Raw genomic sequence first — 72,089 nt, forward strand, 5'->3', positions numbered from 1 at the left:
CAAAGAACTCAACTATGAGATCAAAAAGGAACAAAGATGCATACCTGGATGAAAGCGACAGGGCCCTGAAGCCCTGACCCACTGGCAACAAGCTCACCGTATGAGGACTGCTCATGGGTCATGACTCGTGCCCCCTCTTATCGACTAAGGGAGGAGTCAACCTAGTCGGTTCCTGGTCAACCCATGAATGGCCACGACCGCCTACTCGTGGCGCGCCCACCGGAGCAACTAATGGGGCATCTCCCCATTGTGGGTCATGCACATGCGTTGACCCTAAAGATGCAGGGGTATGAGCACGCTCCTCTGACTGGCCGACATGCCCGACCACGCTCAAAGCAGGGGGTGTACGAAGCCAACGATGCCTCCTTCGACCGGCGGCATGCCCCGCCATGCTTGGAGCAGGGGGTGCGAAGCCAACAATGCCTCCGAAGGGCACGGCGACTGTGCTCGCTTCACCTCTCGCTTGACGGCGGCATCCGAGGTCGCGGCATGCTTCTTTGACAGGGGAACATTGCCATGCCTCTCTGTATCCTGCCCACCACCGGCGGACATGGCCGTAGGCTCATGACACTCCACCGAGGTCACGATAATGCCCCTATCTCCATCATCCTCAGAGGTGCTAGCATCGCCATCATCTCCATGGGCCCCTTTGACTCGAGCTTCGCCTCCACGCTGCTCCTATTTTGACCCGCCTAGACCCACCGGCCGATCTCCATCTCCTTCTTGAACCTTCTCCATGTCTTCTCAGCTCTCTTCTTCTTTTTGGCAACCGCTACTTCCTTTAGAGCGGCTTGCCGAGCTACACCCTCTACCCCCCATGGAAGATGTGGTCGGGATCTATAACCTGTGAGTCCCTACAAAATGAATGACTCAAAGTCAAAACAAGGGAAAGCAAGAGGGAAAAATGTCACGGAATAAAAAGAGGGGAGCATACTAGATTGGACAGCTTCACGGCGTGAAGGGGTCCGAACTTTCCTTCAAGGGACTCTTTATCCCTTAGTTGTAGCATCTGGTCGAGTCAACTCCAGACCTTGTCCTTCAGCAACTCCTTAAGTGATGCATGGTCGGGATCCATTGGGCTGGAGTACGTCCACATTGGCCACCTCCTCTCCGCCAGTGAGGCAACTCGATGGTGGAAGAAGGTGTGGAACACCCGCAACCCATTGAGGCTATGATGCACTAGCTTCTGAAGCTCCACCTCGATGACCTCTAGCTTGTTCTACCGACTGGAGGGACTCCACGACCAGCTCTCTCACCTCTCTAGCCTTCTTTTGATGAACAGCAGGAATGGTGCCTCTGTTGGGTTCCTGATGTAGAACCACTCACCATGCCACCTCTGATTGGAGTTGCAGGGGTAGTACACGGGGTAGGTGCCCAATGGCCTCGGCTTCATCTGCAAGGCAAAGCCCCCAACCGGCGTGGTTCTAGGTGGCTTCCCCTTGGGCAAGGCTCACCCGGTGAAGATCCGCTAGAAGAGGTCCACGTGCGGCTCCATCCGGAGAAAGGCCTCATAGATGGTGACAAAACCAGCAACATGCAGCACCCCAGTCTGATTGAGGTGCTGCAACTCTATGCCCCACTCATTGAGGAGCTCACGCAAGAACCAGTGCGCGGGATATCCAAGTCTATGCTCATGGAAGGTGAGGAAGGAGACAACCTCATCGGCCCATGGTCGTGGAACAGCTTCCCCTGGCATGGGAGCCCTCTAGTGTACCACCTCTTTTGGTGGGAGCAGCCCCTTCTCAGTGAAGGCGGCCAGCACCGCCTCGTCTACATTGGATGGCCTCAGTTCGACATTGAGCTCTGGATTCATGAACAAATCTATGAGTTCTCCTCTCCCTCACTTTACCCTCTCTCTCCTAGAAACCATCATGGCACACGAATGGGCTTCACAAGAAGGAAGAAGGAGGAAAGGCGGCAGGTGGAGAAAGGCAAAGGAATTGGACGAAAACCCTCTCCCTTCCCCTATTTGATGCGGATAGGCATGCGGTGGGATGCATCCTGACTGATGGCACGCGCCCTACCCAACAAAACGTCGCTCGGTTAAAATGGGAAGTGGCCTAGGTTAGGCCCACCACTACCACAACCTAGGCATAGAAAACAAGGCGCAACCGCATGCAAACGACCCTCCGCCTTCCTAGGCAGGGTTTAGAAGGGTCGACCAATAGGATCTCCATCAAGGAAAGGCCAATGGGCCACCTGAGTCGATCGGATGGCTCAGGCGACTACCGAGAGATAGCTAAGGAGCAGTGGGATGTTGTGGGGGGTACAACCCTGGATACCCACGGTAGGCCACATGGGCTATGCCTCTAGGGGCGGCCCAGCCCATGAGAAGGAGCCTTGCAGGGCATGATTCTGCTCAGTGCCTCCCTCAAGGCATGGGGAGGATATCCTAAAGATGCTACGAGATCTGTTAGGATACGTACGATCCCATAATTCTTGTAATCTGTTATTACTTTCCGATTATCTCTCAGATCTAACCGACTTGTAACCTTGCCCCCCGGACTATATAAGGCGGGCATGGACCCCCTACAAAATCACGGCAAATCATACGATAGCTAATACAAACCAACAGACCACAGGAGTAAGGTATTATGTCATACTGATGGCCTAAACCTGTATAACTCATGTGTCTCTGTTGCCTTCTTGTTCTTGATTACACGTTCCTCTACCGATCAATCTACCATCGCGGGATACCCCTCGGTGGACTATCGATGATATTCTGTCGATAGTTGGTGCGCCAGGTAGGGGTGTGCGTGTTGTTTCCTTGTCGAACAAGATGGCTTTTTCCACACGATCTTCGTCCCTCCCGTAGCCCAGCCAGATCTTCACGGTTGGATCCATCATGTGGGTCATCAACGCCGACGGAGTTGGAGAGCTCCTCAAGCCGGTGCAGATCTATTCTGCGCCGACCACCCTCGCACCTATGACTGTAGATCCAATCTCGGAACCACTTCTAGGGTTGACTTCATCAGCTACTTGTTGCTCGCTTCCTCGCTACCGGAGGAGGCATGTCAACAATCATGATCTGATCGAGTCTATCGATCGGGTCGGCCTAAAACTCACCGATTGCCTCTCCATTGCTGAGTTAGCTCTGGACACCCTCATTTAGCATCGACCACCTTCTGATCCCGATCTGTTGATGTCCAGTGCTCAGCAAACTTCGGGGCTCGCCGCCCTACCCTTCGGGCTCGCCAATGCCATTGCTACATATCAGGACGCCCTAAGGGGCAAATTCGTCGACCAGGTCACCGACCAGCTCCCACCAACCGTCAACATGTTGCACGCTAGTCGTGGTCCCGGAACATCCCTCCAAACTATCCTAGAGGAAAATTCGGACTCCGAGTCTCAAGGCTCCATAGAACCCCTTGTCGAGACCATCACCGAGCAACCCCCTCTATTGCCTTTCTAGGGTGGCACAATCTTCAACGTCAGCATCGATAGCCCCCCTCAGAACGGTGAAACAGATGAGGAACATGTCGCCCATGAAAACAGGAATGTCAACCGCGTGCAATGCCATGATAACGCACCCTTGCGATGGCCAAGGCTGCTCATGATAACCAGTTCGACTCGCAAGGAAGGCCCCTCCATCACAACCTCGATGAAGAATTCCTCCGTGTTGACGGTCACGATGTCTTCAAAACTCTGAGCGCCAATCTAGCAGTGGTCGCTAATGAACTTGCACACCTCCCATAGATGCTTGAGCTCACCAAGGTCGCTGCTATGCTTAAAGCAGCACACTGTCAAGTTAATGAGATCTGAGAGGTTCAGAGACCTTCATGCTCCACAAGCGCGATTCACCGATCAGCCGATCCTAGATCCAATCGCCACCCCAGTCAAAGCCATTTCGCCGACCAGTCACTACCTCCCCAAGGGAGAGTTGGAGGCCACCACGCCGAGCATCATCACCAGCATGACCGAGAGGTCGAACAGGATGCCCGAGTGCACCTCAGCAACCTTCAGGATGCACGACGACATATCGATCAACGTCGCTTCGGGCGCCATGAAGATGAAGTACGACGCCGCCAGGAGTATGAGCAAGAGTACGGTAATCCGGATGTAGCTCTAGAGCCGATCGTTGTTGGCAATAACGCTGATATTGGCCCCGACAACCCAAAAGGGCCCCCAGCATTCACTAGGGTGCTCCGAACACTCCAATGGCCCCGTGGTTTCAAAATCACTAGAGTCGAGCCCTATGAAGGAAGGATGAACCCAACTCAGTGGCTGCAGGCTTACGCCACTGCCATCCACGCCACCGAAGGAGACACCAACGTCATGGCGAATTATCTCCCCATCATGCTCATGCCAGCCGCCATGAGCTAGTTCACAAGCCTTGCCCCGGACTCCATCGGATCTTGGGAAGAGCTGAAGAAAGTCTTCACCAACAACTACATGGCCACATGCAGGCGGCCAGGCACCAAGCACGATCTCAACCGCATCACCCAAAAGCCATCCGAACTACTCCGCAGCTACATTAGACGCTTCTCCGAGATGTGGAATTCTATTCCCAACATCACGGAAGCTGAAGTCATCACCACCTTCATCCGAGGACTTCATCACCGTGAACTCCGTTCTAAGCTCAATAGAAAGCCACCTACCAGCATCAGCGAGATGATCACAACCGCCAACCAGTATGCCAACGCCGAAGAAGCAGAGGTGCATTTTAACAAAGATACAGGCACTAATCGCCCACCTCGCCGCCACAACAACCGCACTGACGACCGACAGCACAACGATCGCCGCTATGATGACCGTAGTTTCCATCAGGATAGCGGACGTGATCGGCCAGATGGATTCAAACCTGGTCAGAATTGCCGCCGACGACTAGACCACTTTGTTGCCAACATCAATGAGCCATGCGCCAAGCGTAACTATGATGAGTAGTACAAGAAGATCCTCAACGGACCGTGCCCCCTGCACAAGAACACTAAACACAAGATGAAGGACTGCCTTGGTTTGGCTAAGGAGTTCCAGGAGAAAAAGTACAATGACGACAATGGTGGGAACAGAGGACACTGACCTCCTGGGGATAATAATAATGCCTTCTAGGACCATGACAAGGTGGTCGCCACCATCTTCAGAGGTTTCACCTCCAACGAGAGCAGAAGGGAACGGAAGCTCGCCGCCTGACGAGTGCTCACCGTCGTTTTAGAGGAAACTACCGCCAACCCCAGCTATTGCCCATGGTCTAAAGTCTCCATCACCTTCAATAGGGCTGACCAGTGGGCAGACATACCCTACACAGGGCGTTTTCCCCTCGTCCTTGATGTGACTGTCCAGAAGGTGATCTTCAGAAAAGTCCTTGTCGACAGTGGGAGCGCTTTGAATCTACTCTTCACCGGGGCCCTAAGGGAGCTCAGCCTCGGGCCAACAGATCTCACACCCTTAGACTCCTCCTTCTAGGGCGTGGTACCTGGTAGGGCATCTAGACCGCTTGGGGAAATTACACTACCAGTACAGTTCGGCATGGCAACCAACTACCGAGTGGAGCATATCAACTTCTATGTCGCCGACTTCAACACCGCCTACCATGCCATACTGGGGCGTCCGGCTCTGGCCAAGTTCATGGCCATTCCGCACTACGTGTATTTGGTGTTGAAGATGCCTTCACCCACAGGAGTCCTGTCACTGTGGGCCAACCTCTCCGTCGCCTATGCTGGCGAGATAGAAAGTCTCGCCCTCACCAAAGCCACCAACCTCTCCATCCAGATGGCTAGCATGGTCGCCGAAGCCAAGATGGCATCTACTGATGGCATGGAGATCCCAGAGCCTCCTCGTGCCTCCGCCAAGTCCAAGGAAGTCAAGGAGATCGCCCTTGGCCTTGACGACCCTTCCAAGACGGTGAAAATTGGGGCTCACCTTGACCCCCAAATAGGAAAGCGCGCTCGTCTCCTTCCTACATGCTAACACCGATGTGTTTGCTTGGAAACCTGCAGACATGCCAGGGGTACCATGGGAGAAGATCGAGCACTCCTTGAATGTCTCACCGACTGCTAAACCAATCAAGCAAAAACTTCGCCGATTCATGCTGGACAAAAAGGAGGCCATTAGGGTAGAAATAAAATGGCTCTTAGCTGCCGGATTTATAAAAGAAGTGTATCATCCAGATTGGTTAGCTAATCCTATTCTTGTTAAGAAAAAGAATGAAGAATGGAGAATGTGTGTTGATTATACTGATCTTAACAAACACTGCCCTAAAGACCCCTTTGGCCTGCCTCGGATAGACGAGGTTGTAGACTCCACCGCCGACTGCGAGTTGCTCTCCTTTCTTGACTATTACTCTGGCTACCATCAGATCTCCCTCAAGAAAGAAGACCAGGTCAAGATGTCGTTCATCATGCCTTTCGATGCATACTGCTACACCACTATGTCCTTTGGACTAAAGAACGCTGGGGCGACCTACCAAAGGGCTATCCAGACATGCCTCGACCAACAGATCGGCCGCAACGTCGAAGCCTACATCGACGATGTGGTCGTCAAGACTAAAACCGCCAACAATCTTATCGCCGACCTTGAAGAAACTTTCTCCAATCTAAGCAAATACCAATGGAAGCTGAACCTTTCAAAGTGCATCTTTGGAGTTCCATCCGGAATCCTGCTGGGCTACATCATCAGTGCTCGGGGCATCGAACCAAACCCTGACAAGGTCTCTGCCATCACCAACATAAAATGGCTGACGTGTGTCAAGGATATACAGAAGCTTACAGGCTGCATGGCTGCATTAAGCCGTTTTATCTCATGCCTCGGTGAAAAAGGGCTACCTTTCTTCAAGCTCCTCAAGGCCTCCGAGCTTTTTTCTTGGTCAGAGGAGGCAGGCACAGCTTTCGAGCAGCTCAAGTTGTTTTTGACAAAACCTCCAATCATGACAGCGCCACGACCAGATGAAACTCTGCTAGTTTACATTGCCACCACTTCTCGTGTTGTTAGTACGGCTATTGTCGTCGAACGTGAGGAAACTGGACACGCCTACAAGGTGCAACGTCTGGTCTATTTCATCAGCGAGGTACTTAATGAGCCCAAAACTTGTTACCCTAAGGTGCAAAAGCTGTTATATGCAATTTTGATTACCTCACGCAAGCTCCGACATTACTTCGAATACTACAAGATCGTCGTGGTCACCGAGTTCCCTCTAGGGGATATTCTCTGCAATAAAGAGGCCAATGGTCGTATCATCAAGTGGGCTATTGAGCTCGGCACTTACTCCATTGACTTCAAAAGCAGACCGACTATTAAGTCACAGGCGCTTACTGATTTAATCGCTAAGTGGACCGAGATCCAAGAACCCATTGCCGCCACTTGCCCCGAGCACTGGGTGATGTACTTCGATGGCACCCTTAACATCAATGGTGCTAGTGCGGGCATTCTGTTCATCACGCCGACAAAGGATAAACTCTGATATGTTCTTCGCATACATTTTCCGGCCTCCAACAACGCTGCGGAATACGAAGCATGTCTCCATGGTCTCCGTATAGCTGTCAAGCTCGGCGTCAAACGCCTCATGGTATATGGGGATTCCACGCTGGTTATCAACCAGCTCAATAAAGATTGGTCCTGTTCCAGTGAGAAAATGGACGCATACTGCGCCGAAATCAGGAAGCTTGAAGGGAAATTCTATGGTATCGAGTACAACCACATGGTACGGGATCAAAACCAACTAGCCGACCAACTATCAAAAATAGGATCTTCTCGCGCTGCGGTTCCGCTAGGGGTTTTCGTTCAAGACCTCCTGACACCATCCATTAAAGAAGAGAAGGAAGTTGTAGAAGTACCCCCTGCCGAGCAGTTGGTACTCATGGTACCTTCGCCGGTCGCCGATTGGAGAGAACAGTTCATCAAATACCTCTCCAGCGATGAAGTACCCGCCGACAAAATCGAAACGAACGACTAATTCGTCGAAGTAAGCATTACGTGCTGGTAGACGGTAGCCTGATGAGGAAAAGTGCCAAGGAAGGGATACTGTAGAAGTGCATCATCCAAGACGACGGTGTGAAGCTACTTTCTGAAATTCACTCTGGTTCCTGTGGCAATCACGTGGTTTCAAGAACACTAGTCGGCAAAGCTTTCTGAGCAGGTTTTTACTGGCCCACGGCCATCTCCGATGCAGCAGATCTCATTCGACGATGTGAGGGCTGTTAGTTTTTTGCCAAGCAAATACATGTACCGGCACAAGAACTGTAGACCATTCCAACTTCCTGGCCATTCGCATGCTGGGGACTAGATATGATCGGGCCTTTCAAACCAGCGCCAGGAGGTTTTCGATATGTGCACGTCGCCATTGATAAGTTCTCCAAGTGGATTGAGTACAAACCACTCGTCTCAGCTACTACAAAGAAAGTAGTCGAGCTCTTTGAAGACATCATACACAGATTCGGTCTCCCGAACAGCATCATCATTGACCTCGGGACGACTTTTACCGGCCATCATTTTTGGGACTTCTGTGAAGACCGGTGCATCTCTGTTAAATACGTTTCCGTTGCTCATCCTAGAGCTAACGGCTAGGTCGAGCGGGCTAATGGTATGATCCTCGACGCCCTCAAAAAAAAGGCTCTATTAGAAAGAAGAAAAGCATCCAGGTAGATGGCTCAAAGAACTACCAGCTGTGGTCTGGGGACTGCGCACTCAAGCTAGTCGCAGTACCGGCGTATCTCCATATTTTATGGTCAATGGCTTAGAAGCCATACTCCCAGCGGATATTGCTTTCTGAGCACCTAGAGTAGAAAATTATGATGAAGAGCAAGCCTTAGCTGTTCGGACAGAAGACGTTGATCGGGCCAAGGAAGAACGTCTGATTACTTGCGTTCGCACAGCCAAGTACCTCGAAGGTCTGCGGAGGTATTACAACCGCAACATCAAAGGTCGTTCGTTCGCGGTCAGCGACCTCATCTTACGTAGGAAACAAAAAACCAAAGGGCTTCACAAGCTGTCTTCCCCCTGGGAGGGCCCTTACGTCATCAAAGGTGTTACTCGACCAGGGTCTTATCGCTTATGTGACTTAGATGGACTCGATGTTCCTAACTCCTGGCACATAGAGCACCTTATACATTTCTATCCCTGAAACAACACAGATATGTATTCTTTACCTTCAGATTAATAAAGTTCTGGTCTCCATAATTTTCCTCCATTTTTCCTCCATTATAAGTTTCACTTACCGTTATCGGGCTACACGCCACTCCATGACGATCTCCAATACGCTCGCCAAGCACACCAAACACGATTTCTCCAAATCGCCGAACACGTTAACTCCAAATCGCCGAACACGAATTTCTCCAAATCATCGAACACGTTAACTCCAAAAATCGCCGAACACGTTAACCCCAAATCGCCGAACACGTTAACTCCAAATCACCGAACACGATTTCTCCAAATCGCTGAACACGTTAACTCCAAATCGCCAAACACGTTAACTCCAAATCGCCGAACACGATTTCTCCAAATCGTCGAATATGTTAACTCCAAAAATCGCTGAACACGATTTCTCCAAATCACCGAACACGTTAACTCCAAAAATCGACGAACACGATTTCTCCAAAAATCGCCTACTATGTTTTCTCCGGATCACATAGGTTTTTCCTCCTAAAAACGACAACGATTTTGCGCTCCAAATTTCATAACATAGCTCATCGATCGTCGAGCAGCACACGTTTTTCTTTTCTGTTTTCTATGGAGAAGACCCAGTCTCTGATTACTTCCTACACGTGCTTAGGGGCTCCGCGCTCTGCGTTACGGATGGTCGGCTACGGTTCCTTGGTCATGCCTGTTCATCCTACATGTGTTAGAGTCTCTGCGCTCAATGTTATGGACTATGGGCTAGTCAAGGCCTAGATTTCAGGCATAAACTAACTGCTCGGACACCACTTTAACTATTTTTCTCGCCAAGTTACTCAAATTGGCCGCTGGGCAGCATGTGTTTTGCTTTGATAATTATGGAGGACACCAAGGCTCTAATATCCCACCACACATGCTATGGGCTCCGTGCTCTACGTGTTGGGTGGTAGGCTACGATCCTATGATAATGCTTGTTTTCCCAACATGTGCACGGGCTCCGTGCTCTGCGTTACGGATTACGGGCTAGCTAAGAGCATCAGGTTTAGTGCAAACTAACTGATCGAACACTGCTTATATTATGCATAACTGCATCGGGTTGTTAATACAAATGATTCTTCATCGCCAAATAAAGTAAGTGGTATAGGCGATAATATCTGAGCAGTTTGTTAAGCTTCGCCAACAGCTTCTGTTTCGCCAAACAGGTCTATATCGCCGACAAGTATTTTTGCTGCATCTTCAACATCATCCTCCAGCTACTGGGTTTATGTGTCGCTCAGCCCATCGGCGAACCCACCACCTATTGACTGGATGTCGATAGATGGATAGTGGGACCGAACCACTGCAAGGGCATGAGTAGTGGCGATCAAAACGGCGTCGTAGTTGAAATTTTTGAAATTCTCCCACGTTGCCTTGCATCTCTGAATGATGGTGTTCGGCCCTTGTTGCCTGCTATTAGGACGGGGTGCTAGTTCCATGTCGACGCAGTCAAGTACTGGTTTTATGGCGGCGGTTATAGTGTTGAAGTTATCTTTCTGGACTTTGGCTTCCTGCACCAGCACATCGAACTGTGCCTTGGTTTTATGGCGATAATCTACAAAAATTACAATGGTTTGTCAGGCCAGAAAAGTACTGCAACATTACTTCTGATCAAGGGGTATCTACCTTTTAGTTCTTCGGCCAGTTTATCTGCTCGCTCCAACTCTTTCGCTTTCTCTTGTCGAATTTGCTCGACGGTCTGGCGAAGCTGGCTGAGTTCTGCATCTTGCTCTATAAGCACAACAATTATAGAAACAATGGATTGGCCAACTATTGCAAAGTACATTATGTGATAAAGCATACCGGATTTCTGCTTGGATACATCCTCGAACTGCTGGCACTTTCGATCGAGCTGCTTGGATTTACTTTTGAGTTCTCCGGTTTTCTTGCCCAATTGCTTGGACATATTTTTTAGCTCCTCAGATATAATTGCCACTTGCTCGGATTTCTTCTTCAGCCGCTCGGATGTAGCCGTTAGTTGTTCGGATAGAACCCCCTTCTGATGTTCAAGGTCTCATGAGTTAGACTCTGCAAGGTCCCGCTCGCGCTGGGCCCTCTTAATATTCTTTTCCAAAAGATTTAATGCCTCCTAGAGTTTCTTGTTTTCCTCGGCGAGGGGCTCCATCCTCTTCATCAGTTGGTGTCGTTGCTCGGCTGTTTGAGCTATCCCCTATGGATGAACAATGCTAGAGATAAACCTTGGTCTCCAACAACATATATCAGTGTTTCAGGTGCGGTACTCACCTCGATATGAGTCATAACTCCAGCAACGGCGGATTTTAACCTCTTTATTTCCCTGGTGGTGTTTTCTTCCTCGACAACTACCACCTCTTCCCCATGTTTTCAACGAATCTGGATGAACTAGGGTTCAGGTGCAGCACGCTCGATCTCCACAACCTCGTCCTCCTCCGCCATCGCTTGAGGCACCACTGGGGGACTCCGTGGTCGGACAGCTGCTTTGACCACTCCTGGCATCGCTGCGGGTGGTGAAGGTTGCTCTTCGGCCATTGACGGAGTTGCATCCTTAGCCTCCGGTGCATCAACAACAGCTGCAGTTTCTGCTTCCAAAGTATCAACTTTTTCAGTCATAGCCTCGGTCACAGTCACCGATGCGCCTGTCGTGTGCACCAATGAATCACCGTTGCTAGGACCGCTAGCAGCGGTAGCTAGCCCATCCTCTGTTCGCCGAGCACTCGGGGTCTCCCGGATGGGAGCAGTTATGGGCCTCGGTGTTGCCCTACGTAATATCGGCTTGTCAGTAACCAAGCAAATTAAAGGAACAATATTATTACTCCAAGGCAAATATACTTACGGTTTGGTCTTCCAATTAAATTTCTTGAATCGGCGATGCCAGCCTGATCCCCTAGGCGCTGCTGCTTGGTCTGCCTGATGGGAGGACTCCTACTCCTCTACAGCAGGGTGTCGCTCTGCTTGGTGCCCCAGGGCCCCTTCTGTGTGCTGCTCTACGGTTATCCCCTCTAGTTGCTTGGGGACTTTGGCCGTCTGCACCGTCGGGACTTCCGTCGTTGCCCGCACACTTTTCCTTGCTTGCTGCTCGGGAGCTGCAGCATCCATCAATGGCTCCTTCATGCTCGGCGGATGTGCTGACTGGTCCTCGTCATCGTCAGACCACTCTAGCACAGCGGTTCTTCATGGTCGAGCGGTTCGGTCTTCACCAAGCGAGATGCTGCCCGATTTGTGTGCAGTAGAGCTTGCGGTTTTTCTCCTTTTTTGGACCGGCTCATCTACTACCAGTCTTTTCTCATGGATCTTCTCTGATACTAGGGATGGACTATCTGACAAGGTGCTCGGCTCCTCCTCTTCGGGCTATAGCGGCCGCCGAATGTCTACTCCTTTCGGCCAATCGGCTCTTGGCACGTTTGAAAAGTATATTGCCCTATCCTATGAATGGATCTTTACATAAGTAAGTCAGTCCTTTGCTCGGCAATTGATGCCTGAACAATGCAAAGTGAAAGGGTTACCTGAGGAGGTGGATTGGTGTAGTTGAAAGCCTTTGTTCCTTTTGGCCAGCTCAATGAGACATTGGAAGTAAATAGGTCCATGGCACGGTCTATTACTTCTTTCTTCGTCAGATGGTCTATGTTTTCCTAGGTACCGTCGTTGTCACCTTTATAGTCGAACGCTGGGTGGGCCCTCTCTTTGTAGGGCTAGATGCGCCGCACTATGAAGCTAGCTGCAACCAGTTCACCCCTAAGCTACATGCCCTTAATCAAGTCCAGAAGTTCCATTACTTGCTCCATATCAGCATTGTTGGGTCTCTCCGACCAGTTACTATGGTTAACCAGGATGTGGTGGACATCGCATCGAATCATTGGGTGACTTTGTTTGATATAGAACCATATGGCGTTCCAACCTTTCAGGGAGGTATTTAGCGGTACGCTAATGTATTTGTTGGCCATCCCATCCTTGAGCTATAGGTACATGCCGCCGACCACCTTGGAACCCCTGCCCCCCTTCTTCTTTAGACAGAATAGGTGCCTGAAGAGGTTGAAGTGTGGAAGAACACCGAGAAACGCCTCATAGAAATGGATAAAGATCGACACGTGCAGTATGGTGTTGGGGTGCAGATTACAGAGGCTAATCGCCCAAAACTCCATAAGATCCCTCAGAAAGGGGTGGACAGGAAACCCTAATCCTCGCTAGAAATAATCTTCAAATACTATAGCCTCATCGGTATGAGGTGTTGGGAAGGGCTCACCACTAGCCGGCCGCCATTCGGCAGTGAGGTGGTCTGGGAGAACCCCCGCCGCCACCATCTTGTTGAGATCCACCGCCCCCGTTTTCAATGGCACCCACTCCTCATCGCGGCTGGCTCCGGTGGCCGCTTTCCTCAGCTTTGCAGCTCCTTTTTTGGCGCCATTCTCTCTGGATTGGTACTAGATTGGAGGTGAGTGCTCGCGTTGGTGCGGAATGTGGAGCGTAGGGATTGCGAAGGAAGGAAGCAGGGTAGATTGATAGAGGTAGGAGGCGATGTATGTGGCGGCGCGGTTATAAAGCACTTCCCCCACCTTTCCTTGCATCTGAGGGTTTTTGGGAAACTGTTCCCATGATCAGCGCTACTTCGACTCCACCAACATGGTTTAATGGGCCATGACTTGGGCTATCATGTAATAGTAGCCCACATCGCTCATTTATCACCACCAAATATTCACCGATTCCTCCGCAATTTAATGAGGCTCAGTACCCGATACTGCACAGCCATTACTCCGATTTTTTCTCCACGGTTTGATTTATCCGATATCTTTGCCCGAAACACGAGGACTGGCTACTTGCAAGGCTAGTTTACTATTTTCTGAGCCTGGCACCACGTGACTACATCACCTACTATCAGGCTCAGGGACTAAGTGGGCACACTTCACCTTGTGGTGAATGTGTTTGTTTTTTCATCTTGAGGCTACGCTCGGGGACTGGCTACCTGCTCGGCTGGTTTACTATTTTCTGAGCCTAGCACCACGTGACTACGTCACCTACTGTCAGGCTTGGGGACTAAGTGGGCACACTTCACCTTGTGGTGAATGTGTTTGTTTCTTCTGAAAGACTCCGAGCCTCTAAAAGCTAAAACAAGGTATCTTTAACCTCGTGGTCGGACTCTAAGTGGGCACACTTCATTTTACCGCGTAGGAATTTTCAATTTTGGACTTGAGCTCCTTACACCCTTATGTCAAGCCGTGCTTGGAACACAATGCTCAGTGATGTTGCACGCTGCTTGGCAGCTGCTCACAACTGCTCGGCGATTCATTATGGTGGTCGGACCATGATTTGGACAGCTTAGTTTTGGTTCGTACTTGCTCGGAAAAGTTCAAGACGGCGTTGCGCAACAGGTACAAGGCGCTCGGGGACTAGCTGTGGGGGGGTACGACCTCAGATACCCATGGTAGGCTACATGGGCTATGCCTCTAGGGGCGGCCCAGCCCACGAGAAGGAGCCTTGCGGGGCACAATTCTGCTCGGCGCCTCCTGCAAGGCATGGGGAGGATATCCTGAAGATGCTATGAGATCTATTAGGATACGTACAATCCCATGATTCTTGCAATCTGTTATTACTTTCTGGTTATCTCTCAGATCTAACCGACTTGTAACCTTGCCCCCGGACTATATAAGGCAGGCAGGGACCCCCTAAAAAATCGCGGCAAATCATACGATAGCTAATACAAACCAACAGACCACAGAAGTAAGGTATTATGTCATACTAACGGCCTGAACCTGTATAACTCATGTGTCTCTATTGCCTTCTTGTTCTTGATTACACGCTCCTCTGCCGATCAATCTACCATCATGGGATACCCCTCGGTGGACTGCCGACGATATTCTATCGACAAATGCCCTATGCAGGCTATGTCGACTCCATCACGAATGACGGACATGAATCCCATTCGGACATATCCGATAAGAGCTCCTCAAACTCGCCACTCGAGTCATCAAGGTATCTTTACCAAACCTTCATACTTTATTTTATCTTCTAGTGCATAGTCATTCATTCATCCTTCCTCATACATGCATTCACACATTCATCCATACAGTCATTCATTCATCTTTCCTCATACACGCATTCACACATTCATCCATGCAATCATTCATTCATCCCATATATCCAAAACATTGCATATGCAATTGATGCATCACAATGCTTCATGTTGCGTCACAAAGCAGAAGTCGCCTCATTCGACATGAGCGATAACTGACCGAGGTTCGAAGGGTGGCCCACGAAGGGATCGAGGCTACCTCGTGTCAAACAGAGCTAGGGGAGAAAACACAGATGAGCCCTAGCGACCCTCACCCGATCTGCTCGGAAGCAGGCAGGGTCAACTTGACCTTCTTATTCGATCTTAACCTCGAGCCATGCCCATAGAATCTCCATCGAAGGGAGGTCAACGGACCACCTAAGTCAGTCTTTGGAGTGGCTCAGGCATCTATCGGGGGGTGGGTTAAGGAGCGGTGGAATGCCACATGAGGGCTATGCCGACCCCATTACAAATGACGGACCTAAATTCCACTCAGACATACCTGTTAGAGAGCTCACCGAGCGTGTCTCTCAAGCCATCGAGGCAAGCAACGTTAGCTTAGCCCCTCTAGTTGCAGAAACTGTGGATAGGGTAACACATGAAACTAGACCAACCCCTCGGCCATGCCCGGTGCTTGGGTCTGTGCTCTATCGTGCTCGACCCCCTGGCCATGACCAATGTATGGGTTGGCGCAAGACACCTGGGTCCACGCCCCCAGAAATGATGGCTCAGAATGTTCGCAACTCAAAAAATCCCCTAGACGATTCTACCCGAATTACCCCAGGGGCTCAAGGGCTACACCCACTGGGTGCGCTCGCACGCACCCGCTGGCAAGTCAAAAAATCCCCCAAGCAATTTCTAGGACCACCAAGGCCACGCCCCTTGCTAGGCTCCGCCTCGTTCGACCCCTGAGGGCTAGCTCCGCTTTGGCTGACCCTTGAAGGTAGGCTCTACCTTGGCCGACATTTGGGGGCTGGCTCTGCCTCGCCTGACGTCTGAGGGTTGGCCCCGCTTCGCCCGATCCCTTAGACATGGTCCCGAACAGAAGCTCGCGCCGCCGCCAAACACTACGGGCTAGAAAGTACAACCCCTGGTCAAACTTCTGACATCGTACAGGGAGCGGTCGTGTCTCAGCATGACCCGTTTCCACGACAAGACGTTACAGGGGACTCACATTGACCCATAGTGATGGACGCATGGTCACTATGTTGTCTACACCCGGTACGACCGCTAATCACCATGCTGGTTTGTCGGTTCAACACCTGGGTCCATGCTTCATCACGCCTGACCCCTCGGTCATGCATGATGCATGGGTCCGTGCTCTATCACGCCCAACAGCGACTCACGATCTTACACCCATCCGTTGCTCTTGAACAATGAGTATAAACAGCCCCTTTATGACTTCACAGAAGTCACAAAAGGGCTCGGAGCTCCTGTCGGGTTCATAAACCTAGGGTCCCCGATGGGCTTGCTTCCTAGCAAAAACTCGGCCTAGCAGATGGCATTACAATGATGTGCAACTTCTGGGCCGACCTAGATACCTAACGATAGGCCAGAAGAGCGATCCAGTCTCCGACCGGAAGGCCTACTCAAGGAGGGGACAACGCTCGCTTTTGACTCTGACCTGCTTCTTCTAGCCGGAAGGACTGGCCAAGGGAGGGACGACGCTCGCTTCTGACTCTGACCCACTTTTCTGACCAGGAATACACCGAACCTCTACTTATGGATCTTCTCCGATCAGCGCAGTCAGAGCTGACTAGGAACGACCGACTGGGGATGCCCATTCGGTAAGGACCCAAGAGTTAGGCGGAGCAGATAAGGCAAGGTGCTCAAGTCAACCGCAATACTGAGGACCGTACCCTGCACACCTATAGGACAATACCGCCAGGCCATGCTAGAAGGGTGCTTTGCAACCTTTTAGACATGTCAGAACATGAACGGTGTTGTGGGCGCCGACATTTGTTCGACAGTATGGTGGCCGCCGACATTTGCCATACTAGAAGAACACGATGGAGCCTACCACATGCATCTGGGCGTCAACAATATTGTGGGCACCGACAAACTATCTTGTACCTGATGGCGTGGGCAACAAGACTAGGAAACACTCTCTCTCTTGCTCTCTCTTAACTTGTAAGGCCGTCCCCTTCACCTATAAAAGGGGATGCGCTCTCTCCTAAAAGGATAGTCATTCTGACTCTTTCTCTGCATAGCTTAGACATTTTGAGCACTCCAACAGCTCCATAGCTTTAGAACTCTAAAGCTACATAGAGCATACGTTCTAATACTTAGCGCACGTTGAAGCTCCCATCACTCTTGGCCCTTCAGTTGGGAGCCTGACCGAACCTTTAACACCCCCTCCTTATTCCTATTTGTTTGTAACCCCACAACAAATTTTGAGCACCTAGGCTCAAGAATGAAGTCACCGACCGATTGAAACTGGACGTAGGGCATGTTGCCTGAACTAGTATAAACCCTATGTCATTGAGTGCTAGACCACATCCGATCACAACGTACGACAAAACTACAAATATTCATTTGTTGGTCACTTTTCGCACCGACAGCAAGTCATACCGGACATGTCCGGTGGCAACGGCTAGTTTTTCAAAGGGACTATAAATACCCCTTAACCTCCAACTTTGGAGGCTGTTGATTCTACTGGTTGAAATACACGTTTTTGAGTCTTGCCAACTCTCCCAACCCTCTCTTAGTGAGTGTGTGATCCAAATTGCCAAATCTATTAGTGAGTTCAGAGAAATTCAAAATTGAGAGCAAGCCACCAGTTGAGCACTTGTGCATATTGTCTATTTCATGATTCGCATTTGTTATTCTTGGACTCTTTGGTCCTAGATGGCTAGGCATCACCGGAGAGCACCCGAAAGATTGTGGTTGCCTCGGAAAGTCTATAACGATCGATTTTGCCGCCGCAAGGGAAGGAATCATCTAGTGGAAGGAGGAAAAGGAGTTAGAAAAGACTCTAGCTAGAATGACCTTCGTGGTACCCTCTAGGGCTGACCTTCGCTGGGTCGCCCGCAGACCCCTCAACGGAGAGTAGGACTCAATGGAGTCTGAACTTTGGTAAAACAAATATCGTGTCTCAATTCACATTTCATTTGATATTTGTGTTGCTCTAGCTCTTGTGCAGGTTACCTATGTGTGGCACTATCTTTAGTGAGTGCCTACAGATTGGTCTGAAGATTGAAATCAAAAGGAGCAAGTTTGGGGCTATTCGGCAAAACACGTGTATATCCGATATACCTACCAGACACGTCCGATATTAGAGCTCAATGTTGAATTTATTTGATCCGTGTTCTAACTCTTGTGCTGCAGGTTCTAGGCTCCTAGGATTATTTAATATTATTTATTTACTAGTTGGCTAGCTTATGAGGGGTTGTATTACTCTGATTTGGAGTTTCCACTCGGAAACTCCTATTACTAAATCGTTTTCGCTTTTAAAGGTGTTAATTTTCAGAAATACCTATTCAACCCCCCCCCCCCCTCTAGGTGGCATCCTAGGTCCTTTCATTAGACAATTGAGGACCGTTCGTTGCTGTAGATGGTAGTCAGGTCACAGACTTATTACCCTATGCACATACTTACTTATGGGAGCAGAAAGACTTGTTAATCTCTTGTCGTGGATTTCGGCTCTTTTCGGATCTGCTTTTAGGGGTGGGTATTAGGTGGAGGTCTAAGCACCATACTCAGACTGGGTCTCAGGTGTTGGGGTCTCGAAGTCAAGTTTAGATGGGGACCTAGACCCCTTGATAGGAGTGGGACGAGTTGGTTCTGTTTATGCCTGGGGTACATGTGGGGCGTGTGTTTCGGGGTACCCAACTGGAATACATTGATTCGTGAATCGTCGTTTTCTATGAGATGGTACGATTTGGCTATGATCTAGCACCGTAGTAAGAACTGGAATATAAAATATGGTAAAATTATTCTGATTGCTTACCACCTGCTTGAAAATAGCATAGGTGCTTACATAGAATGGTTAGTTAATGAACTAATGATGACTGCTAATAAAATTGAATATAAGGACACACGTTTAGTAATGCTTTTTATAGATGCAATAACCCACAAGCTAGATAGCCTTGCATATTCTTAGAGTCTTTTATTTTTCTCCTGTCGAGTAAGTCCTGCTGAGTACAATCGAGTGCTCAGGGTTCTATCCTCCTGTTGCAGGTGACCGATGGATGTTTGACAACTTTTTGTGCGAAAACCTCCTGGTGGGCTCAGAGAGGATTCATTTCGCGCTACGGTCGTAGGGTTTATTTATAACCCTCACTAAAAGTTTTTAGAAGAAAAGTTTAATGATCTACCATCATATCTGGTTTATAAATGTTCACTATTTTAATGATTCACCATTAATCTTTATTTTCGCTGTAACTCTGATCATATGTTGCTCTCCACTACAAGATAAAAATGTCAACCTAAATGTATAAACTCTTTTACATGTAAAACCGTCTTAATTCCGCTATTGCATTCAACTAGTTTAAGTCCTCTAATGTTGTAATAAAGTGATGTGAGAAATAGTTAAGAATGTTGTAAGCTTTATTCTCTCATTTATGATCCGGATGGAAAACTGTGAATTTTCGAGTTCTTTCTTAAGGTGTGCTCGATGGAACGGTACGATTTAGTGTACTCTCTTAGATATTCAATATCTAATAGAAGGCAAGTACTCATAAGAGGGTATTAGCAGGGTATTAGCAGCCCGTTCGGTTGGCTGATTCGTATGGTTACTGGTTCATGAAGAAGTACTACTGACTGATTTATGTGAGAGAAAAATATTATTTTAGCTGGAAAATTTATGAAAGGCACAGCCCTGCGACACGAACCCGCACACAGGCAAACCGCAACACGAACCCGCACACAGGCAAACCGCTTCACGCTGAAATCTACCGGCCGCAGAAGGCGAAGCGAGGAAAAAGCTGGAGCTGGCAGCGCGATGACACCGCGGAGAGGGAGACAGGTGAGGTGACGGGATGCCTTTTGACTGACAGTCTGACGCGTGACGCCTCCCTCTCCGTGGAAGCAAGGAGCTGCTGCGGCCTGGCAGCATATTCTGGCTTCGCGATCCGGGTACTATGCGCGTCCCAGGAAAAAAATGGGTCGCGTCAGTTTCCGTCTCTGCAGCGCCGCCTGCCGCCTGCCGCGCGCGGGGTTGGGGCGGTTGTTGTTGACTTGTTGGTGAGGCGAGGGCAGGAGAAGCGGGAAGCGCCCGCTGCCCGCTGGCCGCTGCCCGGCCACCGGGAGAAAGCTTCTCTGCGCCCGCGCGCTCCCTTCCTTTTCAGATCAAAAGCAGGGCAGGGCATCCGCGATTTCGGCGAGATTCGAGCGCTGCCGCCGCCGTCACGTCTGATCGGGATCACCGGATCTCGCACGCACGTCTTCGTCGGTGTACACGAGCAAGTAAAATAATACTTCTGTAGTCAAACAAATACTGATGATGAAGAGAGAAAGATAAGAACTTGATTCTTCGTGTAAGAGCTTGTGTGATGACGACGGACACATGAATGTGAAGACAGTTAGAAAAGAGAATGTGTGATATAGGTAAAAGTAATAATAAAAAGTTTTTTTATATATACTTGGCTTGACTTTTACAACTTAGCTAATAGCAAACACTTGATTTTATTATTGGACTTATTTTAATTGAGTGTTTTGAGCATCAAGCATTCAAGCGCATCGCAAGCGGGGGCGTCCGGAGATGTAACCAATGGGGGGTGAAAGAAACTGCGTCGGGGCTGTGGCGTTGTGGGCAAGGGTGGCTGGAATCAAGCGCTTCCAAGTAAAGAAAAAGGAGAGATAAAACAAAGGAAAGAGGAAGTTTTACTGATAGATGCGGCCCTCCAACCAAACAATAAAATAGACTGATTTCATTCCTCTAATTGAACAAATCTATAGGATCATCCTGCCCATAAGAAATACTCCCTTCATCCAAAAAAAAATTATACAATTCTCACTTTTTGAGAAGTCAAGCCATTCGAACGACAAAATTTATATTAAAAAGGCACTAACATTCATGATATAAAATAAGTATTATTGGATTAGTTATTAAATTTATTTTTATAAAATTTATTTGGACACAAATGCTAATACTGCTTGAACTAGATTTACCAGCACATATCACATAATTGTATTCTTTTGTGGACGGAGGTAGTAGAATAGATTTCGCACTCCTTTTTTATCCCCAAACCAAACACATCTTAGATAACTCACGAAATGGACAGGTTATGATTTGCCACTAAGACTTTGTTTTTTCACAAGATTTTACCTCAGATCAATAAGAATGATGCTCTTTAATTGTCAACTAAAATACCTATAACGGCTAGCGTTTAATGTTTATGTAAGTAAATCTATGATATCAAAATCTATACCTATATTTATATCTACACCTAAACATATATGTATATGTATCTGTATCTATATCTATATTTATACTTAAACATAGGAGTATCTATATATGTATCTATTCAAATATATTACAAAAGAGAATTCACTATCTTCTTTTACTTCTTCACATCTCTTTCTGTCTCGTATGCGATCTAGTATATTTTTAACTCATGCTCATACGAGTTAAAATAACGCGTGTTCAACAACAAGAGAAGTTCAATTTCAAGACATAGTGGAACCCTCAAGTCGTAGATCATCCTAGTAATCACGTAATATCTATATGATAATCCGTTACAACCCACGCATATATTTGCTAGTAAAAATACAATATAATAATCTGGTTGTGTAGTAATGGCAACGGAAGTTGCTATGTATTGTAGGAGTAATTGCAAATTCTAAACATCCATCAACGCTGGTGTATCCTGTGTCCAGTGTGGAATGGAAAAACATAAACACGGCCAGCCAGCAGGGCGAGCCACGGTTCATGGCTTCACGTGGACGCGCCCGCAACCCGACCCGACCCGATTTTAACCCCGTCTGGCCCCCTTCCTATAAATGTCTATGCAGCCCGAGGCACGACGGCACGGCACGAAGCCCACTTTTTTAGCCCAACACGAGCACGGCCCGCCCTAGTGACGTGCGGACCCAGGCTGGCCCAGCCCGGTACAATAGGCCGTGCCTAGGCCGTACCCCAGGCCCGTGGGCTGGCATGGCACGCCCCAGCTTTTTAGGGTCGGCCCGACAGCGGCCCGCCACCCCCTCTCCCCCACGGCCCAAGGCGACGGCCGAGCTGCTCTCCGCCTCCCCCTTCATATATAAGCGACGCCGGCTCCCTCTCCTCTCCCTCACCAAACCCTAAATCATTCGGTCATCTCATTCCCCACCTAGACACCCACCCGCGCCGCTCCGCCCTCTCGAGTCGCTCTCGCTCTCGCCTCGCCGTCTCTGGTGACCCCCCCCCCCCCCCCGACTCCGGTGACCTCGATTTGATCCACCTGCCGCCATCGAGCTGCTCCCTTCTCCTCCTCCCTGATACCCTCCCTCTCTCCCATCTCCCTCTCCCTCTCTCCCCTCGACCCCTCTAGATCTTGGTGATTATGTGAGTTCTTATTACTATCTTCCCTCTGTCACCGCTCGTCGTCCTTGCTAACGGTGTGTCGTCTTCTCTTGTGGGACGTCGTCGTCTCCAGCAATGGGCTTCGGTTGCGCAGGTAAACCCTAACCCTCTTTTTCTATCTTGATATGTCTGACTATTTCTAATTTTGTCTGTTCCTCTTCCTCCTTCATCTCTTTTTGCAGGTCGATAGCCAATGCTTCGTCCTCTAGCTGTGGCATAGAGCAAGCAAGGCGGCCACTCGCACCATTGAGGAATGGGGCTGGAGAGGCCATGGCTGAAGACGATGGTGTCCTTTCGCTAGGCCTGGTCCTCGAGGGCGAGAACGACGACGACACTCGTGACGATGTTGCTGCGTTGTTCGGTATTGATCTCAGAGACGGCTATGCTCCGATCGATCTGGACGGTGGCGGTGGTGAAGGGGCGACGGTGATTGGGACCATGATCAGCTCCACCAGCTCTACTCCATCTATTGCTGGTACTGGTACCTCTGTTGGTAAGCGTAAATCTGATGTGTGGGCTGATTTTGATGAGATCTATGAGACTGTGAATAGAGTTAAGATTTGCACTAAAGCTACCTATAAAATGTGTAAGAGTACTTTGTCTGCTAGATCTAGTGCTAGCACTGGTCACTTGAAGAGACACTAGAAATCTTGTAAGCAAAAAATTGATTAACATGCTAGGGTTCAATCTAGGCTTGCTTACAATCCTGATAGTTCTATGCATATCTAGGACTATAAACCTGATGTTGCTAGATCTGAGTTGTATCGCTTGATTGCTAGGCTTGATCTACCGTTAGGTATCGGTGAGACAGAGGCCTAGGAGGAGTACATTGTTCGTGCTCATAACCCTAGGTTTGTTAAGGTATCTAGACAGACCACTACCAGAGATCTTAGTAAGCTGTTTACTGAACATCGTAATATGCTGCACTGACTTCAGACATTTGGTCTAGTAATGCTAAGGAAGACTTCATTACTGTTGTTGCTCATTATGTCAGTGCTGATTAGGAGTTACAGAAAATTATTATTGGTTTTAGGTTGATTGAGGTAAAACATACCGGTGAAAATATTGCTAAAAGAATTGCTTGTGTGATTGAGGAGTATGGTCTGATTGATAAGGTTTTCTCTATAACTTTAGACAATGCTTCTTCTAATGCTAGGGCTATGAGTACTTTGACACCTCTGTTTGCTGGTTATTTGGGTGTTGATCCTTCACCAGAGCCTATAGATCCTTCTAAGGTTAACTATAGTCTTGTGCATCAACGTTGTGCTTGTCATATCATTAATCTGATTATAAAATCTGGTTTAAAGCGGTTCAAACCTTACTTAGAAGATTTAAGATCTGCTATTAACTTCTTGAATTCCTCTAATCAAAGAATTGCTATGTTCAAGAACTATTGTACTGCTCAGGGTGTTAGACCTAAAAAGTTTGGCTTAGATATGGATGTTAGATAGAATGCTACGTACCTTATGCTTAAACATTTGGTTCCATATAAGGATATTTTTCTATGTTCATTAATGCCAATTTATGGGTCACAATTGTTGTCTGCAAGGCATTGGCATGTAGCTGAGAAGATATTAGAGTTTCTAAAAATATTTTAAGAAAGCATTGTTGTTCTTTTTTGTGTTTATTATCCAACTAGTCCACTTATTCTGCACCATCCTCTTGATATTGCTTCATATTTGCATGCAAGTGAAAAAGATCAAAATCTAATGTCTATTGTATATCCTATGAAGCTTAAATTTCTTAAATAGTGGCAGGACATACCTCTGTTATATTCATTTGCATTCATTCTTGATCATAGAGCTAAGATGAGAGGTCTATTTAATGTTCTGCAGTTACTTAAAGAGTACACTGGTTGTGATTATAATTCATATTATGCTGATGTGAGAACTGAAATTTATAAGTTGTTTAACAAATATGAGAGAAAGTTTGGTGTAGCTAGGTCTCAAAGGGCTACACAGCCTACAAGCCATATAGGTAAAAGAAAATAGACATGGGAAAGGATCTTTGGAGGCCCGGGATCTAGTGTTGTTGGTCCTTCCCCTGCCTCTACCCCCACTTCATCTATATCTGATTCTGTTATGTGTGAGCTCACAGTTTATGTTAACAGTGACAATGTCACTACATATGAGGATGATTTTGATTTACTTCTCTGGTGGCGTGACCATAAACTAACCTATCAAATCCTATCTATCATGGCTAGAGATATTATGTCAGTTTCTGTTTCTACTGTCTCTTCAGAATCATATTTCAGCTTAGCACGAAGGATCATTGAGGAGTGGCGACGATGTTTGTTGCCTGAACTGTGGAGATGCTGACTTACATAAAGGATTGGGAGGTAGAAGAAAGAAGGTTACAACATATTGTTGACAACTAAGAGTTGGAGGATTCCTTTAAAAATTTATATCTCGATGAAGATGAAGCTGGTACATCTGGGGGTGCTGCTGGTGGTGCATCTGGGGGTGCTGCTGCTAGTACATCTGGGTGTGCTACTGCTGGTATATCTAGGGGTGCTGCTGGTTGAGACTAGAGGTGCTGCTGGTACATCTGGAGGTGCTGCTGCTAGTACATCTTGAGAGTTGAGACTTGAGACTTGAGAGTTGAGAGTGTGATCTGTAACTGTAATCTGTATCTCTTTTCTGCGAGACTTGAGACCTTTGAATATGTTTAAGACTTAATTAAGAGTTGTGCTGCACTCTTTTTTTCTTTATAGGATTTTTCACAAGAGTGAGTTTTATCTATAAAGGTTTTTAATGAGGCAGCATTGCACAAACAGCTATGTTATCTTAATTGTCTCTCTTGTGTCTTTTGTTTTGTTGGGTTTGGTCATTTGGAGTTGAGTTCAGTTTTGATTTGTGAATGTGAAATTTGATAAGTGATCTGATTGAGTGACCGTGAATGTGAACTTAGAAGTTGTAATCTGTGAACTTAGAACTTGTAGACTGTGCTTGTGATCTGATTGAGAATGTCATATTTGCTAAGTGCTATATGAGATGAATTTTTTAAGATGATTTAAAGAGATCAGGCGGTGAGCTGGTACGGCCCGTAGAATTGGTCGTGCTCAATAGGCCGACACGACCCACTACCGGCCTATAGGGCCGTGCCTAGAGCAGGCACGGTGCATGATTCGGCGTGGCCCGAGCAGCCCACGTGCCGTGCCAGCCCGCCGGGTCTGGCCCGGGCCGGGCTGATGCCATATGTACCCCTTCCCCGTCGATCCCCTACCCTTCGTCGTCCCGGCCGAGAGGGAGGCGCGGCCCCAATTCCCACCGCCTCCGGCCGCCATCGCCGCGGCCGGGAAGACCTTGTCGCTCGCGCCTCGGCCGAGCACAAACGCCGCGCGGTCAGTCCCTCTATGTTCTCCCGCGGCCGAATTCTCCACGCGACGCTCCGCACTCCGCTGCTTCGTGCTGGCGCCCGCAGCGCCGTCCTCTCCTCTCCCCGGGGTCTAGTGTGGGCAGAGATCCGTCCTGGTTTGGTCTTGGTCCGATTCCTTCCCGTGCAGGTAAGCAATTTCTCCGAGTAATTCTTAGCTCGCTGGGATGGATTCCTTTGTTCTTATTTCGAACAATCAGACCCAGTTCCTTGTGTTCTTATTTCGAACAATCAAACCCAGTTTTCGGCCATTTCCATGGCTCAAGTCAGATTCACCTTTAATTTAATAATACTCTCGGGTTTTGTTCCTAGTGATTCACCATCCCCGATTGCCAGTTGTGATTCCGTTAAATTCGTAGCCGCGATTTTTTTTCTTATGCCGTAGTCTGCAGCTGTTCTCAGTAGGGGTTCATTTTCTTCTCCTCTGTCTCGGGGGAGGGGGCCCCGGGGGCCTCATAACCTTGATTTTAGTCGGGTACTCGGGTTGATCTGTGTTTCGTTTGTGTTATTTTAACAATCTTCTGGTCTATTTCTGTAGTCTTGGCAAAGTGATTTCAAAATTTCTCTAGCGAAACTGTATGCACTTTGTTCTGTCTACTGCTGAATATATTTGCAGGGATGCAAAAGCTTTTTGGATTCGTACTCACAGTACATTTCTGTGTGGGATCAGGGGTTAGATGGAATTTTCATATCGTATAAAATTCTACTGTGTGTCAGTGGTCTACTAACCATATATACCGTCCTCAGTGACGAACATCTTCATATTGTGTTGGTGAGATTGAAGAAGAAATATGAAATAACTGTAGCCACCATTCCTTAAGCTTAACCTGGTCCCCATAGCGCCAACACCCCTCACCCACCCACCCACACACCCAAATGAAAAAAAAAAATTCAATGATGCTGGTACTTTCAATCCATAGTTTCAGTGGGATTCAACGTTGGAAGGTACAATGTTGAGAAATATATTTATTGTGATTCTACTGCCTATTTCACTATTGTTGATCTCCACAGTCCACTACTAGTAAAATGTAACGTTCTTACAAGTACAATTTGTGGCAGTGTACATTTCAGTGATATTGGTCCTGTGAACTTTAGCTCCACTGCATGTACATCTTTTGTTTGTTTATTAATTCACGCTTGCAATGGCTGCAGTATGGCGATTGGCCAGATAATTAATTTTATCACTGATTGTATTTCTGTTCCTTTTCAGGATTTTTGTTAATGATGGGAGAGAATAAATGGATGGGAAAAAGATGGGAGGACATGGACACTGATGTCCTTGTGAAGATATTCAAGGAACTAAATTTGGTTGAGCTGTCGCCGGTATCTCAAGTTTGTCGTTTGTGGCGTTCGGCCTGTTCAGATCCACTTATTTGGGGCACTCTTGACTTTGGATTGTTAAAATCCAATTTTATTCAGACAAGAGCATCACCATATATTTGGGTTGATGATAGGTCTGACAAGAGACTTGCAAGAATACTACGGGTGGCTATGGCAATTAGCTGTGGGAATGTCAATTGCATGATATTCCATTACAATTTGTTCATGAAGGATGAGCACCTTCATTTCATCTCAGAAAGGTAACAACACCTTGTATGTTTTATCAATGTTGTGGTTCCACATTCCTATGTTGATGTGTCATATATTTGATGTGTGATATGTGGCGTAATCCTACGAGTCGATTTTTCAACACAATAGTTGAACCATCTTACGGTTTTCTATAGAAATGTCCAAATGGGTGCTTGTATCTAGTGGTGATATATGAGCTCTGCAGTTGAATCTTGCATAAACATTCATGCATTATCACAAGTAAATATTCTATGTAAATTGCAACTATTCTTTCATGCACTTTTGTGTTATTAAATTTGGATAGCTGCTATTTCATAGCCATTCAAACAGGTGGGGGTCTAGGGAAGGCTGTTTCCTTAAGTTAAATCTGCTCTTATTTCTTTGGTACATTACTCTTCTGATTATATCTTGTTGTTCTGTGGTCTTGTTTCATTGAAGAGGCTAACACTATATAGTCTTGCCTGATGTCTAGCAGGTCTCCTCACTTAAAACGGTTGGTTATGCCAGCATGGAACCGCATCACCAAAGTGGCAATATGTCAAGCTATCCAGAGGTGGCAGGAGCTGGAGTCCTTGACAATGCCTACCATTGGACATCCTCCATATATTATGGAAGAGATAGCAAGGAGCTGCAAGAATTTCACAGAACTTAAGATCATGGGCTCATTTGATCAACAATTTGCCTCGGCGATTCTGCAGTTCCTTCCAAAGTTGAAAGTGCTGAGCCTTCGTTGCTCTAAAGTGTCCATGGATGCACTGCAATGCTTGCTGAACTCGATGGAATATCTTGAGGTCCTGAATATCTCCCACTGCCTGCTGTTGGTCGTCGCGGCAAATGGGCGGAAGCAAGTGGTTCATGAACTGGACAGCCAGATTCTCGAGATGGCTTCACGGCTGCGTGAATTCCACTACTGCCAGAGTAGGTTGTGCGTCACGTGCCAGCGGATGGTGGTGGATGAAGGCATCATGCGCTGGTACAGGTACGAGGATTGGTTTTGGCGTCGGGATGAGGTGAGGTCCCTTGATTCGCTGCAAGATTATGGGAAGCTGTTTGATGCTGGTTGCGAGAGGTTGACGTCTGTGGAGTAGATGCTGATAATAATAGGGGAACAAAATCCGCCTCCTCAGTGTAGAAACTTGCTGACAGGCATTCCTAAAACATAGCAAGCGACGAGTTGTGACAATAGATAAATAATAATATCGACAACAATATATGGGGTGCGCGTGTGTTTAGTTTAGCTAGTGCGGTAAATCCATAAATAGTTCGTCTTGTTTGGAGGAGCTTGTGATAGCAGCCAGTATGGTGACAAGAGTGCACAACTCTGCACAATTTGTTTTTAAGTGATGTTGCATTGGACATCAAGTATAGTATTTGGCTTTACACACTAGCGTAAAAGACTAACCCTGCTAGTGCTAGTCAGTCGTGACGAGTCCCGTGCTGTTTTTTTATACGAAAAAATTGTTATTGACCTTCTCTGTCTCTGCTCAAAAGTCTGCCCTACCCTTTTGGGCGCCTTGAGTTTTCGTGAAAATGCATTCTGGATGGTTTCAGCTGGTTTTCAAATTATTCAATTTGAAGTGACATGAACTCATGATCCTAGCTTGTTCTGGTGTCGCCTTGTATTAATGATGCAGTGACGTCACTGAAATTATTGGGTCCTGTGCTCTCTGGTAATAATACTATAAAATAAGGCAGCATCTGGCTAAACAAGAAACAGATAAATGATATAGCATCACACGCCCATTTAAGCGGCCAATCGCCATTAGCAACGTCATAAGTGAATTTTTTTATTGAGACGACATAAGTGAAGTCGTGTCGTGGCAAAGTCACTATCTCATCATTAGTACCCCCAAGACCCAAGTGCACTTGCACGTCACCAGTGGCACAATTAGCTTATATGTTGTAGAACAATATTTATTTTGAAATAAACGTGCTGACAATTATTCCTTTTTAATTTAACGTTCCCTTTGGTACTTGGCGACAGGTGAAGCGTATAGTACACGTATACGGGTATAACATGGGTGGGGCACACCGCGGGGCACATTGTTATGTTCGGAAACAATAATAATTTCACCTGCGCGGAGAAAATTCTCAGCTTACCACATGACAATGACATCATCGTCTCAGTCTCCAAGCCACCAAAAAAATAATGGATAGCCGATCAGTTGCTGTCAGCCATAGTGATCTGGTACAGTAGTACCACGATTCACGAATAGTGCTTGTCTGCTTGATGACGTTTTCTTTTGGAGAGGGAACGCAACCTGCAGAATCTTCTATTGGGAGAGCTGTTGGGTTGCCGTGGTCTGAGGCTCTGAGTTGAAGCAAGAGGACAAAAAAACGCTCTCAATCAGCAGCAACCGCTCAGCGGCGGATTTACTAAAAAATTTAGGAAGTTTGAACAAAACATATCTTCGACCGCAGCTTGATCTCAAGTCTCAGCCCCACATATACTATAGAACTTTGTCTAAAAATTCATAAAAGCTCCAAGGTGTTCCACTGCTCCGGTATGGGTACGGGGGCTCGCCCGTTAGCTTCTTGATCGTCAAGGGCCGTTTGTCCCAGCACAACCCTCAATCAAACGCGCTGCGGTGCGGCGACCGGCGAGCCACTACGACACTCGCCGCCGGTGCAGAAACCGTAAAACCGACGAGCAGAAAAGATGCCTGGGCAAGGCAAGGTAGGATTACCTACCTACTCCACACCACAGCGCAGAGCTTGTCTTGAATTTGCACCCGTGAAACGACAGTCACTCGTGGCTCGTGGGTCGTGGCCGGTGGCCCCCTGGCCCCTTGCTCACCCACATCCATCCGGCACTGTAGGAGGTGTTTGGTAAGGTGGCTAACTCAGCCATGTTCAGGTTGTTTAGTTGCTTGTTTAGAGGTCGAAGTCAGGCTTCAGAAAGCCAGCCAACGCCATTTAGCTAGGCTTCAGAAAAACGCAGAGATCGGTCGTTTTTGGGAGCCAGGCTCCACTGAGCTCGTGTGCGCAATTCTCTCACCGCGCTGCTCTCACCGGCGCATTTATATATTTATCATTATTACACTATATCACTGATATGGTATTTTTTATACCACTCATATCATAATAATGATAAATATGTAAATAATTCCTTCTCACCTCTCACCTCTGCTCCTTCGTGCTCCCCGTTGGCTTGGAGATGCGCCTGCTTCCCACGCCGGAGATGCGCCTGCGCTGGAAGTTCCGCGGCACCGACACCTCGCCACCCAACGCCGCCGCCGCGATGCTCGCTGACCGCCGCGCCGTGCGGCTCCAGGGTCATCTGCCCGTTGCCGTTCTGCGAGAGCCACTGCTGGTACAGGCTGTCCCACCCGCCCTTGCTGACGGCGCGGTGCACTGCTGTTGCCGAAGTAGATGAACGTCATGGCGCGCAGCCAGCTCATCTCGTTGCAGTCGGCCGCCGTCGTGCCGAGCTCCGGGAAGAGGCCGCGCATCGTGTTCAGGAGGTCGGAGCACCCGCCGAGGAAGAGTGTCTGGAAGAAGGCGTGCCTGTGCTGCAGGACGACCCGGATGGTGAGGTCCGGGAGGACCGGCGTCGCTCGCGCTGCCGTGCTCGCCTTCCACTTCCAGAGGCCTACGCTCCGACTCCGAGCGTGTCATCACTCGCACGGCACGGTGCACCCTGCCGCTGGTGCCGGCCGCAATTTGGAATTTTGGATGGATGACGCACCTCCGTTCAACAGCCTGCAATTTTAACGGCATCTGCAATTTTCCCCAAACTGTGCTGCTAATTGGATAACACTGGGCAGCAGGCCAGGCTTGCTCTGAAGTCCACGATGACCAGATGTTGCCATGGCTCGCTGGAGGATGGTCGTCTCCCACTTGGCGATGAGGTCGGCGGCGCCCTACTCCATGGTCCTCTGGATGTTGACCACCGTCACCGTCGGTGGGACCTTCGAGACCTTCAGGCACCAGAGATGACGCCGCCCTCCTCCTCCTCCGCCGTCTGGCGGCGGGGTCCGAGAAGGCCGGGCTCCGAGCTATGGCGTCGAGTAGCAAAGCCCACCACCGGCGAGGGTGCCCACCAGATGTCTGTGAAAATGTCTCAAAAAGGGGTTAAAGTGGCTCAGAGAAGTGATTCTATGTGAAGTAAACCGGGCAACAAAATAAACTATTTGTTAGCCGGCCTTAAATAATGCAGCCAACCAAAGAACTAACAACTGGCTTATTGGAAATAGGCTAAAGTTGCCCACGCTAGAATTCTAGCCAGGCTAAATAAGCCAAGAAACTAAACACATTTTACCCTTTTGGTGCAGTAACAGTAAAACACCCGCACGATTCAAAAAAGAATGAAGTAACCCGCTGACCACTGCACATACATCGTCACCTCTAGGGGTGTAGAAGTACTCATCTCGTCCCAAAATAAGTCTTCATGTCATAATTTGAGTCAACAATCACAACTTTAACTAAATACATATAAAAATAATAATATTTGTGATACTAGATAAACATCATTATTAATTACGTACGTTGTATTACGGTCCGCAATGCAACCGTTGCACCTAGGCGAAGGGGACGGCCACGGCCGCAACCTTCACGATCACCGCACGTAGCCGCGACATGTAGCTTCGGCTCTTGCAATTAGTCTCGGTCCCTCGTAGTCATCGTTTGTACTTCACGATCATCGCCTCGTACCATCATCGTGTCATCGCAAAAGGTTCATCAGAACTCGTAATACTAGGCCGCTGTTTTGGTACTCCTACGTGTCATTTGTCAATAGTGAGGCGAACTGGGCAGGTCGAGTGGGAAATGTGGCCCGTGTTGACATTCATGGGCCTACTGAAGATAGCTAAAAGGTTCTCTATAGTTTTCAGCAGAACATTTTTTTTCATAACACGGCACAACCATTTGGATTTTTGGCCGGAGAGACGCACCGGCGGCACTGCGCGTCTGCGCAGTATGCCAGTATCTGCCCAGTGCCACGCCTCCCTTGACCTCTGAGCATGATGGGCGTTGGCCAACGGCCATTCCAGGGTACACTACTCATCAAAGAGAGTCGCAGATGGGTCTGATAGCTCGTTGGAACATCACCATTTATCCTTAAAAAACAAAAAGGATGGTGTAGGTACAACTGAACACTTAAAAACTTTTTAAAGAAATTAATTATTGGAATTAAGTGCCCTGTGACGGAACTGTGACTGTAACCCCATAGGCCAGGCCAGAAGGGCTACGATCGTGGATTATAAGCTGGAATAATATTTTTTTCTCATACCAAACCAACCAAACCAGCCAGCAGTAAATAATCCACGATCCAGTCCAGCCAGGTGAACAGGCTGTATGGCCGTCGTCAGCACTTCCGTCAGCAGGAAGGTTCTAGAGGCGTTTTGGGCTGCCCTGCGAACCAATGTGGAACAAGCACAGAATGGTATATACTCTAGCAGGAATTGACTTCACGTACAGACGGTCGCCTGTTTCCTGCGGGCTAAAGTTTACCCCTGTTATATCGATTTTTTTATACGAATTAGGAGTATCATAGACTAATTACAAAACTAATTATACAGATGGAGACTAATTTGTAAGAAGAATCTATTAAGTCTAATTAGTCCATTATTTGAGAATATGGTACTACAGTAAACATTTGCTAATGATGGATTAATTAGGCTTAATAGATTCACCTTGCAAATTAAACTAGGACTTCTGCAATTAGTTTTTATAATTAACTCATGTTTAGTCCTATTAGTTAGTCTCCAAACATTCGATATGACAATAACTAAACTTTAGCTAAAGATAGCCTTATTTTGACTCTACCGTAGATAGAATTTTCCTTTCCTTAAGGTTGTTTTTAATTCAAGGAACGATGTGATTTCATTCTCTTTTCACTTTTTTGTTTGGTTTACAAAATAAAAGATGATTCATCATCTTCTTATTTCTTATATAAATTAATAATTAATATATAAATAAGAAATGGCTTGATTCTGCCAAACATCATAAGATGAACCACTTTATGTAGCAAGAGATGTTTCTCAAATCAAACAAGCCTTTAAATTTCCACACGGGGACAAGGCCACAAGTCATCTGAATTCCAATCTCTACTATAATAGATCAATCCAAATTATTTTAGGTACACCAAACAATTTGTCCTATGCAGAAAGAGTCTAACCACTATGTACCTAGAAAACTACATCCAAAATTTTAATATCATTAAAATCTATAGCTTCTAATCATCCCTCGCAGGCTTAAACCTGATCCGATGACCAATGTTACTCGATCTCCAGGCTTCGAACTCACCCGCACCTCCCCCGCACGCGCTCAACCCTCCGCGCTCCCTCAGGGCCAGTGATCGAATCCCACGCCGCCGTGCCTCGCGAATAGGGATGAAAACGGTACGGATATTTTCCGACCGTATTCGAAACCGAATCCGTTTAGAGGGGTTGAGATCTGTCCGTATCCGAGTCCGTTTGAGCACTGCAGGTGGCAAAGTTAATGGGATTTTTTAACGGTGTCCCTACCTAATTGCTGAATTCCATCTATTTATGTTTAATCCACTATTGAATTCCATCTATGTTTGTTTAATACACTATATGATAGAATTGTCTGATTCATGATTCAGAGTCTTTTGCTGGGAACAAACAGTACCTGCCATTATCATGTTCTGTGGGATGTGAACAAATTTGCCGCTGATAGACACTGTATTTGCAGTGGTCTGTTCAGGGAGTATAACAGTTAGTCTAAATCATGTGTGTATGTGTTTTTGTTTTTTGCAGTTGATCTAGGAAAGCAAGGACACAGTTGGCTTTTCCCCTAGAAGGAGCAGACATTTATTTGGTAATAAGCTTATTTTGAGCCATTGTAATTTCCTCTTATCTATTAATTGGACAATGTTCTTTTCAATGATTTTGGAAAAAAAAATCTTAGCTGGTGGCTCTAAATACTTTTAGGGTAACAATTCAATTTGGTATATTTTAGCTTACCCTTTCTTGTAGAAGAAACATAGAATTGGAAAATCCACCTGAATCTTACTAAACATTTTGCGGGGATGTTCAGTTACATGATTACTGAACATTTGCAGATTTATGTGCAAGGACTATTGTTTGGGGAATGGAACTACGTGGCAGCACTGTTGGTATGGTGTTCATTCTTTCAGGTTTAGTTTATTGAGTATCCATCTATAGAAGAAAGAAAGACGTCATGTGCACTGTTGGAACTGGGCGGAGCTCGGATAGATATGGAGGAGCTACCACCGGATCGACGCCCGTCGCTGGCAGATCGACAGAGATGGAGGAGCTCGTTGCCCACCGCCGGCAAATCGACGGAGACGGAGGAGCTCGTTTCGCTGGCGTCTCAGGAATTGGAGGGAAATGGGAGAGGCAGGGAAGAAAACGGCAGGGACAGCAGAGGAGCTGGAACATTATACCATCATTCATATTCATCATTTATAGTTCATCAAATGATTTCAATAGAGAATGGTTTTAAACACACGATACGTGCCAATGAGAAGTCTGTCATCATTCATATGGATGAGGGCACTACTACCGGTTATAATGGTATTATCTCCTGTTTTGTGGTAACTATGGAAAGAAATATCATCATTTGGTTGTTTTAATGTGCATCACCGTAGCGTTAGCACGGACACGCTACTGGTTGCTGTAAATCCCTGATCATATATATTGATATTACTAATATTCAAAATGTAATCAAATCCACGATATGTATACGCGTAGGGATCCCACTTACATCTGGACCCCGGATCCGAGGTACCTCGAGATCTCCTCTACACCCACTCGTCAGTCAGGCTATAAAATGCTTCACCCCTGAGAGCAGCTCTCTTCATCATCCCTCCATAAAACGCTGCAGATATTTTTCTCCGCCTCCTCGCTTCCCTTTCCAAGTCGCCCGAAAAGACGAGACTACCCCGCTCCCCCGAAAGTCAGAGGGCCGGCGAGCCAGACCCCCACAACCAGTGAATCAGGCACGCAGCGATGGCGGTGGCGGAGCTGTGGGAGACGCTGAAGCAGGCGATCGTCACGTACACGGGGCTGTCACCGGCGGCCTTCTTCACGGCCGTCGCGGTGGCGGCCGCGCTGTACCACGTCGTGTCGGGGCTCTTCGCGGCCCCGCCCCCGCCGCCGCCGCGCCCGCGGGAGGAGCCCGAGGCGGAGCCGCTCCCGCCCCCCGTGCAGATGGGGGAGGTCTCCGAGGAGGAGCTCCGCCAGTACGACGGCTCCGACCCTAAGAAGCCGCTCCTCATGGCCATCAAGGGCCAGATCTACGACGTCACCCAGAGCAGGTCTGTTCTTTGCGCCAAAACCATAACTTACCCCCTGTTTTCATGGATCGATCGCTGTTCTAGTGATTAGATTTTGTTGCGGTTGCCCGATTCTGCCGTAGTCGAGTCAATATTCATCATATAATCTATTATTATGCCGTATATATGCGTAGAAATATCGCTCCTACTTGCTATTGCTGTATGATTGTTGATGAAGTTGCATAATTGGCCGGCTTTGCTGTACTATTTGGATGACCTGACTGAGTACGGCTTGCTGATTTTTTAGCACATACCGATTGCGTTATCGGTTCAATGATAGTTAGCTTTTTCAGATGTAACTATAGATTTGTTTTTTCTGATGATTGGAGTAATCCAAGTGATAAGTTTGCTCGAATTTTCTGAGGTTTTGAATGCCTTGTCTATTTGAGCTTTTTGATATTGTCGTCTCTGTCTTCCTGGATTATGGGAGTAATCTTGGTTATAAATCGTCTGGAATTTCTCGTTTAATGTCTTGGCGCATTCGGGGCCTCAGTTGCCTGGGTGGCATCAAGATATGGAAAGCATCGATTGATTGCTTTGTTGTTTATTATGGGGACATGTCCGCTATGGTTAGCAATATGAGCTGCCACTATGGTTAGCTAGGGGATGATTTTTTTTCTGCATTGGGTGAAAATTTAAGGTGTGAATCTCGGGCAGCAGGTCCACAACAAACTTTTGGGGCGTTGATATCAATTCCCTAATGTTTGTTGGGATCGCTTTCGCTGAATTTTTCTTTGTTGTTTGGTATACCTAATCAATTTCTATTTGATTAGAATCTTTTTAGCACCAGTTGACTGTATGCCATCTGAGATGATGGCTGTAGAGTTGATAATGGAGAGTATATATGCTGATGATTGCCTGATTTGATATAGAGATTCAATGCTCATATAATAAGTTAACGTACCAATTTTTTACCTGTTGTGCTTGGATAAGTATTCCTTTCATCTGTGCAGCTGGGATTCCCAGATTTGCCAGTGAAAAGATGTGGTAAATATAGATAGGCGCTTCCTAAAAAAAAATTGTGATATTTTTGCTAGTAAAGCGTTCTGATTCAATGGGAGATGAGGGCTACTTTTGGATATGTTTTTTATTTGGCACTGGTTACCCGGGAGAATTAGTGAAAGCTGTTTTAATGGTTCTTTTCTTTTCTGTTGTTTTATTCTTTTTTTAGAAGTTTTGTGGTTTGATCTGGCAATGGAATACTATATGTGATATCTCTTAGCTAGCCCTTGGTATGCAAGATGCAGTTGCAGCTGTACCCATATTTTGTGGTGGATGATGTGTTTTGAAACTTCTTAGATCTGTTATATTATTATATGCACATCTATCTTTGATTATGCTTGTACTTTCACAATCACAATCATTCCACATTGCACGGCTGTCCATGCGAAACATAGGGTCAGTTGTGATCATATGGTCAGTTGTGAATTCATTTCAGTGACTTACATGTTAGAAATTTGCATGCTTATGCTTATTTATTTTATTCAAGAATAGTTGTGCTCATATGGTCAGTTGTGAATTCATTTCAGTGACTTACATGTTAGAAATTTGTTGTGAAGCTCTCTTACGGTTCAAATCCCCCCCTCCTTTCCCCTTCTTACTTTACATATTGAGTTCTGTATTTATAATGTTTATTAATGACCCTATGCAGAATGTTCTATGGACCTGGCGGACCTTATGCCCTATTCGCTGGTAAAGATGCCAGCAGAGCCCTAGCAAAGATGTCCTTTGAGCCACAGGATCTTACTGGCGACATCTCTGGCCTAGGCCCATTTGAGCTTGACGCCCTGCAGGATTGGGAATACAAGTTCATGAGCAAGTATGTGAAGGTTGGTACTGTCAAGAAGACTGTCCCTGTTGAAGAAGGCAGCACCGCAAGCACGGCCCCTGAAACTAGTGAGGCCACCACTGAGGCTGAGAAGGCACCGGCAACAGAAGAGAAGCCAAGGGAGGTATCTTCGGAGGCGGTTAAGGAGAAGGAAGCCCCAGCTGATGAAGGTGCCCAGGAAAACTAGAGCTTCTCAGAGCCTCCTGTGTATGCAGCAATAATTCGACATGGTCCCATTCGGTTCGTGTTAGGGCCCTGCTATCCTCTCGTATCAGCAGCATGGCCTGTGTAATTGGATATGTCATCTGTACCAGCGCCATTGCCCTTGAGGTGCTGGTGCTTTATATATTGTTATATAGTCGTCGTTGCAGATTTTAAGACCAGGTTGTGCGCCTTACTCTGTTTGATCAGATAATCGGTGCTACTATAAAATGAGTTATTTTATTTGTATCCTATAAGATTATCCTACGTCGGAAATTCCTCAGTTACTCATCTCACCCATTTGGTAGGAACGCAATCAATATGGGTTATCAGTTGGTTAAAGTAATTATTAATTAGTCCTTACGTTGCAAGCACTGTTATGCTACTCCCGCTTAGACCATTGGACTATGCCCGCGGGAACGAGATCAACATTATAAGTAAAAGATCCTAGTATCACTCGTAAGAATACGAGGCATATCTGGCTATCATAGTATGTATGCTAGTTTTTTATTTTATCAATTAATTTTATAACTAGCACACACTACATAAGCATAGATATCAAATTTAAAACTTGTGCTATGCTTTTAGCTGTCTGTGATGACTTCGTGAATCTTAAGAACTGTCAAAGCTCAGTCATTCGGACGTGCTCATAGGGGTAGGATTTGCGTATTTATGTTCATAGAGATAAATGTGCGTTCATGTTACGAGCGTCTACGTTGTACCGTGTAATTTAAAAAAAACTTATACCCTACAAACAAATATATGTAAATATATATTTAAATGTATCAAACAAGTTCACGAACTTACTCCCCTGTTCTTTAAGCGGGCTATAGCCCGGCCATTCGGCCGGAAGCATCCCGACGGGCAAATTTTCGCGGCTGGAAACGTCCAGCTGGCTTCGTTTTCCCGCGTGCCGGCCGAGGCTTGCTAACACCAGCACGTAAAATACTTTTTGGGGTGAAAAAAGGTTATATCTGCTAAACTAAGTATCGAAATTAAAATCCGATTGACCATCGTATTTCTTGCAATAAACTCTTTGAAACAAAATCTGACATGGACATATTTAGATAAAGTTTTATTTACGAACATTTATCTCATGAAGATAGAACAATTCTTTCTATTAAGTACAGCGATGTTCTAGGTCTATGATAAAATGTACCGTCATCATAAAACAAATGTTCTAAGTTAAGAAGAATAATATTACAAATTTAGGATAAAAATAATATATGTTCATGTGAATGGTATTATAATATATGTGGAAATAGAAGAATAATAAATGAGAAAATCTATGAAATATATAGAAATATAAATAAAATGACATATAAAAAAGAGAAGAAATTAATAAAAGATAGAACAAGGCATAAAGGAAAATAAAAAATAATAGAAAGGAAAAAGGTCCACGTAAAAATAGGAGAAATAAAGAGCACAATAAGCCAATACTACTTGAACAACTTAAAATATACCGCAAAATATCTCATGTGTATTATGTGAATATTTTCTCACCACTAGACAATGTATATGATTTGTCTCAATTATGAAATATTTATATTATTATAAACCATTTTAGAACATAATAAAACATCCTATAACATCATATGTGTATCTCAGCCTGGGCATTCGGTAATACCGAACTCATCGGTTCGGTACTTCGATTCCCATAGAAATTCGGTTCCTTAGAAAATAGGTACTAATCGGTTCCTTCTAAAAATCGGTACCAAGAAAATTCGATTTCGGTACTTTCGGTTCGGTTTCGGTATTTACCGAACAGTACCGAACAGATTACGAAGACATGTAATAGCAGGTTCAAAAGCTAATTTTGACACGATTTCATAGAGAATAATATTACAAAATAAATATACATATTAAGTCCACAAGACTATAAAAGTGAGTACCACAAATACATAATATAATAAGCTACAAATAGTACAATCAATAATATAACAACACTCAAAATCAGCACATTTCAGGTAATTCGGTAAATTCGGTTCCCCGAGGTAAAGAACCGAATTTACCTCGGTAATTTCGGTTCCTGGGAATTAGAAACCGAACAGGGTACCGAAAAATTCGGTTTCGGTATTTCGGTTCGGTTCTCGGTATTTTTTGCCCAGGGCTATGTGTATCACATGAACATTAGAAAATACTACATAAATATCACAAAAATACATTATAGAACATTACATATATATTACATGAACATCACAAAAAACAACACAGAACATCACAAATATACTACGTGAACATCACAAAAAATCATAGAACTTCATACGTATATTACGTAAATATCACAAAATACATCATAGAACATCACATATATACAACCTCCTCCTCAAAGCAGCCATGGCAAAAATTCTTCGAGGGGCTCTAGGGGGGTGTTGGGGACCAATACTAAGGTATCCGAAGAGAAGGAACTAATGACCATCAGCATTGATTCGTCCATGCGATCAAGAGCATGACTATGCCTCTTGTAGGGCTCCACCTCGTTCGGACACCGAGGCCATGGGCCCTGCCTCGTCCGACCCCCGAGGGTTGGCTCTGCCTCGGCTGACTCCTGAGGGCTGGCTCCGTCTCGCCTGACTGAAAGCATCTAGGCCCCTAGTTGGATTTCGATGATTAATGTCAATACAATATTACTATGACTAACGTGTGTTTTGCAGATGCAATTAAGTTAGGTCATGGTAATGGAGATCGATCAGGCAATCAAAGTTGTCATGCCTCTACGATGGAAATCGTTTTGGTTTTTAAAGGATAGACAACAAGGTTAAGGATGACCAGTTCTAAGTGTTAATTGGAGTTGGAGTGACACTTAGAGTAGTTTAGGACTTTGTTTTTCCTTTGGCCGTACTATTAAGGGGGGTATGAATGGGTAGCTTGACCTAGTTGAGTCTAGTGAGTTAGGTGTGGTGCACGCTTGTTAAAACTAGCTCTAGGTAGCTCCTATGAATGCCTAAGATCCTTTGGAGCAAACTTCATTCACATATGATCGAGAGTTGGAAGTGAATGGAGGGTCAAATGCTGATCGGACGCTGGCCCTGGTGCGACCGAACGCTGGCCGCAGGGTCCGGTCAGTTCATTTGATCAGCAGTCTGCGTTCGGTGTGACCGGACGCTGGAGAGGTCAAGTGACCGGACACTGAAAGGCAACGTCCGGTCGACTCCAGTAAGGTTCCAGAGAAGGGAATCTGCGACCGGACGCGTCCGGTCAGTACTGACCAGACCCTGAGGGTTCAGTGTCCGGTCAAGTCCAGTAAGCATCCAGTGAGGGTTTTATGCGACCGGACGTGTCCGGTCAGTGGTGACCAGACCCTGCCAGCGTCTGGTCAACACATTTCCACTGGTTCGCGGGTTGAACTGACCGGAGCGTTCGGTCAACACGACCGGAGCGTCCGGTCACCCTGCAGAAGCTCATAATGGTTCGTTTTTTAGGCTGCCTTATAAATAGAAGCTCCACTTGTGTGTGGAGTTACTTTTGCTCATTCCAACAGCTGAGAAACACGTTTGTGAGTGCCAAGAAGAGCAAGGTCCTAGTGAGGTGATTGAGATTTGAGAATCCAAGAGAGTAGCCTCATTAGTGAATCAAGAGTAGCAAAGTGTGCATCCATCTTCTCATTAGGCTTCGCGTGGTCAAGTGAGAGTTCGTGTTTGTTACTCTTGGTGATCGCCATCACCTAGACGGCTTGGTGGTGATTGGGAGCTTGGTGATCACCCGGCGGAGGTTGTGGGTGACCCAACTCAAGTTGTGAGCGGCTTTGGGTGATTCACCGTGACGGAGTGTCGAAGAATCAACCCATAGAGAGCACTTGATCCTTGCGTGGATCAAGGGGGAGCTACACCCTTACGCGGGTGCTCCAATGAGGACTAGTGGGGAGTGGCGACTCTCTGATACCTCGGTAAAACATCGCCGCGTTCCTCTCTCTCTCTCTTTACTTTGAGCATTTACTTTGAAGTATTTACTTTGAGCAATTCATTACTTGTCTTTACATTCATAGAATTGACATGCTAGAGTAAGTTTGGAACATAGGTTGTAAGTCCTTTGTGCGTTAATTTGATAGAAACACTTTTCTAGGCATAAGGGGTTAATTGGGCTATCCATAGGATTTGATTATTGCAAGAGAATTTAGAATTAGCCCAATTCACTCCCCCCTCTTGGGCATCTTGATCCTTTCAATTGGTATCGGAGCCTCGTGCTCATGTTTTTAAGCTTAATCGCTTAGAGCAAGATGTCTCACGGGGATGGACCTCCTCCTATCTTTGAGGGAGATGACTTTCCATAATGGAAAATCCGCATGGAGGCGTACTTAGAAGCTCTAGACGTTGGTATTCTTAGAGCCGCCTCACAAGGCTTCCCAAAACCTCAGGATGCAACTAACATACAAGGCGATGAAGTTAACTATGAAAAATGGAATGCAAAGGCTCAAAACACTATCTTTAGAGGCCTTTGCAAAGATATGTTTAACCGTGTAAGGAACCACAAAGACGTCTATGCACTATAGTCAGACGTTTGTGCGCTCTATGAGGGAACCAAGAGTGAGCGTGAGGAACGCTATGATCTTGTGATTAAAAAGCTAAATTCATTTGAGATGCTTCCCAAAGAAAGTGCTAATGAAATGTATTCTTGTTTAAATGTTCTTATAGAGGAAGTCAATGGGCTTGGACTTACTCAAATGTCACCATCCGATGTTGTGAGAAAGATCTTAAGTGTCCTCCCCATTGACAAATATGGATATATTGTGACCATGCTACATCAAGGTGATCTTTCCGCCGCTACACCGACACAAATCTTGGGAAAGATCAATGCTCATGAGATGTACATGCACATCACGCCACAAGATGGCTCATCCTCTACAAAGAAGAAAGAGAAGGACTTAGCATTCAAAGCTAGCCAAGATAAGGGCAAAGCAAGACTTGAGTATGAGAGCTTAAGTGATGAAGATGATGAAGAAAGTCTTGCTCTCATGGTGAAGAAGACTGCCAAGATGCTAAAGAAGCTAAACAAGAGTGGCATCAAGTTTCATGGCAAGAAGAAGAAGTTCTTCACTAGCTCAAGAAGAAAGCCAGTCTCCAAGATGGATTGCTATAATTATGGCGAACTTGGCCATCTAGCTCATCAATGCACAAAGCCCAAGAAAGACAAGTTCAAGAACAAGAACAAGGGCAAAAAAGATGACTCAAGCAATGAAGATGAAGATGAGAAGAAAAAGAACAAGCCATACAAGAAGAGAGATGGCAAGAAGAGGGACTTTCACAAGAAGAAGAAGAGTGGAAAGGCCTATATTATCGGTGATTGGCTCACAGACATTGATTCATCAAGTGGATCATCCAATGATGATAGTGACAATGAGAAGGTGACCGCCATTGCTATTGATCTTGCATCTTCACCGCCACCATTGCCATCATCCTCTACACACCTATGCCTTATGGCCAAGGGTGAACGCAAGGTAACTAAGAGTGATGATGAGCATGCTAGTGATGATGATAGCGATAGCGATGATGATTATTCACCTACATATGATGATCTTGTCAAAATACTAAGAAAATACACTAAGATCATTAGAAAGAGTAGAGTTACAAATGAAAAGCTTGATGCTAAAAATGATTCACTCTTAGCTAAGTGCGATACATTGGAAAAAGCTAATGATGAACTTAGAGAAACTAATGATGCTATATCATCCAAACTCAAGGAGCTCAAATCTTCCAAGAAAGAGCTTAAAGATAAACATGATAAACTTGAGTGGGTGCATAATGAACTAATCACTAGCCACAACAAGCTAAAAGATGAATACACTACTCTTAAGATTAATCATGATACTCTTGTTATTGCTGAAGAATTTTTATCCAATGAGCCGCATGATGCTACTAACCATGTTGTCAAGATTGATATAGCTACTTCATGTGATGATCTAATTGATGAGAGCATTGAGCATGGATCTAGTAGTAAAGGCAAGCAAGTGGTTGAGTGCAATGACTATGATGAGTATGTCAAGCTCAAGAGTGATAATGAGAAGCTCATGAAAGATCTTGAAGAGATAAAAAGCCACAACATCATTGTGCTAGAAACTCTTGATCATGACAAAGAGTTGATTCTTGAGAATGAGAAGCTTAAAGAAGAAACAAGAAGCTCAAGGAAGAGAAGAAAGATGATGCTCTAAAGGAAGAAAATAAGAAGCTCAAGTTAGAGAAAGAGCATCTCAAGATTGGATTGAGCAAGTTTGCTAGAGGCAAGCATCTCCAAAGTGAGCTACTCATGAATACCATCATGAAGATAGATAGAAGTGGCATTGGATATGTGGCAAGTGTAGAGAAGAAGAAGGCTTAAGCTCAACACCAACAATCAAAGCCAAAGCCAAAGCCAAAGAGATGTTTTGAGTATGGACAAGAAGGCCACTTTGCTCATGAGTGTCAAACTCCACCACCACAACCCTTGCCCAAGCATGCTAGACCCTTTGCTTTCAATGCTCACTACATGCTTAGAAAAGATTCTAGTGGAAAGATGAAAGTCATGTTCTTAGGACCCCTTAACAAGAGTAGGCCTAAGAAGATTTGGGTGGCTAAGTCACTTGTTGAGAAGGTGAAGGGCCCTCAACAAGTTTGGATCCCTAAAGCTTGAATCTCTTATGTGTAGGTGAACTACAAGACCGGTGGAAGTCATTAGGTTATTGATAGTGGTTGCACTCAACATATGACCGGTGATCCTCGTATGTTCACCTCACTAAATGAAGAGGTAGATGGACAAGAGAAAATAACAATTGGAGATAATTCAAAGGGCAAGGTTAAAGGATTGGGCAAAGTGGCAATATCAAATGATCATTCCATCTCCAATGTGCTCTATGTTGCTTCATTGAGCTTCAACTTACTATCCGTTGGGCAATTATGTGATCTTGGCTTCCAATGCTTGTTCACCGAGAAAAAGTTTGTTGTATATAAGGTAGATGATAATCAAGTAATATTCAATGGATTTAGATACAACAACTTATATCTAGTGGACTTTACCTCTGAAGATGCAAATTTGAAGACTTGCCTATTCACCAAAACAATACTTGGGTGGCTATGGCATAGAAGACTTGCTTATGTTGGGATGGGCTCACTCAAGAAGCTTATGAAGAATGATTTGGTGAGAGGGTTGAAGGATGTGAAGTTTGAGAAGGACAAGCTTTGTAGTGCATGTCAAGCTGGCAAGCAAGTTGCAAACACTCATCCAACCAAAGCTTTCATGTCAACCACAAGAGTGCTAGAACTCCTACATATGGATTTATTTAGACCAACAACATACAAGAGTTTGGGAGGGAATCTCTATTGTCTTGTGATTGTGGATGACTATTCAAGATATACATGGGTGTTCTTCCTTCATGACAAATCCGAAGTTGCATCTTGCTTCAAGAAGTTTGCCAAGAGAGCTCAAAATGAATTTGAAGTGAAGCTCAAGAAGATGAGAAGTGATAATGGCAAAGAATTTGACAACACAAATATTGAAGCCTATTGTGATGAAGTTGGAATCAAACATGAAGTCTCCATAATTTATACTCCTCAACAAAATGGTGTAGTTGAGAGAAAGAACCAGATTTTGATCACTCTTGCAAGGACAATGCTAGATGAGTACAACACCCCCAAAGCTCTATGGGCGGAAGCAATCAATACCACATGTTATGCATCCAACCGCCTATTCCTTCAAAAGTTTTTTTGGTAAGACACCTTATGAGTTGCTCAATGGGAAGAAGCCGGACGTCTCATTCTTTAGGGTGTTTGGTTGCAAGTGCTACATCTACAAGAAGCGGCAACACCTAGGGAAGTTCCAAAGACGTTGTGATATAGGTTTTCTTGTTGGTTACTCATTGAAGTCTAAAGCATATAGAGTATTTAATCATGCCACCGGCTTGGTTGAAGAAATATATGATGTGGAATTTGATGAATCTAACAGCTCCCAAGGAGCACATGAGAATCTTGATGATGTAGGTGATGAACCATTGAGGGAGGCTATGAAGAATATTCCGGTGGGAGACAACAAGCCAAAAGATGATGAAGATAATGTACAAGTCATTAACCAACCTTCTTCATCAAATGTACCACAAGATGGTGAAAAAGATGGGAGAGTAGAAAATGAAGATACTCATATCTCCCATGAGCAAATGGTGGTACAAGCACAAGATATTGATGCTCCACAACCTCCTCCTCAAGTGGTCAATAGAAGAAATACACCTCTCCTACAAGATCATCCATAAGATCTCATCATAAGGAGTCCATCAAAGGGTGTAATGACTCGATCTCAAAAACTTGCTTCATTTATTGCTTATCACTCTTTTGTCTCTTGCTACGAGCCTACCAAGGTAGAAGAAGCTCTTAAAGATCCGGATTGGATCAATGCCATGCATGAAGAGTTGAACAACTTCACTCGCAATGAAGTTTGGACTCTTGAAGAGCGACCAAAAGGTGCAAGAGTCATTGGAACCAAGTGGGTATTCCGCAACAAGCAAGATGATCAAGGTGTTGTTGTGAGGAACAAGGCAAGACTAGTTGCAAAGGGGTTCTCTCAAGTTGAAGGTTTGGATTTTGGAGAGACCTTTGCACCGGTTGCAAGATTAGAAGCCATCCGTATCCTTCTTGCATATGCATCACATTATGAAATGAAACTATATCAAATGGATGTGAAAAGTGTATTTTTAAATGACTTTATTAATGAACTAGTCTATGTTGATCAACCTCCCGGGTTTGAAGATCCTAGATATCATAATCATGTTTATAGGTTGTCCAAGGCACTATATGGGCTCAAGCAAGCCCAAGAGCTTGGTATGAGCGCCTTTGGGACTTCCTTATTGAGAAGGGCTTCACCATTGGGAAGGTCGACACTATACTATTCACTAAGAAGCTTGATGGGCATATCTTCATTTGTCAAGTATATGTTGATGATATCATCTTTGGATCATCAAATGAAGACTCATACAAAGAATTTGGTGAATTGATGTCGAAGGAGTTCGAGATGTCAATGATTGGTGAGCTTACATTCTTTCTTGGTTTTCAAGTCAAGCAAATAAAAGAAGGCATCTTCATCTCTCAAGAGAAATACACAAAAGATCTTCTCAAGAGATTCAAGATGGATGAATGTAAGCCAATCAAGACACCAATGCCTACCAATGGACATCTCGATCTAGATGAGGGAGGTAATCCGGTTGATCAAACTCTCTACCGTTCTATGATTGGTAGCTTATTATATTTAACCACATCTAGGCCTGACATCATGTTTAGTGTGTGTATGTGTGCTAGATTTCAAGCTAGTCCTAAGGAAACACATTTAATTGCCGTAAAAAGAATCCTTAGGTATCTTAAGCACACACCAAGCATTGGTCTTTGGTATCCCAAAGGAGCTATATTTGAGTTAGTTGGCTATTCCGATTCAGATTATGCCAGATGCAAAGTGGATAGAAAGAGCATATCCGGAGGGTGCCATTTGCTTGGTAGATCACTTGTGTCTTGGTCCTCCAAGAAACAAAATAGCGTGGCTTTGTCCACCACCGAAGCGAAATAAATTGCCACAGGTGCTTGTTGTGCACAAATTTTATATATGAAACAAACTTTGCTAGACTATGGTGTAGTTCTAGATAAAGTACCTCTTTTGTGCGACAATGAAAGTGCGGTAAAACTTGCAAATAATCTAGTTCAACACTCTCGCACCAAGCACATAGATATCCGCCATCACTTTCTAAGAGATCGTGTTGCTAAAAATAATATATCACTAGAAGGTGTAAGAACCGAAGATCAATTAGCGAATATCTTCACTAAACCGCTAGATGAGGCTATATTTTGTAGATTGCGAAATGAGCTCAATGTGCTTGATTTTAGTAACTTCTCTAAAAATTGAGCTTGTGTTGTCCCTTGCATTCATTGTAATATACAACATGTTTAATGTTTGGCAATGCATATAGGGCTTGTCTAACATGGTTAAGATAACCGCCGAAAAGCGTGTGAAGAAGCTTAACCTTAGATCAAACTTGACAAGCAACTAGATTTACTTACAAGTATTGCATATGCATGAATGTTGTTTTGTCGTTTTGTTCCTTTTGCCCTCTTATTGCCTATTTTCTTAAAAAGAATTATAGCCTAAGGCAACATATTTTGAAAAATATGAGGGTTTGAGAGAGGTCACTCATATCAGTCCCAATTGATGTTTATTTGGATCTTATTCAAGTTGGGACTTGATTGGGAATAGGCAGCGTGGAGGGACTTTGAAGATTTGCTGGAAAAGGTGCACCGGACGCTGCACCAGACGCTGTTGTCCAGTGTCTGGTCAGTTCACAGGAGGTGAACTGCTGGTGAAGGAGTGACCGGACACTGCGTCTGTGCGTCCGGTCAGGAAGGGATCCAACGTCCGGTCATGTGGAGAAGAAACAGGCTGTATTGACCGAACCCTGCCTGCATCCGGTCATGGACCACCGGACACACCCAGTCCCGATTCCAGAGGAATTGGACCTCTCTAGAATCGACTGGACATTGGGTGGTAGCGTCCGGTCGCTACCACCAGAGCGTCTGGTCAGTGGAACTCGTGCGGCATCAGGACTCCTCTTTTGTTTCCTTCTCAAATAACCGCAACCATCGTGTTTTCTTTTCCATGACCTAACCACGCCGCCGCAGCTTCCGTGCCCTAGTCTCCTACGCCGTCGTAGCTCGTCGCGCTACCGTAGCTCCATCCCGAGCCCGCGTGCCCAAGCCACCACGCCATAGTAGTTCATCGCGCCGCTGTAGCTCGTGCCGGACTCCCTCGCGCGCCACCGCATCTGCCAGCCTCACGCGTAACCGCATCCACTAGGCTCGCTCGCACTGCATTGCTAAAGCCAAGCCGATAGCCGAGCACTTTGCCACGGTTTCATCGCCCACGTGTGCCACCATCGGCCCTCAACCACCGAGCGCAGCTGCCGTGCCCTAGCTCTTCCTCCTCGTTGGTAAGGGCAAATCCATTTTCTCAAATTGCTTCGCGTATGACCTAGTTCAAATATCAATGCATTCACCTAAATCATTCAGGGCCACCGAAATCTTCGGAGTGGTTCGCGATCCCTAACCCTAGCCGGTTCCGAGGTTCCCTCATGTGACGTCTTTTCTTTTCCTAGATCGCTGATCATCAGGTAGCTTGCCCGTCGTCTCAATTTTGTACCTACATTGCTTGCTACCTAGGTTTTCGCATCTATTAGATATATCATATTTATTTGTATATCCATCTATTCCATCGTGTAACAAGTCGGTGCCGTTGAGGTTCTTGTGACATTGTCAGTCAACTCGGAGCCAAGCTCACGAGTAAGGATCGAGGCCAAGCCTCGGGAGTGTCAGTTTGACAGTTGATCTTCATCAGCGGCAGTTCACCCTCTTGTCAGTTCAGATGGCTCGCACCAAGAACGTTGGTGGTGGTCTGGGAGATAACGATCGGAGGCCCTCGCCTTGCTAGCTTGTAGGATCAAAAGGCAAAGCAACGAAGTAGGTGACATCCAAGAAGCACAAGTACCCCGATGCAGAGATAGCGAGAGCAGCAGCTGTTGCAGAGGCCACAGAGCGTGCCAAGAGAGGAGGCGCTCACAGTGGTGTTGTCATAGTAGATCCACAGCTCACACCAGCACAGAGGGCAGGAGTTGAGGAGGCTGAGCGTCGTCATGGTGGTCCACCTAGGACTGTCATGATGGTAGGACATCGACTGGCTATTGAGGAGGCTCGACCTCATGAGGAGTCCCAGTAGGAGGCACAGCAGTAGCCCCCACTAGCAGAGCCTCAGCCAGCTCAGGAGACTCAGGAGGGTCAGCAGGCCGAGGAGACCGAGCCGGCACCCCAGCTACATTGCTCTGGTCATACCAGTGCTACAGTTCCACCGAGGCTAGCTACACAGTGCAGGGGTTTATGCCCACCGCCTAGACCACAGGGTCCGCCTCTAGTGGTACACCTCGACTTGAGGGCTGCCATAGCCAGACAGGTTTGCCAGTTGAGATTTGTTGAGTTCGATGTGTGGTTTCCTCCGTAGAGGGATGAGAGAGTAGCTGAGGGTTTCTACACGCCGCTCTAGGAGGACTTCTACAATGCATATCTGAACAGTAGGGTAGTGTTCAGATCTCAGAGAGTCTATAGCTTAGAGTCTATTGTGGCAGCAGCTGGAGAGCACATCTGCCCCTACTTGTCATATTTGCCGGGACTAGCAGATCTGATTGGCCGGATAGGAGTATATGTACCATCTTGGGTCTGGTAGTTTTATGCTTCACTCTACGTTGATCCGCATCACAACTTCATTCACTTTGCATTCAATGGCAAAGATTATAGGGTGATGAGTTTCAGGGCCCGGGAGATACTAAGGCTACAGGATCAGCCTATCAAGTTGCATGAGATATGCTATGGACAGCAGGAGCCTCCTAGGCGTCCTCATGGAGGGATGGTGCCCCCTACAGATCTGGTGCGACATTGCTTCAAGGAGCCCTTTGGTGAGGGGTCAAGCAGGAACCCCAGTGACCTGACTCCTATAGCGTGAGTGTTAGAGGCCATCATCAAGAGGACACTGCTTCCCAGGTTGGGATACAGAGAGGGTCTGACTCGCCTACAGCTCTAGCTTCTTAATGCCCTGATACAGCAGACCGTGTTTGACATTTGGGACCTCCTTCTATCAGAGATGGAGGATACTATTGCTGAGGGCTTCAAGGGTTGCCGACAGCTTCCTTATGCACATTGGGTCACATTCTTGATGCTCAAGTGTGTGCAGGTTAGGACCCCTGAGTTGGTTGTAGAGTACAAGGCTGCCACAACAGAGTTTCCCACATATAACATGGCATAGAGGATCAGACACAACACTCCATAGGCACCAGCTTAGCCCAGTCATCGTCCAGATATTCCAGAGTCAGCAGCTCAGTAGGACGAGATCATTAGAGGCATAGCCACCACAGAGGAGGAGCAGCTCGAGGCCCAGCAGGGGATGACCAAGTCCAGTGATAGCTCAGATGATGACTATCTATCGATTCCTCAGATGCCTCCACACATACATGATGTAGAGGCCGGCAGTTCCAGCTCAGCTCCACCAGCACCGCAGACGGACCCTGCATTGATTGCCATTCTTGAGCGGATGCAGCAGGATCAGGCACGATAGGCATAGGAGACCGCTGCTGTAACAGAACTGACCAATTATACGAAATTAAGTAAGAAAAATTATCCACCAGAGCAGACGATTTAGCAAACTTAAGCCCGTATAACCCGGTAGTCCGTGAAATCACGAACCAATTTCCATTCCAGCCAAGATCGTAATAAGTTTAGCGGTCACCATCACATATTACATAAAAGTTTGCATCACAGATACATCAGAGTTTCAACATAGTTATTACAAAACCGGTTCGAATAAAAGTAGTGGAAGTCATTTGTTCAAACCACACACACTCACGCGGAGTTCAAATATAGTGCCAGCGAATGATCATCTCCAACAAAAGCATTAGACGAGACGTAAGGAATGACCATGCCCATGGTCCTAAGCATCACCCATCGTAGGATATAGGCAGTTGATACAATAGCCGTAATACATCTGTCCATCTGCAACAAGTGGGAATAAAACCCTGAGTACGAGAAGGTACTTAGCTAGACTTACCCGACATAACCGAAAATAAATGACACCAAGGATTATGAAGGGCTTTATAGTAGGGTAGCTAACTGATTTGCAAAAAGAAGCATTTTTAGCATTTCAAGAACCTTTCTAAAAGCATTATTGTCAAGTTAATTATTATTAACCTATCAACTAGATTTGCACCTATACTAGAGTAAACATGTGATTAAGCAGATAATGATAACCAATGATCATTAAACAACTTCCATACTGTCATATTCATTATAACTGTCCAAGTGTTCCATAAACATTTATTACGATGAAGTAACTCAAGTCAAGTGCTCACTATCCAGGAGCGATGGCGATTCAAATCGATTCCTAACCAGCTGGTGATTTATTCCTTACACAAACCTCACTCACCCGCTAAAGTGAGATATTGATCACCGAGTCAACTTTCCAGGAATCTCGAGTTTGCCAGGAACCACATGTACCCGGGGGCCGACCGACTGCACTTTGGTCTTATCATCCCGCCCCCATGTCCTACCACACCTGCTCCGGCACAGTGCGTTGCGGGCAATCTACTCGGTCCAAAAAATCTCCCAGCTTCATGGTCGGAAGGTACTTTATCCGGCCAGCTAAATGTAAGGCATGCGTTCAACATGACTCGAGGTCCAACAACGGTCGGTCCTTAATCGACACAGACAGAAAGCACTACAGTCCAAAACTCTGCAAGTCTCCGTCCGGTCTCAACTTCATTTAACACTTAGTTATACCATGACTTCATAGTCATCCAAGCAGATCCAGGTAACTACCTATAGCTCACAGGTGACAGGGAATCACCCGACTTCTACCGGTCTAAGCCAGCTAAGCATTGACTCGACTGCGGATACTAGGGTAACAAGGATATAGTATAACAAAGGTAAACAAGGTATAATGCAGCAACGATTGCAAACAACTCCTAAACGTAATGCATCAATTAAAGTAAAGCATTTAATTAAATAATTGCAAACCGGGAGAAAAATGCTCCGGGGCTTGCCTCTCTCGAAGGAGCTCGGACGGTGATCGGGGCACTCCGGAAGTTCCTCAACATCCTCCTCGTCGGCTTCTGGCACTTCCTACGGCTACACCTCGAACTGCTCCTCGGGCTCCTCAGGTATGACGACTGGGTTCTCGGTTTGTGATCCTGTATGATGCAATATGTGTAAGTGCTTATGCAATCGGTGCATCGGATGAGATGTATATAATGGATATGTTTAAATGCAAGGTAGTCAACATCATCCAAGAAAATATACTACAAGCACATGTCATCTACTGCATTCTCTTCTACTACTAGTAGGTTAAGTCAACATATCTTATTAAATGCTTCAAAGATACACCAAAGCTTTACTACTTTCTTAAACACACATAAAGCAACCCTTAATTAAACCCTAATTAATAATAGGTTTGAATAGCAACCTCTATTTTTCTTACTTAGAAAAATCTTAGAAATTTACAATAGCACATTACAACCCTAAGTAGTCTATCATCAGATTTTCATGGTGTTTGAATGAGTGGGTTAGCCTACACAAAAATAACAAGCTATGGCATGATTATGAACATGAAAATACTTCATGCTGTGAAAAGTGTCAAACAACAAAGTTAGTATTTTTCCTATGTTCTTCATAACATACAACTACTGTACAAAAATTATCACATGCATGTTTTATACAAAGTTTGCTCTCTAGCTAAAATAACAAAATTCAGCCATTAAAGGCACTTGAACTACACCTCAAAATTTTCCCACAGCACATGCATGAAATATATTTTTCCTAGGAAGTACATTACATAAGAAGATTAACAAACCTAGAATCATATTTTTCTAAAGCATATAGATTTTTCTACACATTTTTCAAGTTATCAGCAATATACATGATTAAATAAAGTTCTACAGAAAAGTATCTCAAAAATGACATGCAATAATTTTCCCAAGTAGATCTGGTGATAAGGAACCTAGCAAAATTTGTTCCAATAGATTTGGAGCTAAAAGGAGTACACAAACATTTTCCAAAGCATTTAAATAGAATTCTGAAAAAAAATCATTTTTGAAATCCCTTTTAAAAGTCAGACGACAAAAATACTGGGTGCACCCGGTGCTGTGCACCCGGATCCGATCCAGGGTGCTGACGAGCGGGCCCCCACGGTCAACGGCCCCCACCTGTCGGTCAGACCGAGACAGGGGCGGCGCTGACCGGCCAGCTCTCGCCGATGGCGAGCCAGCCAGCGGTGTGGTCACCACCAGTAGCTCACCCACGACGACGCGAACACGGTGCACCAAGAGAAGGCACAGGAGGAGCTCGGGATAGGGCTCGATGGCGTGCATGGCGGAGCGGCGGCGCTGCTCCCGATGGCCGGCCATCTCCGGCCAGGAAGGGGCACGAAAGGTGGTGCGGGAGCTTCACCGAGCTCATGCGGTGGTCGTGCGCGCGAAAAGGTAGCTAGAAGAAGGACGGAGGGCGAGGTCCACGGAGCGGAGCGCTCCGGTGAGCTCGGCCACAACTCCGGCGAGAGATTCCTAGGAAGAGGGAGCTTCTCACGGCTTACCGAGGCGAGCACGAGGTGCGCGATGATGAGTCGGAGATGCGGGCGAGATGGAGGGTTCAATGGCGAGCTAGGACGGCTGGGCAAGCGAGCTCCGGTGAGGCACGGCGCGCGGTGGCTATTGCGGGCGCGTGGTGAGAGGCAGAGAGGCAGCGCGGGAGAGGAGAAGTGAGGAGCGCTGGAATGCGGTGGGCGCATGGGGATTCAAGTCATGGCCAGCAGTGCCAGGACGGCCGCGGCACGTGGCCGCACGATCAGGAGCCTGGCGACGGGTGGCGCCACGCGGCGGTCGGCTTCTGCCGGCGTCAGGACGCAGGCGCGCGAGTACGGGCAAGCGGGAGGCGCGGCGTGGGCCTGGACCGGCGAGGCGGCTACTAGGCTAGGGCGAAGCGCTGCGGGAGCAAAGGCACAGCGCGGAGGCAAGCCGGGCCGCCTGTGCGGCTGGGCTGAAAGCGAGGCAGCGGCCCGCGAATGGGAAAAATCCTTTTTCATTTATATTTTCAAGAAATTTTTAAATGCCAGCTTTCAAATATTATTTTGAGCAAGAAAATGGCATCTTTTGCAAATGTACCAAAAATGAAAGTTGATTAGAATTTAATTTTCTACAACTTTGCTTTTATGACCAAAGCTAAATTCTTTCTAGATTTTGAATTGAAAAATCAAAGTCCATGTTTAACTCAAAACCCTAATTTTTGGGAATTTATTTTTGAAGCCAAATTTTGAATTAATTTGAATACAAACCTTGCTCCAAAAATTGAACTAAACATTGCTAGATGATTTACAATAGCAGCCAAACATGTTTTACTAACCTAGCAAGCAAAACCAGAGCAAAACAACTCTTAAACAAGTATATGCAACATTCATGTTTCACGAGCATGTTTCATATGTTTCGAAATAGGGTTTCAGTTATTATTATTTACATGATTAGGTATGTATGATTAATATGCTTGATGATGCACAATATGCATGATTTGCAGTGCCTAATGCAGGCATAACACCAGGGTGTTACAGCCCTCCCCCCTTATAAAAATCTCGTCCCAAGATTTGGGTTACAAACCATTTGTTATAAAAATCTTCATAAGCTTTTTGTAGATACTCTCTGGTTTCCCAAGTTGCATCTCCCTCATCATGATGATCCCACTGTATCTTGTATGTTTTCACCACACTATTCCAAGTAGCACGTTCCTTAGTGTCTAACACTCGGACTGGTTGCTCACGATACACCAAATCTGATTTGCGTTGAATACCTCGAGGTTCTATTCTTTCCTCCGGAACACGCAAACATTTCTTGAGATGTGATACATGGAAAACTAGGAAAACAGTACTCATTGTCTTAGGTAACTCTAACTTGTAGGCTACCGGACCTCTTTGTTCCAAGATCTTGTATGGTCCTACGAATCTTGCGGCAAGCTTTCTTTGGATTCCAAACCTTTTCTTCTTCATTGGCGTGACTTTTAGATAAACATAGTCACCAACTTCAAACGCAAGGGGTCTCCTTCTTTTGTCTGCATAGCTTTTCTGATGTGATTGGGCAGCTTTCATATTCTGCTAAATAATATGAACTTTCTTCTCGGCTTCTTCTACAAAGTCAATGCCATAATACCTTCTATCTCCAGGCTCGACCCAATTCAATGGTGTTCTACATTTTCTGCCATATAAAGCTTCGAATGGGGCCATCTTGATGCTTTCTTGATAACTATTATTATAAGAAAACTCAGCTAACGGTAACCATGACTCCCATGATCCCTTAGAAGACAATACATAGGCTCTTAACATATCCTCCAAAACAGCATTCACTCATTCAGTCTGACCATCTGTCTGAGGATGATAAGCGGTACTGCGAATCAAACTAGTTCCTAAGCCTTTGTGTAAGTGTTCCCAAAAATGAGCCGTGAACTGTGAGCCTCTATCAGATACTATGGTCTTAGGTATACCATGCAATCTCATAATTTCTGTGATATACTTCTCGGCATATTGAGGTGGTCGATAATCTGTTTTGACAGGCAAGAAATGAGCGGTCTTGGTAAGACGGTCCACAATTACCCAAATTGAATCATGTCCCTTTTGAGTAGTGGGCAAACCCGTGATAAAATCCATACTGATATCGTTCCACTTCCAACTAGGGACTAATAAGGGTTGCAACATACCAGCAGGTTTCATGTGAATTGCTTTCACTCGACAACATGTGTCACATCTGACAACATAGGCTGTAATTTCTTTCTTTATTTTGGTCCACCAATAACGAGATCTTAGTTCTTGATACATCTTACTACTTCTGGGATGGATAGATAGCTTAGAAAGGTGAGCTTCATCCATGAGTTTATTCCTAAGCTCTTGATCTTTGGGAACCACAAGACGGTCGTCAAACCACAACATGCCCTGTTCATCCACTTTAAAGTGTTGAGACGGCTTTTCTTTTCTTTTCTCTTTGATGTGGAATATCCCCTTGTCGATTTTCTGGCCTTCTATTATCTTACTCTCCAAAGAGCAACTAATCTGAATACTATGTAACATAGCAGGATGCATTAGATCGAACCCATCTTCAAGTAATGGCTGCACATTCAAGTAATGGGACTTTCTGCTCAAAGCATCTACCACTACATTGGCTTTTCCAGGATGATATTGCACATTCAAGTTGTAATCCTTGATCAATTCCAACCATCTACGCTGTCTCATGTTTAGCTCTGGTTGGGTAAAGATGTACTTAAGACTCTTGTGATCGGTGAAAATGTTGCACACATTACCAAGTAGGTAATGTCTCTAGATTTTTAGGGCGTGCACAACTACAGCAAGTTCAAGATCATGTGTCGGATAGTTGACCTCGTGCTTTCTCAATTGTCGTGATGCATAAGCAATGACTCTTCTTTCTTGCATAAGAACATAGCCCAATCTAGTCTTCGATGCGTCGCAAAACACATCAAATGGTTTCTCGATATCTAGTTGTGCTAGAACCAGAGCAGTGGTCAACAGTTTCCGCAAAGTGTGGAAAGCTGCTTCACACTCCTCTATCCACACAAACTTGTGATCCTTCTGTAGGAGACTCGTCATCGGTTTGGCAATCTTTGAAAAGTCTGGTATAAAGCGACGGTAATAACCCGCTAGTCCTAAGAAACTTCTAATCTCAGGAACTGTAGTCGGTGCTTTCCAATTCATAACTTCTTGCACCTTACTTGGATCGACTAAAACTCCATTCTCTGACAGAATGTGACCAAGGAAAGGAACTTCCTTCAACCAGAATTCGCATTTGCTAAACTTAGCATACAGTTGATGATCCCTAAGTCTGGTCAAGACAGTTCTCAGATGCTCTTCATGATCTTTCTCATTCTCGGAGTACACCAGAATGTCATCGATGAACACTACCACAAACTTATCCAATTCTAGCATGAAAACTATATTCATTAAAAACATAAAGTATGTAGGAGCATTTGTCAAGCCAAAGGACATGACAAGATACTCATACAACCCGTATATGGTGGAAAATGCAGTATTCGGTATATCCTGTGGCCTAATCTTGATCTGATGATAACCGGATCTCAAATCTATTTTTGAGAATACCTTGGCCTTGGATAATTGGTCAAACAGAACATCAATATGTGGCAAGGGATATTTATTCTTGATGGTCATAGCATTGAGTGGCCTATAATCTACGCACATTCTCAACGTGCCCTCTTTCTTCTTCTTCACAAATAAGGCGGGACATCCCCATTCAGACTTGCTTGGTCGTATAAACCCCTTTTTTGATAATTCCTCTAATTGCTTCTTCAGCTCAGCTAACTCATCTGGAGGCATCCAATAGGGTCTCCTTGAAATTAGAGCTATTCCGGGGACTAGCTCAATTCCAAACTCAATCTCCCTATCTAGCGGAAGACCAGGTAGCTCATTCGGGAATACATCCGGGAATTCACACACTACCGGAATCTGATGAATAGGAATGACTGCCGTAGCACATGTAACACTTATTAGGTCTGTTCTCCGAGGCAATGATACTTGGAAAGTACCCTCACCCAGGGGATCCTTAAGGGTAAGTACTCGACTTCTAGTATCTATCACTGCTCCCCAATCCTTCATCCAATTCATCCCTATAATGACATCCAAGACTAACCCAGGCATAACTATCAAGTTCACTCGGAACTTCCGGCTACCTAATTCAAGGGTTGCCCCTCGAACCATCCGGTTGGTCAAAACATCAGCCCCTGCTGAACTTATACGGTACCCATACCCCAATTATGTGCATAGTTGTCCATGTTTCTGTGCAAATGCTTGACTCATAAAAGAATGCGATGATCCAGAATCAAATAGAACAACTGCAGGGTTTTCGTTGATAGGAAACTTACCAGCAGTGACGGGCTCTCCCTCTGGAATTTCATCCACTATTGTACTATGCACTCTAGCATTATAAGTCTGCTGCTTCTTCTTGGGCGGGTACGGACAAAACCTCGAGAAATGGCCGGGTTGATCATAGTTATAGCAGGGTCCTCTCACTGTCCTGGCAGATCCCACAGCTCCCTTGGAACTACCTTGTACCGTAGTTGCGGCTGCTTTGTTGGGCTGTACTACCATCTTGTACGGCTTTTGAGGTCCACGGAAATTCTGACTTCTTTGCTGAGGTGGCCGGAACCTAGCGCCAGGTGCCGATGGGCGATATGGAGGACGACCTCCCATAGGTACTCTAGCTTGAGACGGCCCACCTTCAAAGGCTCTCTTGCGTGTCTTGGCTATGGTGCTGGTGTTATTATTCTTCTTCTGCTTCAGATAGTCGCTGATGAAGTCATTGAATCTGACACGGTTGTTGGTACCAACATGCTTCATCATTTTTGGATTGAATCCCCTCTTGAAACTGGCTATCCTTTTGGCATCTGTGTCAACCATGTCAGGAGCATAGCGACACAAGTTGTTGAAGGCATGCAGATATTGCGTCACGGTCTTGGTGCCCTGGTTCAACGCCAGAAACTCTCCCAACTTCATCTCGGTCAGCCCGGGTGGAATATAGACCCCACGGAAGGCCTCAGCAAACTCTCTCTAAGAAATCTGAGCATTTGGAGGGAAGGTGGTGCGATGGTGCTTCCACCACATTCCCGCCGGTCCCTGCAATTGAAGTGCAGCATACTCCATTTTTAGAACCTCAGTCATCCTCAACACATGGAATTTATCTTCCATCGTGTTGATCCATTCCTCAGCATCGAGTGGCTCTGTTGCTTCCTTGAATACTGGCGGCCTAGTGTCCATGAAATCTTTGAAGCTGCTATATTGGTTCACTCCCATGCCACCACCTTGATTGTTATCATGTTGAACGTTGTTGGCGATGGTGCGCAGAAAATCCTCCATGTTCTTCTGGGATTGTTCCGCGTTGTGCTAACTCTCGAGCAGCTGTGCGAGGAACATCTCGGGGGTAAACGGGGGAGGAGGTGGCAAATGCGGTTCATGGGGAGGCTCATTGTTGTTGCCGTGGTTTCCACCACCACCACCACCAGTCCCCGCACCGTTAGCATCGGGCTCAGCGGCCTCATACGTGGTTCGGCGAGTGTTTGTCATCTGCATATTTCAGCAACAAGTAATGATTGAGTGAAGTTGTAATAATTGTGAGTGAAGGAAAAATTATGCCGTACTAAATTTACTAGAGAGAATAAATTCATACAATAAAACAGAGGCACAACAATCGCATCCCAATTAAAACAACAGCACTTAATCAAATTACTTCAACGGCAAACATCGCGTCCATACAATCAAATTGCCAGCATACATACACTGGACTTTTTATGTGTTCAGATATCGCATTCGAAATCAAGTTCCAACCACATGCCAAGTCTCATACGTTCGAAGCAACATACAATAGGTTACATGCCAACAAAAGAAAGGTCATCGCGATAGGACCTAGATACTAGCACAAGGCAACTAGCCTACTCCTCGAGACCATCGTTGGGATCGGAGACATCACCATCACCTCTAGGTGAAACTATAGGCTCGTCCTCGTTGTCGTCGTCGATGTCCATGCCAATGACGTCTGGTGGAGCATATGGGCCAACCCCATTGTAGAGCGCATGAAACTCCTCGTGCAGGTTGCCGTTGTATTCCTCTAGCTCATCGACCCTCTACAGCAAAAGGTTTCTTGCGTTCCAGGCTTCATTCCTTTCCTGAACCAACTGTCCTATCATGCGGTCTGCATTGTTGTTGGCTTGAGTCAACATATGCACTCGCTGCATAGCTCTATCACCTCTCTCAACCGCCTGATCTCACTGTAAGTTCATATCAGCCAACTGCTCCTGCAAGCTAGCTATAGCACGTGCCTGTCTCTTCTTCTGCTTTCTCCCCTTAAGCTTATCCTCGCCACGCAAGCCAGTCAAAGTCCAGTAGGTACTCTCGAGACCCTCATACACTCTGATGGCGGCGAACATAGCACTCATTGCCTGGTTGTCGCTAGCCTGTCCCTCAGCTGGACCTCTGACCAATGCACTTCCCTGAGGCTGAACCCAAATGGCATCACGAGGATCATCCCTAGGAAAAGTACCAGCTAGAGCTGCTGTAAGCTCACTGGGAAATCTGCTCATAATGTCCCTGATGACACGGAAGGCTGCTCCCTTTACACCCTCAGCTGGAGTACGACCCTCAAACTCCAAATGTCAACCATCCCAATCTGGAGCATCACCAAGAGCAGGAACCATGATCTCCACCACTGCGAGTCCATCCTCTGCTAACTGGCTCTCATTCCAAGAGTACACCGGCTCTTGACCCTCTGGGTATCCCACATCATGGAGCACTCTCCAAAGCAAAGTTGGCATGCCAAACTCGCTCAAGAAGGTGTCCATGGTGCGGTGCTCCCTCAGGGCCAACGGACATCGAGGTGCTCTCCCTCCGGTGGACTTACGGGCGGTCTGCTTCGTGCGGGCCATCTGTAGCAAAAGTTCTTTTATTACCTCGGGGAAACATATTTTAGGTGATACAACTTTTATCAAAATGAGATAATCAATTTATAAGGGGAGGAATTCATGAGATTAATGAAATGCACAAGTAACATGATGTATGTACGTGCCGTACGTTCTCACAAACTTAGGAAATAAATAATTTCTAACAACGAATTCGGTGGCATACAACGATCTCTCAATACGTAGCTAATACATTCTACACGATAGCGTTGTTATGTACCTACAGAAGATTCATTTTAGCCCAATTCCCAATGAATGCATAAAAGTAGTAAAGTTTTATCTACACGCTCTACACGAATCCCCAGATACATGTACAACGGTAGTAACTACCCAAACCATCGTCCTATTGACGGCATCACCTCAACAGACAGAAGACCCATACATGAGATACCTTTGTAAAACATGCGTAGAACATGTAATTACTCCAGCATCATATAAGCATTCACCCTAGATCGGCGGTGTATCCGATCATGCTCTCACAACTCACACTTACCGAGGCGTAGAGGCAAATGATCCATACATTACCACTCAAACAAGTGGCACTCATACAATAGCACGCCGTATGAGCGATGAAAGAGAAATATGATGCAAGAACCCCAGTCAATACTTAATTATGCCACCTAAAGTCCTTAACTGGGCATAAGGATATGATCACTGGCACACTTTATAGTTCTAAAATCACATTTTCCAAATGCCTTTTTGTTTTTAAATACACTTGCGAACAGTAACATGCTAAACCATGCTCTGATACCAGCTGTAATAGAACCGACCAATTATATGAAATTAAGTAAGGAAAATCATCCGCCAGAGCAGACGATTTAGCAAACTTAAGCCCGTATAACACGGTAGTCCGTGAAATCACGAAGGATTTCAAACCAATTTCCATTCCAGCCAAGATCATAATAAGTTTAGCGGTCACCATCACATATTACATAAAAGTTTGCATCACGGATACATCAGAGTTTCAACATAGTTATTACAAAACCAGTTCGAATAAAAGTAGCGGAAGTCATTTGTTCAAACCACACACACTCACGCGGAGTTCAAATATAGTGCCAGCGAATGATCATCTCCAACAAAAGCATCAGACGAGACGTAAGGAATGACCATGCCCATGGTCCTAAGCATCATCCATCGCAGGATATAGGCAGTTGAAACAATAGCCGTAATACATCTGCCCATCTGCAACAAGTGGGAATAAAACTCTGAGTACGAGAAGGTACTCAGCTAGACTTACCCAACATAACCGAAAATAAATAACACCAAGGATTATGAAGGGCTTTATAGTAGGGTAGCTGACTGATTTGCAAAAAGAAGCATTTTTAGCATTTCAAGAACCTTTCTAAAAGCATTATTGTCAAGTTAATTATTATTAACCTATCAACTAGATTTGCACCTATACTAGAGTAAACATGTGATTAAGCAGATAATGATAACCAATGATCATTAAACAAATTCCATACTGTCATATTCATTATAACTGTCCAAGTGTTCCATAAACATTTACTACGATGAAGTAACTCAAGTCAAGTGCTCACTATCTAGGAGCGATGGTGATTCGAATCGATTCCTAACCAACTGGTGATTTATTCCTTACACAAACCTCACTCACCCGCTAAAGTGAGATATTGATCACCGAGTCAACTTTCTAGGAATCTCGAGTTTGCCAGGAACCACATGTACCCGGGGGCCAACCGACTGTACTTTGGTCTTATCATCCTGCCCCCGTGTCCTACCACACCTGCTCCGGCACAGTGCGTTGCGAGCAATCTACTCGGCCCGAAAAATCTCCCAGCTTCACGGTCGGAAGGTACTTTATCCGGCTAGCTAAATGTAAGGCATGCATTCAACATGACTCGAGGCCCAACAACGGTCGGTCCTTAATCGACACAGATGGAAAGCACTACAGTCCAAAACTCTACAAGTCTCCGTCCGGTCTCAACTTCATTTAACACTTAGTTATACCATGACTTCATAGTCATCCAAGCAGATCCAGGTAACCACCTATAGCTCGTAGGTGACAGGGAATCACCTGACTTCTACCAGTCTAAGCCAGCTAAGCATTGACTCGACTGCGGATACCAGGGTAACAAGGATATAGTATAACAAAGGTAAACAAGGTATAATGCAGCAACGGTTGCAAACAACTCCTGAACGTAATGCATCAATTAAAGTAAAGCATTTAATTAAATAATTGCAAACCGGGAGAAAAATGCTCCGGGGCTTGCCTCTCTCGAAGGAGCTCGGACGGTGATCGGGGCACTCCGGAAGTTCCTCAACATCCTCCTCGTCGGCTTCTGGCACTTCCTGCGGCTGCACCTCGAACTGCTCCTCGGGCTCCTCGGGTATGACGACTGGGTTCTCGGTTTGCGATCCTGTATGATGCAATGTGCGTAAGTGCTTATGCAATCGGTGCATCGGATGAGATGAATATAATGGATATGTTTAAATGCAAGGTAGTCAACATCATCCAAGAAAATATACTACAAGCACATGTCATCTACTGCATTCTCTTCTACTACTAGTAGGTTAAGTCAACATATCTTATTAAATGCTTCAAAGATACACCAAAGCTTTACTACTTTCTTAAACACACATAAAGCAACCCTTAATTAAACCCTAATTAATAATAGGTTTGAATAGCAACCTCTATTTTTCTTACTTAGAAAAATCTTAGAAAATTACAACAGCACATTACTACCCTAAGTAGTCTATCATCAGATTTTCATGGTGTTTGAATGAGTGGGTTAGCCTACACAAAAATAACAAGCTATGGCATGATTATGAACATGAAAATACTTCGTACTGTGAAAAGTGTCAAACAACAGAGTTAGTATTTTTCCTATGTTCTTCATAACATACAACTACTGTACAAAAATTATCACATACATGTTTTATACAAAGTTTGCTCTCTAGCCAAAATAACAAAATTCAGCCATTAAAGGCACTTGAACTACACCTCAAAATTTTCCCACAGCACATGCATGAAATATATTTTTCCTAGGAAGTATATTACATAAGAAGATTAACAAACCTAGAATCATATTTTTCTGAAGCATATAGATTTTTCTACACATTTTCAAGTTATCAGCAATATACATGATTAAATAAAGTTATACAGAAAAGTATCTCAAAAATGACTTGCAATAATTTTTCCAAGTAGATCTGGTGATAAGGAACCTAGCAAAATTTGTTCTAATAGATTTGGAGCTAAAAGGAGTACACAAACATTTTCCAAAGCATTTAAATAGAATTCTGAAAAAATCATTTTTGAAATCCCTTTTAAAAGTCAGACGACAAAAATACTGGGTGCACCCGGTGCTGTGCACCCGGATCCGATCCAGGGCGCTGACGAGCGGGCCCCCATGGTCAACGGCCCCCACCTGTCGGTCAGACCGAGACAGGGGCGGCGCTGACCGGCCAGCTCTTGCCGACGGCGAGCCAGGCAGCGGTGTGGTCACCACCAGTAGCTCACCCGCGACGAGGCGAACACAGTGCACCAAGAGAAGGCACAGGAGGAGCTCGGGATAGGGCTCGACGGCACGCATGGTGGAGCGGCGGCGCTGCTCCCGACGGCCGGCCATCTCCGGCCAGGAAGGGGCGCGAAAGGTGGTGCGGGAGCTTCACCGAGCTCATACGGTGGTCGTGCACGCGAAAAGGTAGCTAGAAGAAGGACGGAGGTCAAGGTCCACGGAGCGGAGCGCTCCGGTGAGCTCGGCCACAACTCCGGCGAGAGATTCCCAGGAAGAGGGAGCTTCTCACGGCTTACCGAGGCGAGCACGAGGTGCGCGATGATGAGTCGGAGATGCGGGTGAGATGGAGGGTTCAATGGCGAGCTAGGACGGCTGGGCGAGCGAGCTCCGGCGAGGCGCGGCACGTGGTGGCTATTGCGGGCGCGCGGTGAGAGGCAGAGAGGCGGCGCGGGAGAGGAGAAGTGAGGAGCGCTGGAATGCGGTGGGCGCGTGGGGATTCAAGTCATGGCCAGCAGTGCCAGGATGGCCGCGGCGCGTGGCCACGTGGTCAGGAGCTCGGCGACGGGTGGCGCCATGCGGCGGTCGGCTTCTACCGGCGTCAGGACACAGGCGCGCGAGTGCGGGCGAGCGGGAGGCGCGGCGTGGGCCTGGGCCGGCGAGGCGGCGACTGGGCCAGGGCAAAGCGCTGCGGGAGCAAAGGCGTGGCGCGGAGGCAGGCCGGGCCGCCTGTGCGCTGGGCCGAAAGCGAGGCGGCGGCCCACGAATGAGAAAAACCCTTTTTCATTTATATTTTCAAGAAATTTTTAAATGCCGGCTTTCAAATATTATTTTGAGCAAGAAAATGACATCTTTTGCAAATGTACCAAAAATGAAAGTTGATTAGAATTTAATTTTCTACAACTTTACTTTTATGACCAAAGCCAAATTCTTTCTAGATTTTGAATTGAAAAATCAAAGTCCATGTTTAACTCAAAACCCTAATTTTTGGGAATTTATTTTTGAAGCCAAATTTTGAATTAATTTGAATACAAACCTTGCTCCAAAAATTGAACTAAACATTGCTAGATGATTTACAATAGCAGCCAAACATGTTTTACTAACCTAGCAAGCAAAACCAGAGCAAAACAACTCTTAAACAAGTATATGCAACATTCATGTTTCACGAGCATGTTTCATATGTTTTGAAACAGGGTTTCAGTTATTATTATTTACATGATTAGGTATGTATGATTAATATGCTTGATGATGCACAATATGCATGATTTGAAGTGCCTAATGCAGGCATAACACCAGGGTGTTACAGCTGCCAACTTCATATAGTTCTAGGCTCGTCAGGACGAGTTCTAGAGGCAGCAACAGCTTCTCCAGTAGCAGCAGCAACAGATGCATCACCAGCAGATACTCATGCAGCAGCAGCTTATGGGCTTTATGCAGCATGTAGTGATAGCACTTGGGGCCCCACTACCATAGCCTTTGCCCAGCTTGCTCCGCCTACCACTACTTCGACGACTCCAGCAGTACAGCCCAATGGGCTTCAGAGTCAGGGACTGCCTCCAGCTCCATTTGCTTCACCCATAGTTCAGGTGTCCCAGTGGTTATCCTCACCGGTGGTTGCCCCGTAGTTCACTCCATATCATACGGGCTTCTCACCTGAGCAGTCATCCTCGCTATTCATGCCTAACACATCAGTCTCCAGGAGTCTTGGAGCATCCTTCAGCGAGTTGACCGGCATGCCTACTCCGCGACACATGCATACCACCAGTCCTTCTATAGTAGCTCCAGTCATAGTGACTACTCAGAGGCTCCCCTCGTCTATTGCCTTGTCAGATCCTACGACAGACATACTAGCAGCTTCACAGGCAGCACTAGCCCTAGCTCAGACCTAGACCGCTTCAGCGACACTTCCTACTACAGAGGGTCAATTTGTTTAGAGTTCAGGGTCAGATGATGATGGCGCTCAGTTCCAGCTTGCTCCACGTACTTCAGCGCCCGACTCATCCGCTGCAGCCCCACCGATCGACCCTTAGGTTTTAGTGTTTGACGCCAAAGGGGGAGAGGGTTCGAGTATGTAGACTCAGGGGGAGTGAGCTTTAGGGGGAGCTAGTTATCTAGTATTAGCTTATTATATACATTTGGAGTTTTACTTGTGTGATACACTATTACTATTATGCATTCATGTGTTACTTTCATGCATACTATTATAAATGTGATAGTGCTATCTACGTGATTGTGATATATGACATGTGTGCTTTCTACTTTGAATTTACTTATATGTCATATCACTTGTGTTATGCTCTTTTGCCTTTGCTTCCGCATTTATACTCCGATGCAAATGAGCTTTGTTATTTGTACTCATGCTTAATTCATATCTATTGACTACATTGTGTTGGCTTGGGTCATATAAGCTTGCCTAACTCTTTTGTTCTTATTGACAAAAGCTTATATGAACCAAGCCCGTCAAAAACCTCACTCTTTCACATACTCGAGGTGGTATTGTCATCAATCACCAAAAAGGGAGAGATTGAAAGCATCTAGGCCCCTAGTTGGATTTTAGTGATTAATGTCAACACAATATTACTATGACTAACGTGTGTTTTGCAGATGTAATTAAGTTAGGTCATGGTAATGGAGATCGATCGGGCAATCAAAGTTGTCATGCCCCTACGATGGAAATCGTTTCGGTTTTCAAAGGATAGACAACAAGGTTAAGGATGACTAGTTCTAAGTGTCAATTGGAGTTGGAGTGACACTTAGAGTAGTTTAGGACTTTGTTTTTCCTTTGGCCGTACTATTAAGGGGGGTATGAACGGGTAGCTTGACCTAGTTGAGTCTAGTGAGTTAGGTGTGGTGCACACTTGTTAAAACTAGCTCTAGGTAGCTCCTATGAATGCCTAAGATCCTTTGGAGCAAACTTCATTCACATATGATCGAGAGTTGGAAGTGAATGGAGGGTCAAATGCTGATCGGACGCTAGCCCCGGTGCGACCGGACGCTGGCCGTAGGGTCCGGTCAGTTCATTTGATCAGCAGTCTGCATTCGGTGCGACCGGATGCTGGAGAGGTCAAGTGACCGGACGCTGAAAGGCAGCGTCCGGTCGACTCCAGTAAGGTTCCAAAGAAGGGAATCTGCGACTGGACGCGTCCGGTCAGTACTGACTGGACCCTGAGGGTTCAGTGTTCGGTCGAGTCCAGTAAGCATCCAGTGAGGGTTTCATGCGACCAGACACGTCCGGTCAGTGGTGACCGGACCCTGCCAGCGTCCGGTCAACACATTTCCATTGGTTCATGGGTTGAACTGACCGGAGCATCCGGTCAACATGACCGGAGCGTCCGGTCACCCTATAGAAGCTCATAACGGTTTGTTTTTTAGGCTGCCTTATAAATAGAAGCTCCACTCGTGTGTGGAGTTACTTTTGCTCATTCCAACAGCTGAGAAACATGTTTGTGAGTGCCAAGAAGAGCAAGGTCTTAGTGAGGTGATTGAGATTTGAGAATCCAAGATAGTAGCCTCATTAGTGAATCAAGAGTAGCAAAGTGTGCATCCATCTTCTCATTAGGCTTTGTATGGTCAAGTGAGAGTTCGTGCTTATTACTCTTGGTGATCTCCATCACCTAGACGGCTTGGTGGTGATTGGGAGCTTGGTGATCACCCGACGGAGGTTGTGGGTGACCCAACTCAAGTTGTGAGCGGCTTTGGGTGATTCGTCGTGACGGAGTGTCGAAGAATCAACCCGTAGAGAGCACTTGGTCCTTGCACGGATCAAGGGGGAGCTACACCCTTATGTGGGTGCTCCAACGAGGACTAGTGGGGAGTGGCGACTCTCTGATACCTCGGCAAAATATCGCCACGTTCCTCTCTCTCTCTCTCTCTTTACTTTGAGCATTTACTTTGAAGTATTTACTTTGAGCAATTCATTATTTGTCTTTATATTCATAGAATTGCCATGCTAGAGTAAGTTTGGAACATAGGTTACAAGTCTTTTGTGTGTTAGTTTGATAGAAATACTTTTCTAGGCACAAGGGGTTAATTGGGCTATCCGTATGATTTGATTATTGCAAGAGAATTTAGAATTAGCCCAATTCACCCTCCCTCTTGGGCATCTTGATCCTTTCACTGACATCTGAGGGCTAGCTCTGCCGCACCTGATGTCTCAGAGCTAGCTCCACCATGCCTGATGTCTGAGGGTTGGCTCTGCCTCACCCAATGTCTGAGCGCTGGCTCTGCCTTGCCTGATGTCTGAGGGTCGGCTATGCCTCGCCCGATGTCTAATGGTTGACTCCGCCTTGCCCGATGTCTAAGGGCTGGCTTCGCCTCACCCGATGTTTGAGGGCTAGCTCCGCCTCGCCCGACGTCTGAGGGTTGGCTCCACCTCACCCGACGTCTGAGCGCTGGCTCCGCCTCGCGCATGGATCCTTACAGAAGCTCACGACAACCACTACGGTCTAGAATGTGTGACCCATGGTCAAACTTCTAGCATCATGCAGGAAGCAGTCACATATCAGCACGACCCATCCCCATGACATGTCATTCTAGGGAACTCGCATCGCCCATAATGACGAACACGTGGTCACTATGCTGTCTACTCCCTGTATGGCCGCTGATTAGCAGGCTAGTTCGCCGCGCCGCCCACCGAGGTGGAGTAGGACGTGATGACCCGCTAACAATACCAGGGCATGGCATTGTCAGTAGATAGGCACCCAACGAGGCCCTGTCATGGTCAGTGGACATACGCTCGACGTGGGGCTGTCCCTATCACCACCTGCCATGTCAGCGGGGCCCACACGAAGAAAAAGGAAGGCTCAACGACCCTGAAGGACTTCCTTTGCCTCTTGTTTTTCTCTTTTCTCTCATCCGTAACCCGTGCTCTCCCTTGGCCTATAAAAGGGAAAGCAGGACATCCCACTAAAGGGCATCGATTTACCGCATCGCATATCACACCACATCATAGCAGAACCACTAGCCTCAAACCTCGAGCACATAGCTGAGCAGCAACTGAGCTCTCAGCACCAATTCGACCTTTCTATTGGAGACTTGGGACATGTCCCTCTCTCACCCATTTATAACCCCTACTACGAACTTTTTAGTGCAAGTAACATGAGCAACAACCACGAACTGGACGTAGAGACATTCTGTCTAAACCAGTATAAACCTTGTGTCTTCTTAGCACATCATCCATGTCAGACGTGCAATAATATAAATTTACTCGTTGGTGTTTACTCAAAACACCGATGGTTGACGCGCTAGGTAGGGGGCTTTGCGTGTCCTGACATAACATTAGGCCACGGATGGCTAGTCAAGGCATCAGCTGGGTCCCGGGTGCACACGTGCGCTTCGGGACCTGGACTTCATCATCACAGCGGAGGGAGAGCTGGCGTGGGCGCCCATCGTCGTTCAACCCTTCCACTCCACCAGCCTCGATGCGATCATCGAGATGCTCGAGGAGCTACGGCTGCATGCGCCAAAGGCCCATGCCCTCGAAAGTAGCCAACTCCTCGACTTCGACTACGGAAGGTTGGAGCATTAGCTCATCGTCTTTCTAGGACCCCTACCGTCCCGGGAGGACCTACACCACCTTACATTCTTATTCACCAACGTCATGGCGTAGCTTAATGGGAGAGAGCCACTCTCTCTAGAATACCTCATTTAGAGCACCCCGATAGTGCTCTCGTTCGGTCTCTGCAATGCCGTAGAGACCGTTGGCCACCTTGTGGCGCAACGCATGATCCCACCCCCCGCGAACGACGAGTTCATGGGGGTGATCGAACACGTCGTGGAGTCTTTCCACGACCTCCTCATAGAGGAGCCAGAGTCGCCCTTTGGCTCTGACTACAGCAGGGGGAGCCATCACCCATCTAAAAGCTCTAGTTTAGTTTTGGTGAATTGATGAAACCCTAAGTGCTAACCTAGTTTATCAAGTGATCATGAGATAGGTAGCACAATCTAAGTGGTGAAGCAAATAAAGATCATGACATAATGATGGTGATGCCATGGTGATGATCAAGTGCTTGGACTTGAAAAGAAGAAAGAGAAAAACAAAAGACTCAAGGCAAAGGTATAAATAGTAGAAGTTATTTTGTTTTGGTGATCAAGACACTTAGAGAGTGTGATCACATTTAGGTTCGATGGCCATACTATTAAGAGGGGTAAAACTCGTATCGAAATGTGGTTATCAAAGTGCCACTAGATGCTCTAACTCATTGCATATGCATTTAGGATCTAGTGGAGTGCTAACACCCTTAAAAATATTTGTAAAAATATGCTAACACATGTGCACAAGGTGATACACTTGGTGGTTGACACATTTGAGCAAGGGTTCACCGGTGGAGTGTCCGCCCGTAGAGTGCGGACAGTCCGACGGTGCCACCGACGCCCTAAACTCAGGTGAATGTGGTCACTATAAGTGACCGGACGCTGGTCTCTAAAGGACCGGCGCGTCCGGTCAGTAGCAGCAGAAGAAGCGCAGCGTCGGTCGTCGACCGGACGCTAGCGCTGAAACGACCGGACGCTGGCTGGCTGCGTCCGGTCACATTGACATGGTCATGCACCGGGTCCAGCGTCCGGTCACATTGACATGGTCATGCACCGGGTAAACGCCAAGTGACCGGACGCTGGGTGAGTCCGATCATGAAAAATTGTCTCTGGATGCTTACTGTAAACGACCGGACGCTGAGGTCCAGCGTCTGGTCACTTCGCAGCAGCGCGTCCGGTCATCACTTGACCGTTGAGATCGAGCACTCATTATTTGAAGAGAGGGGACACGTGGCACGCATCGCGTGACCGGACGCTAAGGTCCAGCGTCCAGTCACCCCATGTTGTGCCCAGTGAAGGGGTACAACGACTCTATTTTATGGGGGCTTCTATTTAAGCCATATGGCCGGCTCAAACTCACTCTCTTGGCCATTTGCATTGACATAGCAACCTTGTGAGCTTAGCCAAAGCCCTCCCACTCATCTCCATCATTGTTTCATCATCATTGTGAGATTGGGAGAGAATCCAAGTGCATTGCTTGAGTGATTGCATCTAGAGGCACTTGGTGTTCGTGTTTTTCTACGGGATTCACCTGTTGCTCTTTGGTGGTTGCCACCACCTAGACAGCTTGGTGCAACGGAGGAGGATTGGCACGAGTCGGTGATTGTTTGTGGCCATCTCCGGTGATTATGAGAGGATTTGTACCTTCCCCGGTAGAGTGTCGAAAGGTAACTCTAGTGGATTGCTCGTGTCATTAAATTATTTCACTTGTGGATAGATTCTTACGGTGTCCAAATTGTGTGGACGAAGGGGCCGCTTGTCATCTTTGTACTATCTAGATTTTCTTTTGGTAACCTTTGAGGGCCCTGCAACTACGAAAAAGAAAACACCTTCGCCGCTTCATTGAGGTGATGGAAAGGAACATCAGGCGAAGGGGAATTATTCATTGTCTAATACTGACTGAATTTGGCTTATAGTGTATGTAGTTTTGAGACTGCTTTGAGGATAGTGTAACATTGATCATTAAATAGGAATGAGCTGCAATGCATAAATCTAGTATATGCTAACGAAGAAACCAAACATCCAAAAGTTTTGTGAAAGTGATATATTCTGAAATGTGATTCTTGTCAGCGTGCCAGGCACCGAGTCAAAACCATGTGTTCTAAGGGTTTGAATGGCATGGGAAAGTCGATGTTGTCTTGTGGAGCTTTGTCAATTCATCGTACAGTCATACAAGGGTTCCTACTCAGTATTCCACTAGCTATATTCTTG

The 72,089-nt window shown here is 46.1% G+C and overlaps 2 protein-coding genes across 2 annotated transcripts; both read left to right on the plus strand.

The window, feature by feature from the left end:
- The first annotated feature begins 25,981 nt into the window (after positions 1–25,981).
- Positions 25,982–28,764, plus strand: LOC136486563 (F-box/LRR-repeat protein At3g48880-like). Its single transcript, XM_066483487.1, has 3 exons — positions 25,982–26,112; positions 27,193–27,562; positions 28,027–28,764. The coding sequence occupies exons 2-3, from the start codon at positions 27,204–27,206 to the stop codon at positions 28,637–28,639; spliced, it is 972 nt and encodes a 323-aa protein (XP_066339584.1). The 5' UTR covers positions 25,982–26,112; positions 27,193–27,203; the 3' UTR covers positions 28,640–28,764.
- Positions 28,765–35,347: 6,583 nt separating this feature from the next.
- LOC136486569 (membrane steroid-binding protein 1) lies at positions 35,348–38,139 on the plus strand. The gene is made up of 2 exons (XM_066483500.1): positions 35,348–35,796; positions 37,466–38,139. Exons 1-2 carry the CDS (start codon positions 35,489–35,491, stop codon positions 37,827–37,829), a joined length of 672 nt encoding a protein of 223 aa, XP_066339597.1. The 5' UTR covers positions 35,348–35,488; the 3' UTR covers positions 37,830–38,139.
- Positions 38,140–72,089: the final 33,950 nt, after the last annotated feature.

The sequence above is a fragment of the Miscanthus floridulus genome, chromosome 1 (genome assembly GCF_019320115.1).
Source record: "Miscanthus floridulus cultivar M001 chromosome 1, ASM1932011v1, whole genome shotgun sequence".
NCBI classification, from domain to species: domain Eukaryota; kingdom Viridiplantae; phylum Streptophyta; class Magnoliopsida; order Poales; family Poaceae; genus Miscanthus; species Miscanthus floridulus.

Excerpts from the sequence above, each read along its gene's own strand:
- LOC136486569 (XM_066483500.1), top strand. The coding sequence starts at position 35,489 with ATGGCGGTGGCGGAGCTGTGGGAGACGCTGAAGCAGGCGATCGTCACG. Across the intron at positions 35,797-37,465 it reads TACGACGTCACCCAGAGCAG|AATGTTCTATGGACCTGGCG; the intron begins GTCTGTTCTTTG and ends GACCCTATGCAG.
- LOC136486563 (XM_066483487.1), top strand. The coding sequence starts at position 27,204 with ATGATGGGAGAGAATAAATGGATGGGAAAAAGATGGGAGGACATGGAC. Across the intron at positions 27,563-28,026 it reads CTTCATTTCATCTCAGAAAG|GTCTCCTCACTTAAAACGGT; the intron begins GTAACAACACCT and ends GATGTCTAGCAG.